This window comes from Euphorbia lathyris, chromosome 7, assembly GCF_963576675.1.
Source record: "Euphorbia lathyris chromosome 7, ddEupLath1.1, whole genome shotgun sequence".
Lineage (NCBI taxonomy): Eukaryota > Viridiplantae > Streptophyta > Magnoliopsida > Malpighiales > Euphorbiaceae > Euphorbia > Euphorbia lathyris.
Genome location: NC_088916.1, coordinates 86,918,416 through 86,990,504, shown reverse-complemented (window position 1 = coordinate 86,990,504; position 72,089 = coordinate 86,918,416). Strand labels below are relative to the sequence as shown.

Here is a 72,089-nt window from a genome sequence, read left to right as displayed (position 1 = left end):
TTAGTTCCCGAAACAAACTTTAAAACCAAGTCTTGAATAGCATTAACTTTTGATAGGATAAACATTCATTTGACAATTCTAAAATTGAATCGTCGGGTCATGAATAAAAACTTGAATAACTCTTTTTGAATAAACACTCATTTTTAGAGTTGTCAAAAAAAAATACTCATTTTTAGACATTTACCCATAGTTGAAACACTTGAACTTGTAGCACACAAACGCACCCATGGAGAGATACTTTGAGCCACGAGCACATTAAATAGCTAGATTATTTTTCTTTGATGTGGGATCCACACTTGTTTTTAACTATAGGGCTTGCATCAAATACTAACCGAAACCACACGCATCGAACTAGGAATTTGATATGATTAAGGCCTTTTTTCATTTCGCCACCACATAAACCAATAGCCTACCCGAAATCATTTTCCCTTGTTCACCATTTTGAGCCTTGCCCTTCTTTTGCCACCACAATATAACCCTATTCCATCACTTTCTATCCAAAAATCCCAGAATCTATGAGTTTCTAATAGATAAATATGAGTCTAAAAAAGAGAGCATCAAAGCAAAAACATATACATTCTTTGGCTCACACACATTACCCCCTAGGAATACAATTCTCACATTCCGAAAAAAAAAAGCTTATTCAAAATTTTTGAGAAAAAAGGGGAAGAAAAGAAAAGAAATAAATAAATAAATGCTCTCAACTACCCAATAGTGACTTAACGTTTTAGAAACTTAATAAGATGCTTAAGCCTCATTTCCATCATAATCACACCAAACTTTAACCCTTCATTACAACCCAATTAAGCCCTTTTGATCAAATCCTAGTAAGGAGGCATAGTGTTAGAGGTTGGATGACCGTGCAAGCCCACGATAGTTATCACTTGTGTTGGAAAATTGAGAGGAAACACCTTACCCGGAACACTTGAGCGTAAAGAGTGAATCCTATGTGAGGTGTTTAACGAGTTCATTGGGTATCAACTATTTGAAAAATGTCTCACTAAGGGCCAAAAGTATAAATTCAAAAATCGTTTAATTACTCAAGGTGTTTATCATCTTTCGGACGGCTCGAAATTATGATCTTCTACATTGTTACTTGAAATGAATCATGTCTCATTGTTGATTTATTTGAGTGCTTGGTCTTCTAGCTTTGTTTTCGGATTTAATTTGCTTGAGGACAAGCAAAAGCTTAAATATTTGTTTTTCATCAATGATTCCATGACTAATAAATTGAATATCCACAATATTTCGAAATATTGTGGATATTTAATTACTTTTAGTTTGCATATATCACATGAGAAATGAAATTTAATAGTCATGGAATCATTGATGAAAAACAAATATAAGATCTTAAAGGGCAAAAATACTAATTAATTGTATTATAATAAATAAAAAATATAAAACTAAATAAAAATATAACATATAAAGTTAATAGGGAAAGAATATAATATGATTAATTTAATTATGATGTTTAGCTTAAATTGTATATATTTTGGAAACGTTAAGTTTAAATTCGTATTATTTTGTAAACGTTAAGTCTATATTGGTGCTATTTTGTACGTGAGGCCTAAATTGATACTATATTATAAACGTTAAGCCTAAATTGATATTATGTTGTAAACGTTAAGCCTATATTGTTACTATTTTGAACGTTGAGCCTAAATTGGTACTTGTTTTACTTTTATAAAATAGGATAAACAGTTGTCACTTCAAATTGAATTTAATCTATTTTGACTATTAATTTTATAAAATAGAAACAAAAACTTAATGATTAGACAATTATTTCCAAAAACAGACTAGCTTAATATATAAGAACATAGAAACTAGTAAATTATTTATCCAAATTAATCAGAAAGTATGCAAAAAGAAAAACCCATAATAATTTCACATAATGCAAAAACTTCAGGTTTATGAAAGAACTTGTAAAAGTTGCTCCTACTTGAAGTGCATAACATTTTTAAACAACTCCAACTCAGTCAATAGAAAAAGTCAGTTAAAAACATTGATTATGAAGATGTTAAGAGTCCAGAAGTTACTAAATTTACCCACTGCTACTCCTAATGGTTAAAAACTAAAAGGAAAAAAAATGGCAGATTTGCTACTCCTAATACGAACCCGTCCTTACTACACACCACAGATCGAAAAGGATGGTTTCAAACCATTGACTTCACAAAACCAATTGCTCCTGGTAACTGAATAAGCTGCCTTTTTCATGAAAAGAAATTCGTAGCCCATTCAAAAACGATAACGGAATAGAAGACTTTTCCGAGTTGCTATCCTGATAAGGATTTGATTCCCCCTTCTAATATCATCTAAGGTTGAACCTATCCTGTCCTCCCTGCATCTGAAGTGAGAGCAAATGTTGTTGAAATCTGCAAAATACAACTCCAATCCAACTCAATTAAGATGTGTTCAGTGCAATACATGAGTTGTGTTTGCAGATGTTTGTGAGAGAAACTTAACAAACTCTTTATTCTTTCTCTCAAAATTGAATCTTGCAGAATTTAACAGCATTTGCTCTCGCTTTAAATCCTCTGTCAACTTCTCCTTTTCCCATGTCTTCTGTTTGAGCTGATTCTCAGTTTCCATGTAGCTATCAGGTGGATTTGCTGACATGGAAGGTTTTGGAAATCTTACATCAACATCAGTCGTGCGGAACAAAAAAATCCAGAAAGAAGAGGTACCAAATGAGAAATACACATACAACACGCGCTCACACACACATGTAACTCTAAACATAGGGTATGCCAAAATATGTTATTTACTAGCCAGATGCATCGCATGAAACATAAAGGGCGGTCCGGTGCACTACGCGTCCCCGCTAAGCTAGGGTCCGGAGAGGGATCCCATCACAAGGGTCTATTAGGGGCAAGCCTTCCCCTGCCAATTTTTTTTTGACAAGAGGCCGCTCCTAAGACTTGAACCCGTGACCTCTCGGTCACACAACAACAACAATGTTTACCGTTGCGCCAATGCTGACCTTTTGAATCGACCATTTTAGACAAAATACGTATTTCTTTTCTTTTGTATGATAGTTGTACAAAAATTGGGCGAAGAAAAATCCATGCACCAAATATCATGAGTTGAATTTGGAAGGTCAGAGGCTAATGCTATGAACCCTATAGGTGGTCGAATTATAGCACATACATAATTCTACAATCTATCACGATTCATAAAGACATTTCTTTCTTAGTGCATTTAAACTACCTACATGCAGAAAGCAAATTCCGAAATACCACAAAAGGAGATGTTGTAAACCAATGAAATTCACCATTAGATCAGATTGGAAGACAATTTCATATCAATAATGAAAGCAAAATACTTACCAATTCCCCAAGGAAAAGAAACCATTAGGCTTAATAATCCCTCCATCCAGTGAAATTGCTCCATCACTTATAAGTGGGAGAGCAAGTAGCATCTCCTCCCTACTTTTGTAAACTTGCAGGCAAGAAAAGAGGCTGTAAAATAGAGTCTCTCTGAGGCCATAGACATCAGATACATACAACAAATTCATGTAATCCACATGGATCATGTTAACAGCGAAACCAATAAATCCAGGTGGGCACTCACCATTAGGCAATTTTGGCCGTAGAAGATCAAGCCTTCTTTGAGGGTCATCATCCACAAATTCACCACAGTAAGGTCTACAAGGGAAAAAAAGTTTGTAATTCAAGAGCTGAATTCCAAACAGCAATAAAGAAAAGAAAGATATACATGCGTTAAATTTCGAGACAAATGACAAGAAATCGATCATCCAGAGTTCGTCAGATAGTAGTACCAAAGCCTCGAATTCCAGAATCACTATTTATATGGCCTTCCTTGTCATAAGTTTCAAGAGCTTTAACACCTTCATAAGTCTTGCAAACAATTCCTAGCATTATCTCTACTCCTAAGTACTCTGAAAGAAGCCTGCAATAAGAAAGAATAAGTAAAAGTAGATTGAAAACAGTGCAGATAACTAACAACAACTGCATTATCATGCAGCTCTTTAAAGCAAAGATCAGTGTGGCAGTAAGTACGGAGGCATTTCACTGATTGAAAATAATAAGAGCTCTTGGAATTGTGGAGTACATAAATTAACTGACTACATTAGAACCAGGAACAGTATGCTGTATTAACAAGGAAACTAATCATAAGACTTATTTCATAGAAGAGGAAGAATCTACATGTTAGATAGATAGTAAATATCAATAGCAGATAAAATGCAACTTCAAACTAACATGCTAAGATTATCATCATCCACCTTGCCCAGAGTAGCAACAATACCAAACACATCCTTAGTAAATGCGAGTTGAGGTGCATGAGTACCATGGCACGTTGTCAGCTGCCACAGAATGCCTGCAGCAGAAGTTTCATGCTGCAGAATCTGCTTTACTGTTTCTGCCTCACTCTGATTGGAGGAATGGCTTTCACTTTCACCACTAGGAGGTCTTGCAGAGTGATAATTACCAAGAATAACTGAAAGGAAACTTGTCAGTAGCAAAAAATGAAAATGGAAAAAGAGATATTATGCATCACAAATGATTATACAGATAAAATCTCCAAACAATCCTAGCATCTAAAAGTAAATCCTTCCATTCGGAAACACTGACTCGAAGTTGAGATAAAAAAACTGCTCACACTACAAGTTCTGAGCTTTGGATTGAGTTACGGTTCCTTGACTAATCAAGAAGTAAATCTGCTTTTCTTTTTCCTCACCTAGCTTACCTATAATGAGAATTAATTTCCTGACCTCGGAATTTGTTTTTCAAATGATGCTTACTTTATTAATGATAAACACTTCCCTGTTATAACTTATAAGAGTACAAAAGGCAGACTTGAACTAGGACTCATGCTCATATTATAATTCAAACTTCCTAAATAAAAATTCTGAAAATAAAATCATACCTCTATTAGAATTAAAACTTCCTAAATAATAATTCTGATAATAAATTCCTACTCCTCAAAGACTAAGACTTCCTAAATAAAATAACGATTTATTATGATATAGACTAGCTACAACAGTTTTAACATTGCCTTCCCCTACAAAAATGAGTGTGATCTCATGCACAAAGATGATAACTGGAGCTACTTCACCATACTTCAGCAAATTTATGCAACTCTACTTTGACCACTATTGTGCCTTTCAACAGTGTGTTGATGCTTACAAAAATGCTCACACATATGCAACCAACCAGCTCAAGGGATCATACGACCCATCAAACTTAGGAAATCCAGTTTCTAGAATTTTGGAAGCAGACCTCCTCCTGTGGTCGTATTCTACTGTCCACCCCCCTGTCTCCTTCCTTGTTGTGCTAGATTGCCTAAATGGTTTCTAGTTGGAGTACCATGGCCTCCACCTTTGGCCTGTCTTTGGAGTATGAAGCTCAAAAAGGCTTCAAACTGTTTTTCCAGATTACTTGATTCACCCATAACTTGCTCTAATACCACTTTTCTAAGCTCCTGAGTTTTGGATCAAATTACGGGTCCTTGAACCTTGAAATCAGGAAGTGAATCTTACTTCCTTTTTCTTTCGAGCTAGTATGATGAGAATTAATTAATGCAGCTCGTTAGAGAGAAACCCAGATCTCTATGATGAGAACTCCTGACCTCTGAATTTGTTTTTCAAATAGTACTTTACCAATGATAAAATGGTTCCTTTCTATAATAGTACAAAAGGCAGACTTAAACTAGGATTCCTATTCTATCAGATTTAACACTTCCTAAATAAAAATTCTAAATAATAGAACTTCCTAAATAATAGTTCTGAAAATAAACTCCTATTTCTACTAATACTAAGACTTCCTAAATAAATGATAATTCTGAAAATAACAATTTCTAAATAAATTTACTCTGATTTGGACTAGCTACAACAGTTTCCTAACAACATCATTTTCGGTTTATATCAGCAAAAACTTTACTGAAATATCTTGTCTAATTAAATTAACTAAAACATTGAAGGAGACAGTGTATACGAATGACAGATCTAAACATTGCCACCACAGTACTTAAAGCATCTGGAGAACCAAGAATTAATGGCAAACAATTAAAAACAGGTGACTCAGTTGAATTTGTTAGGTAGCTACCATGCTTAAATTAAAAACCATTACACTACACAACATATGTCATGTTAGTGTCCTTAATTTTAATTTATTATACCCTGAAACCTAAGTTATATTATATTTGTTTTAGGATTAGTCGATTAGTTGGGTGTTACGGGTATAGTTTTGAGGGTAATTGCACATTTTTATAATAATTATAAGTTTAGGGTAAGTTTTAAAAGAAATTAGATGTTTGGAGGATCAAAAGGAACAATTAACGAGTTAATTCAAGACCTATATATAGCCTTATTTCAGAAATTAAAATCATTTTGATCAAACCAATCCTTCATCATTGTTCTTCCTCCATCCTTCTCCTCCATTCTCTCTCCACCTTCAACCACCACCAAAAATAGGGCAGCTCCACTGTTTTGGGTGTTGCCGGAGATCTAACCGTCCAAATCACCTCAAATTTTAACTGGAGACTCTAGACACATAGAAGCAACTTTTGACTGGAGGGATTTGGATTTGGAGTAGTGTACAAAGAATACGGGCTAGGAAGATTTGGGACAGATTTAGGGTTTTTGGTGGTGTTGTTCTCAAATTTAGGCTAAGGTAAGTAACGATCAACTAGTTTTTGGTTTTCATGTATAAATATATGTATATTGAGCTATAAATTTTCTTGAATTTGTCTCCTAAGGGTTTTCCTAGAAATGATTTGAGTATTGGTCGTTGATTTGAGTTTGTGTACAAGTTTGAAGAAAATGAGTTCACAATGGTAATTTTTGGACTATTTTGATTCATACCTTGATGTTGAATTGGTTTTCTTAAGAGTTTGATTATGATTTAGTTCAATTGATGTTGAAATTGGTTTTCCTAAGGGTTTAAGTGCTATTTGGGTTCAATTGATGTTGATTTGAATTTCAATAAGAGTTTGAATGTTATTTTGGTTCAATTAGTGTTCAATTGGATTTCTTTAAGGGTTTTAATGTTATTTTGGTTCAATTAGTGTTCAATTGGATTTCTTTAAGGGTTTTAATGATATTTTGGTCAATTGGTGTTAAATTGGATTTCTTCAGGGGTTCAATTGCTATTTTGGTTCAGTAAATGTTGGATTTCGATTTATTGATGATTGAAGTAAAGTTTGATCTATTTGATGTGAAAATGTATACAATTGAAGTTTGGTTGGATTTTGGGTAAAGTTTGTATCCATCAGGAGTAGTCCGGACGGGTGGTTTGATATTTGAAGACCATGCTTAGTGAGGAACATGGCCTGTGTACATAGTCAAAAGACCTAGTCGGGTATTGGCAGCGAAGTGTTGGGTAAGACCAATACGGGATTAGGCATGGTTACAGAGACGTCTCGATTATGTTTGCGTGTTGTGGATTGGTTTACGAGGGGATACTCGGTGATGGATACGATGTTGAATTTGATTCGAACTTTTGTTTTTAGTAAACGTTTATATAAGAATCATTACATTTTGATTAAGTTTGATTTGAGATTATTGATTAAACTTCCGTTTTAATTCGATGTTGTTTACAAGTTAATAAGTTTAAGGTTTGGTTTGGTTAAATGTTTTCACAAATGTATACATATAGCTATTTTACGTAAAAACTAGTTTCTATAGTTGATAGTTGCTTACTGAGATTTTTATCTCATATTTTCAAATGTTTTAATGTTTTTAGGCGAAGAAGTACGAGGTACAGAGGGAAGTGTTCGATACTAGGGCGAGGATTGGATACGGCCACGATTGTCCAAGTCGTCTTCTAGGGTATTGTATACCATTTTGTACATGTAGATATAGGTTTGTTTTGTGCTTGTGAATGTTTAGGCACCCGAGTTGCCAATTTTGGAAGTATAAAGAAGTTGTGGTATGCCGGATTTTGGTTTGAATTTCCAATTATGGTGTTAATTTATGAGATTAGGCAAATTAAAAGTTAACATGTTAGAATTGGAGTAATTTTCTATGTTTCGAACTCGTTTTGGTAAAACACACGAGAAAAGAATTCGTAATTGGAAACTATAAATGATTTTCGACCTTTGAGCCTCGGAGGCGTCGAAGCCAGCGTCAAGGGCATTGAAGCGGGAATCGAAGTGAGCCCGATCACGACGTTGGTTATCCTCCAAGATATCCAACCGAGCATAAAGAGCGTTGAAGTCGTGGAGGGGCGGAGGACTGAAATTGAGACCCATGCTTGAATCCGAGTCCCCTTCCGCATTGGAGTGAGCCGCCCCCGAAGTCTCGCCCGGGCCAGAAGTTGGACGCTTTAAGGATTTAAAGGCGTTTTTGTCCAACGGCCAAGGCACAAGGTGCGGGAGGCGCTCAATGGCGTCGGAGCCGAGAGTGGAGAGGGCGAAGATGGTGACGAGGTGGCCGAACCCGAGCTTGGACCGTTTCCGGATGGGCGTGGAGTGGAGGTGAGCAGCCACGTGATAGGCGAGGTCATAGGTGAGCCCATTGGCACAACAGTAGAGGGCCAACAGTTCATACTTGTTGACCTTAGAGGACTCGGACTTCCCCGAGAAGTAAAATGAGATGAAGCAGTGGAGAAGTTGGAGGATAGGGTCGCGGATGAGAGATGGGCGGAGGTTGGAGATATCGTAGTCCTCAGACCCGGTGATGGAGGTCCAAAACTCATGAACGGCAACACCGTCGGGCCAACGGGATGTGCCCCCCTCCGCTTGGAAAGTGAAATGGTGTTGGAGCCGTTGAGTGTCAATGGAGAAGGGGCGGTTGTGGAGGCGGAAGTTGAAGAGGGCGGCTCCGGGGACGTTGTTGGAGGTGAGGGTGGTGTAGAACTCAATGACCAAGGAGGGGTACACGTGGTATTCTTTACTGTAGATGTCGTACCACCCGAGGGCACGGAGACGAGCTTCGAAAGGCATGCCGAGATCGTGTAGATTTAGCACGCTACATTGGATATAGGGAAGCTCCATGACGGTGGCGGCAAAAAGGTCTTCGTACCGGGTAGCCTCCTCCTCGGTGAGAAGGTGAAAAGGAGCCCGGTATAGGCGGGTGAGGGGGGTGTGCTTTCCCGCTCGGGTGGTGGTTGTGATTGGTTTTGGGTGCGACCGGTACGGCCACGAGTGGCTCGTGGGGGATGCATATCGGCGGTGTTCTTTCGCCTAACCATGGTGGAATGTGAGAGTTTTGAGAGAGGGTGGAAGAAAGCTGTGAGAAAGTTGAGATAGTTGTGAGGAAGAAGGAAAAGAGAAGGGTGATTATATATAGGAAATGAGGGAAGTGGGGATCCAAGCAAAACTCGGATCCCCAGGAGGGATACGCGCGGCGTGATGCGGCCACGCCACGCGTATCCCACCTTTTTGAGCGTCAATTACGCAATAGGGGCACGATACGCGGGACGTACATGGGGGTACGCCACGCGTAGTGCACCTCCTGCCCTTTTGGATGGAAGAAAAAGGTAGGAACGCGGGGCGTACATGGTAGTACGTCGTGCGTAAAAACGAATTTGGAACAGTCTTTTTCGGTTTTTAGATGTATTTTGAATTTTTTTGGAGTTTTTGATTTATGATGTTATTAATGAGGTGTTAATGTTTTTATGATTTTTTATGTTGAGTTAATGTTTTTGTGTGTTTTAATTTTGAAATTAAGAGGGTAGTTAATGCAAAATTTATTATGGAGGGAGGTTGAGGATTTGAATTTGAAAAGGTAGAAGTTGATTGGAGAGGAGAGGAGGTGGAGTGGATAAGTGGGAAAGATTTTTGGGGAAGAGGAATGATGGGAAGTTATGAAGAAAAAGCTGCCATGGGGAGTTGTGATTCACAACTCCCCGAGGATACACGCGGCGCACCCCAGGGTACGCCCCGCGTGTCCTTTATATGGCCTTTATTAAAACGAATTAGGGAGGGTACGCGGGGCGTGCCTATAGGTACGCCCTGCGTAGTGTGCCTTTTTTGTTAGAAACAGGAGCAGACACGCAACTACGCGGGGCGCAAGGGGTTGTACGTCCCGCGTATCTTAAAATTTTTGGATTAATGTGGGATTTGTTTTTCCTTTAATTTTATGAAAATAAAAGAAAATAGGATAAAATAAAATAAAGAGCAGTAGAGCAAAAGATGGAAATGAAAATAAAATAACAACAATTCAAGATAATACATATAGACAAGTGGTTCGAGAAATTCAAACCGATGCTACGTTTTGAGTCGAAGTAGCTCAACTTTCTTATACGGAGGCTCATTGCAAGACATCCGGGTCCGAACTTCCCCTATCCATGAGTATTATTGCTTGTCTGGATTCCCGATTTTTACCTCGCGGGTTCTGCTCAGTGTTCGCCGGGAGCGCTCCTAGAGGCCTTTCCTGCTGTTGACGGTTCAGGTGGGCTACTTGGCGGTTAAGATCCCTGCAAAACACTTCGCTATCGAAAAGACGGGTTAATATGTCTTTCAACAAAGACGTGACCGATTGGTCGTGTACATTGTTGGAAGGTGGAGCGTTCCGATTACCGGGCGCGACTTGTGATTGCCCGAGCCCGTTTTCCCGATATTCTTGCTCAAAGCCGGATGCGGGCCTCAACACGTTATTATTATTGCCATATGACAAGTTCAGGTGTTGATACCGAGGCCTCCATCCGCCGTTATTATTATTGTGGTGGTGATAGGAGTTCGGATTAGGATTATACCTTGGATTTCCTCCTACATAACTTACACTCTTTATGTCGCCGGCGAAAGGGCTACCGGCTTGTCAGTTGAGTCCATCGTGGTCTCCACCACAGTGATTGCACATCAGGACCTGTGCACTTTTGTTGAGGCTTAGCTGGGCAATTAATGAGTCAAGTTTCTTATGCATTTCTGCTATGGAGCTTTTCGGAGCCTCTTTCTCCACAGCAAACATTTGTTGTTGCGACGGGCCGGCAAGCCGATCCTCTTGCCATTGCACGCTTTTCCTTGCGAGCTCATGAATGAGCTCGTAGGCCTCACTAGCTGACTTCCGAAATAGATCCCCACCTGCAGTGGAATCAACAGTCGCACGGTTAGTGGGGGTTAACCCGTGGTAAAAAGTGCTTACCAAGTCGTGCTTCGGAATGTCATGGTGGGGGCAGTTTCGGAGCAACTTCCGGAACCTAGCCCAAGCTGCATGAAGGGCCTTGCATTCCAACTGCCTAAAGGACGTGATATCGGTCCGTAACTTGATTGTTTTGGATGGCGAAAAATAGTAGGAGAGGAACTCCTTTTCGATCTCCTCCCATGACGTGATGGATCCCGCCTCCAATGAGTGTATCCATTCCAACGCCTGTCCTGTCAATGAAAAAGGAAACAATTTTAGTCTCACAGCCTCAACGGGAACACCATTTTGCCGAGAGGTATCGGCACACATAAGAAATTTATCCAAATGTTCGTTGGGGTTCTTATGGAGTTCCCCTCCGAATTGACCACATTATTGTATCAGTTGGATCATGTCGGTCTTGATCTCGTATGTGTTGGCCGGGATCGTGGGAGCGACAATGCCATTATGATTTTGGGGGCATGCGGAGCAAGGATCTCCATCATCGAACGCGTATCATTGCCCCCACGGATGTTGTTCACGTGCGGCCTTTGGTTTCCGTTGGGTTGGTTGACCTCGGCGTTGGGGTTTGCCATTCTTTCTCTACGTAACCTATAAAGAGTACGTTCAATTTCGAGATCAATAGGTACGAGAGAATCATTTTTAGATCGGGTGTGCATAAAGTAAAACAAGTATAAAAGAATTATCAACAAGAAAGAATAATGTTAGTAAAAGTATATATAAACAATTTATACAAAAAGAATGCTTAAACTAACAATGAAACGTTTTTGTCTAATATTGTAGGAGATTATAAATCCCCGGCAACGGCGCCAAAAACTTGATAGGTGTGGCGCCTAGTGTAGAGCTTTTCCAATGATGACTAAATGTGTATTGCGGTGAATGTACTATAAATATGGATGTGATCTTTCCAAATGCTCTATCTTTACTAGACGTCACTACTTAGGGGCAAGTGTACCCCGTCGTATCAAGGAATCATCCGGTTAAGACCGGGTATCCAATCCACGGGATTTATAATTACAAGTATTAGACGACTCGATTTCGTATGTTATTTAAGCGGTGATTACTTTGGGGTAAAGTAAGACACAACTACACACTATCCCTAACTATTGGCGACACAGATTTATGTAGCTAAAAACCTATGAAGTAGGATGAATAACGATAAGTTATAACCACGATAAATAACGACTCTAAATGTATACGGATAATAGTTTACTCTTGTAAAGATGACTAAGTGTAGTAGGACCGACCCGTAAAGCTTTTAGACTACGTGATTCCTAGTCAAGGCGTGTCTAATGCGGGGGAATTAGAAACTAGGGCCCGTAAGTTCCGTGGCTTGTCAATTAACACGTAAAGGGAAATAGAGATTATGAATCATAAATTATAAATATGGAAAGTGAATAGATGAAATACAACCAAGCCTAGTACATAGGAAGAGTACAAGCTAATTAGCGGGTAAAAAGGGAGAATCCGCCCTTGGAACTAGCTAACCGGACTCAATGTCGTCTCCTAGGTCGTGGAGGTGGAACTCTCGAGCTTGGTGATGAGTGGTGGAACGGAACTTCAATGGAACGCCGGAACAACCAAACAAGCTCTCGAAGGGGAGAGTTTAACTACAAAATCTAAATCTAAATTACAACAATCAAAAAGAGTATAGATTTTGCTCTCTAGTGTGTAAAATTTTGGTATAAAATGAAGTTCAAGAGCTTCCTATTTATAAACATCAAGCAAGGGCAATGTTGTAACTTCTCAAAGCACAAGTATGGAGCAACATTATTTGGTGCAGAAATCCTATGATACGCCCCGCGTAAGGTGGCATACGCCCCGCGTAAGTGCCCATTCCGTCAGAAATCTCCTGCATGTGGACCAATTCCATGTCTTGTTGTCTCAAGCACGCCCTGCGTAGCTAAAGTACGCCCCGCGTGTTTGAGTTTCTGAAGGTTTATTGCTTGAATTGGAGCTTTTACACCGTGCGTAGCTGAAGCACGCCCCGCGTAAATGAGTCTCTGAGTTTTTATCATTGAGGAATTGCCTGGCACGCCCCGCGTGTATGGTGATACGCCTCGCGTATAAAGAGTTGACTCAAGGAGACAGTGCAGTCTGACTTTCAGGATTAGGCCAATTATTTCCGACATGTGTCATACGCCCCGCGTAGGGTGGCATACGCCCCGCGTATGCTGAGTCAATTCCACATGGGGCCTGTGGATAAGGCAATAATTGCCGACACCATGTTTCACGCCCCGCGTAAAGGCTGATACGCCCCGCGTATTTGAGTGGATTTTTGCTCCTTGCTCGTACCTGAAATACAAATCTTGCGGGCCGAGTTAGCTTGACGTTTTTATTTCCTACACTAATCAAAAACACGGAAAATTAACTGAAAGTACGAAATTTATTTTCATTTCTTTATTTTATCAAAACGCTTTATTTTTGTAATTAAACTTATTTATTTTATCCAAAATCAACCCGTAAATCACGCTAAAAGATAGGGGTAAAATACCCCTATCAATAACAAAGGGTCGGCCGACTGTGGCTAGTAAGAAAAAAACAAATCATATATGTATATGCCAAAAACAAAGTCCTATGGCGAAACTAAAAAAAATAAGGACCAATCCGAACCACTGTAGAATTTGTGGTTAGACTAGTCATGCTTCCAGGAATTGTCCTCGAAAGAATAATAATGTTGCACAAAATGTAAATTATTAACAATTATTATTGGTTCATCAAGTTTTAATGATGTTTCTTATTATTTCAATCGTGTATTAAAAATTCTGAAAAAGCATATTAAAATCCCAAAATGCAAAACCAATCCCAAAACACTGCGTTTTTTCTCACCAGTTTGCACTTCTACTTAAATAAAAAAGACTTCTGATAAACTAGACATTATAGATCGGTAAAACAATACAAAGAAAACGTTGTCTTCTGATTTATGTAAAATAATAATGTAAAACAATCTTTTTTCGATTTCAGAACAACATTCCAACGTGTTGAATGAATCTTCAGGAGGTTGATTTCAATCCTCTTAAATTTCTTATTAAAAATCAATAACACTTTACAATCTATCAATATATATATAAATCACAACTAACTCAATGAAAGCTTTAACACTTGCTGATAATGGATGTTGAAACTTCAACAGAACCAATTCAGAATTAACAAATAGATCCATTATGACGTAAAGAGGAACACAAACATCAATTCAGAATTTAACCGAGTAATATTAATGAAATTGAAACCAATCTGTTAGTCAAAGTCAGCAAGAAAAGTCGATTAACGATGATGAATTTTTCGGTCACCATGATTTTTTTTCCGGCCACCGTGATGATTTTTCCGGCCGCCGTGATGATTTTTCCGATGAATAATCCGATGTGTTTTCTTACTGTTCCTATTGAAGATGAATCCTAATGAAGAAGAAGGAGTAATTACAAAGAGAGACAAAAATGTAATTTACAAGGTAAGTCATTTATTATGATATTAATACATTAAATGATCACACCATTGGATCAAAATCAATGGCTGAGATTTTGCATCCATTTAGGAGTCTGGATGGTTACTGATACCATCAAGAACAACCCCATATATATATATACACCTGTAGGAACTCCGGCATTCTCTCTTCAATTGTACCACACATGGCTAACATCTCCACTTGAATGGGATGTGTAGCACCCATCCGATGAGCACGACTTATCACTTGTTCCTCCACGCTAATAAATTCAACACAACTAGGAGTCAAGACAAATGAAAGAAAGAGACTTTTATTTTGAATGACAGAAATAATGTGTTACCTTCTATCCCAGATAGGTTCCATTAAGAACACATGTGTTACAAAGCTCAAGTCAAGACCTAATGCAGCACTTCCATCCATTAAAAAAGCCATACAAGTGGAATCGTATTGGAATGTGATCAATGATTTCATCTGAAAACACAAAAATAACAAACCGAACAACGCTTAGAAAGCTTCCCTCCGGTTTTAAAAATACATTGTTTAAGGTTTTTCATCAAAACTAATAAAATATTAATTAGATTAATAAAAGAACTTATTTACCCTCAATATTTCTCTCCTAAATCTCTACTTTTTATGAAATTTCTCTTTCTTTATAAATACCATGTCTTAATTTAAATCTCTACTTTTCAGCATATCACCCTGAATTAGGACATTTGGAAACAACAGCTAGGAATAAGAACAGAACAGCTAAAGTTGAACCTACCAATGGGGATGAATGGGTAGAGCAAGATGAACCGGGTGTGTACATTACCCTTTTTTCCTTGCCAGGAGGTGCCAAAGATCTTAAGCGTGTTCGTTTCAGGTATTCCATAATGCATCCTTTCTCTCACTTCCACAAATGTTTATTCTGTATGCTGAAAAAAGCCTTTGATATATTTTCATTTAATGGCAATAGAATGAACATGTTTTCATTGCAAGGATCTTGGTAGTCTGAGACTGAAAACTGGTGTCTGGTTATATCTTGCAAGATGAATAAACAAAACTGGGTCTTGGAGAATTGTATATCATAATTTAAGTTAGACTTTAGTAAGAGTTTAAGTGTGACAGTCTTAGATGTGTAATGTCTTGTAGCTGGGTTGGGTCTCATAACTAGAGGTGGCAATTGTGTACACAACACGAGCTCAACACGAATTTATTAGGTTAGTGTTTTATTAAATAAATAATAGGTCAGTTTTGGATTGACACGAAATTGACATCCAAAATTTTGTATTGGGTTAGGGTTAACATGCTAACTCGGAAATGACACGAATATTTAGAATTATCATTATATCCTTTGATATGCTTACATGTCATCTTAATAGTAGTACAATTACAATTTCCACACGTGAATACGACTCGAACCTTTCATATATTTACATGTCATTGTTAGTGGAGATAGTAAAATTACACATTTCTAATGATTACACCACACCAACCCAACAATATATAAGCGAATTAGGGGTTTGTTAAAATGATTATGGGTCAAACTTTTGATGGTAAGAGCTAACATGTTAATCTAAAATTTATATAAATATTTAGAAGTATTACTATATCCTCAATATTTTTAAATGTCACTTGTTGAAGATTTGATTACAAAATTTGTAAAATCTTTGTGTTTGTTAGAAGAAGATAAGAGATTAAATTTTGAGTTGTTTAAATTTGAATTGCTATATTTTAGTTATTGATTTTGTGTGATTAGTTATCTTTAAGCCTATAAGTAGGCAGATGTGTGCTCAAGATTGCATTTCCAGTTTTCTTATCTCAATTTCTTAGATTATGTTTTCTTTCAAAAACCTACTAAATGTGACCCACGAACACACAAAATCGACACTTACCCGATTGGGTTGACATGATTATGATTTTTTCCATTTTTTCAAAAACCATAACATGATTATGAACTGGTTAAGATCGAAATTTCTTAACTCCAATAATCCAATATATAGCATATGCTCCATCCCTATCCTTTCTAATTCATTCACCAATTACAATAACTTTATTTGGTTCAATTCAATTCAATCTTTTCAACCTTTTTTTTAGTATTGTATACATTTTTTTTTATTATTGTATATATATATATATGTGTGTGTGTCCCTACCATGATTATTTAACAAAATTTAACTAACTATATCTCAATCTTGTTATGGTTTCTTTTTTACTTATAGGTTCATTAGTCTCTTAATAATGCTGAAATTGGTGTCCTAATCACCTTTTGATGCTCTAAGTTCTCATCCATAAGGAAGGAAGAAAAAAGGAAAAAAAAAGTTAAAGTGTGAGTTGTCTATTCTTTTTCTATCCTATCAGATTATTGTTTTTGTGTTTATTTGATCCTAACTTCGGTTTTTTATTTTCCTTTTTAATCTATTTTAAACTCTATTGCTTGATCTAATTGTAATCAGGTTTAATTTCCATTATTAGCAATGTATCATAAAATGAACGAGCCATAATAAAAATGAAATTGTATACCAACTAAAATAAATCTTTTTTAGATATAAAGGACTCTGTCAAACAACCATTAGATTAGTATAAAGTTTAGAATCAATTTACTTACAATCTCTTATTATCCTCATCCTGAGGGATGTTATTTGCCGGCAACATTCTGCAATCGGTGCTAGAATATCCTTTTTGTTATTCCGAGTGCTTAAAAAATCTGCTGATGCACTCACACGTTGAAAGAAATTTTCTTGTTGTTTCTTCGTCATTGTTTCTCCTGCACAAAATTACCAAAATTAGAATCATTGGGTTTTCCTCTTTCTTTCCGTTATCAATCAAAATTTGCTACTATTTTATTTACAATGATGAATTTAGTAACAGAAATCTGAAATCTTCTTTGTATTCTATTGAGGGCTATTGGAGCACAACTTATGCTCATTCACTGTTCGTTCTAAATGACATGAAAAATGAAATCTCTCTATTTAGATGGATATAACTACTCCCTCTTTGATTTAACTAAACTTCCTAAAGTTCAAATACAGGCATCTGCAAGGAGCAAATAATGGAGCTGATATATACAGGGAAACCATTTGAATTTAGTCATATAACAGAAGGGTTTTGGAAATTGGTTTGTATCTCAAAATCCTCAGGAACAAAACCTCAAAAGAGAAAATATTTGCAAGATGTACTTAGCATGGAAATGTATTTATTTTTAATTTTTTCTAGTCAATGAACTCTGAGCCAGTGTTGTTCACTCTGCAAGCCTAAGGGGCATTTGGGTGTGTCGGAGATTAATATAAGATCTATGATTGGGCCTTAACTATCAGCTCGAGTTTTTAGTTCAATCGGTTCCATGACATGGTATCAGAGCTTCTAGGACCAAACGGTCGAGAGTTCGAATCCCGGCAACCTCATTAATTTGTGGAATTAAAACACATGGTGGGATGGGCCTGTGTTGTGCACGCTGCAAGCCCAAGGGGCATTTGCGTGTGGGAGTGTGTCGGAGATTAATATAAGATCTATAATTGGGCCTTAACTATCAGCTTGAGCTTTTAGCTAAAACGGTTCCATGACATGGTATCAGAGCCTCGAGGACCAAACGGTCGAGGGTTCGAGTCCCGGCAACCTCATTAATGTGTGGAATTAAAAACACATGGCGGGATGAGCCAGTGTTGTGCACTCTGCAAGCCCAAGGGGCATTTGGGTGTGTCGGAGATTAATATAAGATCTATGATTGGGCCTTAACTATCAGCTCGAGTTTTTAGTTCAATCGGTTCCATGACAAACTCAACTTGGCATAAAAAGAAAAGATTAAAAAAAAAAAGGAATATGAATTTTGCCAAATTCAATTTACATGGGCTCACCTTCTAAGCTTATTGAATGCTTCATAGCAATATTCAGACTATTATAATTGAATTACATAAGCAATGAAAACTTCAAAAACAATGAAACTGCAGTAGATCTCTCACAGAGTATAAGCACGAACACGGATGGAAGAGGGAAACTACACTAAAACGGGGAATAATTGATTTCTTCCCTGAGAGATCCACCCAAACGAAGATGAAAGTGAAAATTAAATTGTCAATCGGAGAAAGAGCAATAAGAGAAAGAATGCTAGGAGGCTGAGAAAGATGAGATGGGAAGAAGTGAAAATGACACAAATGCCACTATGAAGTCACATGGTTTTGTCTAGTTTTCTTTTTTATTTTGTTTTTTGGGTTAAGGTGCAAAAATACCCCTAACATTTTGGGTCAGGAGCAATTTTACCTCTAACGTTTAAAATGGTGCAATTTTACCCCTAACGTTTGTAGCCAAGAGCAATTTTCCCTCTAATGTTGATAAATTGGGTCAATTTCAGAAATAATTCATCAAACTGTCTTTTCGGTCATCAATCTTATCATCTACACTTCACATGCGCGTCATTTTATCAGTAACAAATCATAACCATATGTTGGGATGTGAAAAAAATAATAAAAAAACATACTGTCTTTTGAACGAATTGGACAAAAAAAATTAAAAAATTCACCGAATTTATAAATATTAATCTCCAATTCTATTATTAAATTACAAAAGACATGAAATCATTTTTTTAGAATGAATTGATACGCAATTGGTGCAAAATAATAAACAAAAAAATATGTGTTTTGTAATAGTGTCTGAAATTGACCCAAATTACCAACGTTAGGGGTAAAATTGCTCCTGACTACAAACGTTAGGGGTAAAATTGCACTATTTTAGACGTTAGAGTTAAAATTACTCCTGACCCAAAATGTTAGGGGTATTTTTGCACCTTAACCCTTGTTTTTTATGGAAGTTTTGTTTAGTTTTTTATTTTTAAAACTTTTGTTTAATTATAAACTAAACCAAAGATTTCTTAAAAAAAATTGTATAAGTAATTTGGACAACTTTTTGGACAAACATTGGATAAGTAATTTGGATAACAAAAAAGGGAAAATTACACAGAAATTGATCTTTTACAAATTATTTACAACTATGACGAGTCATAATTTTGGATTATATTAAACTAGTAAAATCAATTGGTGGCCTGACACATTTTGGACTTTCTCTATAGCTAATCCTTTTGTCAAAGGATCGACCAAATTTTTTTCTAATCATATGTGATCCACTCTCTAACAGTGTTGTGCTTACAATGTGTCTGTCGTTTTTTATCGTTATAATAACAATTCTGAATCTTAGCAATAGTCGCAGTACTATCGCAATGGATCAATACTGTCGGAATCTTGCTAACAGACTTCTCAACCAACTTGCTTCTTCACTAGTTGTGGCTAGTGCAATAAGTTGGCATTTCATAGTTGATTGAGCTAGAATAGTCTGTTTTGGACTTCCATGAGTAGTATAAAAATAAACATTATGGTTTAGGTCATTTTCTGACATATACTATATGGTTTAAAAGTTGGCAAACACAGTCCAAATTGATTAATGATGTTAAAAAAGTCAAAAGTTAAAAGGAAAGTAGTTAATTTAGTCTCTATATTTATATATTTTATAAATTAACCATTTATTATCTAATTATCACAAACAAACCCCAAAATAAAAAATAAAAAAATCAAATACGCATCTTCTCCATAACTCTCTAATCTCTTCTTTTTTTCTTTCTCTCTCTTCTCTCTTCTCTCTGTTAATTTCTCTCTAAAATCAAGTAATTGCAATCATACTATAATCAAGTAAAGATTATTTTGAGATGAATGATAGAGTAATTTAGAAAGTTGATAGATGTGCAAAAGAAAAATATAGCTAAGATTAGTGAAAACTTCTATTCTCCAAATGTAGTACCTCAGGCCAGTGGCGGATCCAGGAATCGACGTCCGAGGGGGCTGATTTTAGTCCGATTATTGGGAGTAATTTTTCGAAGTCCAGTCTGTTGGGGGTGGAATTTTTTGTTTAGAATTTGTTTGGGAGTTTGGAGGTTAATGGAGGGAGAGTTAAAGGAGGTAATGGAAAGGGAAGGGAAGTGATGGAATGGAAAGTTAACAATTAACCTTGTTTGGGAGTTTATAGGATGTAAATGAGGTTAAATGTTTAACCTTGTTTGGGAGTTTAAATATGGAGGGGAAGAAAAGTTAAATTTACTCTGCAGAGACAAGAAATTTTAAAAAAAAGTTTACGTTACTCCCATTAACCCCCAATTTGGAGGTTAGAGTTTGGAGGTTAGAGGAAGTAAACATTTAACCCCATTAACCTCCATTTACTCTCAAAACATAACTCCCAAACAAGGTTAACTCAATACTTAACCTTTCATTACTCCCATTTACTTCCATTAACCTCCTCCCAAACAAGGGCTTAAGCTTTTAGCACACTTAAACTTTATGGTTTTGGTATGTTAGCTAAAAATTGTAACATTTTCAAAAAAAATTCTTATTTTTAGCTATAATTTTTTTTTTTATAATTTTCATAAAATTTAATTTAGAAATTAAGTTAAATTGAATCTGAATATAAGAAATTGATTTGTTTTATAGAAAAGAGATAATAAATTCTTAAAAAAAGAGATATAATAAAAATAACTTCGTATAAAAACAAAAAATGAGTTGGGTGTGATTTGAACCCATGACCTCTCACCTTAAAACAAAGCTTTTAACCAACTCATCTAATTTAAACTTTTGAGATAATACTACATAGGTTAAATATATACTAATATTTGGGGTGGCTACACGGGACAAAAATAACAAAACTCAAGGGCGGAGCCAATGGCCGTGGGGGCTTCGGCCCCCACGGGCTCTGGGCTGGATCCGCCCCTGTCTCAGGCTCACACTATTGATTAAAAGAAGGGAAAATTACAAAACTAGGTCAAATGGAAGACCCATTTACATATTAGACCCATTTACTCAACCTACTACATATCTAGACTGATTTTGTATGACTTTCCCATAATACCCTCAATATTTACGCGCGTCTCGTCCCCTCCCGTCTGACTTCGCAAATTCCATATTATGCGAAGCCTGCGAAGCTAATGTTCATAATAATTGATGAATTTAGTTCGCATATGCAAAGCCTGCGAAGCTAGAGTTTGATTTATTTGATGAATTTAATTCGCATATGCGAAGCCTGTATATGTTTTGTAGCTAATTCGCGAAGTGGTATATAACAAAAAATTGCAAACAACAAAGGATTCTAACATTAAAATCATAACATTATCAAAATTTACAATAAGATTGCCATAATAAACTCTTAACAAATCATCTCATAATACATAGGCTACTATTCACTAAGATTGCCACAATAAACTCCTAACAAATCACTTCATTATACATAGGTTATTATTAACCACAGAGGGATGGACGTGTCCCACGGTGTAGACTCTTATTCACAACTAACGGTTGGAAGTCCAGGCGTTTTCGAATGGATGTCTCTCATGGCACCCTAACACACCGGCTTCCAGGAATGAATATTACGTATTCAATCACCTTCAAAAAAATTTAATCGTGTTAGTCAGGAAAAAGGAAGATTTGGCTTCGCGAAACGACGATTCGCTAAGTATGCGAACATAAATGTGCAAGGAATGTGACGCTCTGACTTCGTGAAACAATGATTTCGCGGAGTCTGCGAGGAGAAATGTGACGCTCTGGCTTCGCAAAACGCTGAATTCGCGGAGTCTGCGAGAGAAATTTATCGAATTACCTCGCAAACTTCGCGTAATCAGCGTTTCGCGAAGTGAAATCGATAAATTTCTCCCCGAAGACCTCGCAATAACCGCATATGCTAAGTGGATTTATGGTGGAAAACGCAGAAAAAACAGCATATACTTACATTTTTTGATGAACCCAATATGATAAACTGGGAAAAACGATGAAAATAACGTAGATTCACCATTTTTTCGAACGAGCAGGAAATGGAAGATGAAGAACCATGACTTCGTTTTCTAGGATTAGGAAGTTGCAGAATCAAGAGATGAAGAGAGGAAGAAGAGAAATTCATTGTGATTTGGAGAAATGAACCAGATTTCGTGGAATTTAAAGGAAGATAGGAAGATCAAAAGTCTTGGAATCATTAATGGAGGAGCTGCCGCCGTTTCGCGCAACCAAGGAGAAGAGGGGAGAGAACGTTCGCGTAAGGGAGGAAGTGGGAAGGTTAGGGGTATTATGGGAAAGTCACACAAAATCAGTCTAGATATGTAGCAGGTTGAGTAAATGGGTTTAATATGTAAATGGGTCTTCCATTTGACCTAGTTTTGTAATTTTCCCTTAAAAGAATTAAAGCAAATAAAGAGTGAAGAAAAAATAGCATGAGAGGGAGAGATAGAGAGAGTACAACTATACATGAACCAAAATTAGAGAAAATATTTATTTTGACTTTTATGATTTAGAAAGAATAAGACTTTCTGAAGGAAAATTCCTACAATCTCATCTTCCAATAAATGGTTCACCTGTTGCAGAATGAGGTCTCACAACAATCCATTCGAAAGAAAGTGATATCTAAATCAGGTTTTTTCTTTTTGTAACCTTGTAAATTACTTTATCATTCTTCTCATAATAATCTTTATTTTTCTTTAAAAATTTGCGCACAATGCGCTTACATTAAAGAAGAAAGAAAAATCCCCACCAGACCCGGATGTGATTCGAACCCATGACCTCCCAAGGCATAGGTAAGCTCTCAACCACTAGGCTAGGAGCTTCACCACTAGGCATAGGTAAGCTCTCATAATAATCTTTATTTAATTATAGTATGATTGCAATTATTTGATTTTAGAGAGAAATTAATAAAGAGCAGAGAGAAGAAGAAGAAAAAGAAAAGATTAAAGAGATATGGAGAAGATGTGTATTTGATAATGTAATCCAAGTTGCATAGTTCTTTTCAGGTATCCCATGACCCTTTCTATAACATTCCAACGCTCAACGCTAGGTCTACTAGTAAATCTGCATAATAATCCCACATAAGTAATGTCGGGTCTAGTACAATCAGTGGTATAGTGGAGACTGCCAATTAAAATAACATACTCTGATTGTCTTACATTGTCTCCAATGTACTTAAAAAATTTTATACAAGGACCATAAGGTGTGCATGTAGGATTACGTTCAAAGTAATTATATTCCTTTAGAATCTTCTCAATATAGTGAGATTGATCTACCGAAATTTCATTTTAAGACCTAGTTATCATGATGTCAAGAATGACATTTGTTTCTCCTAAACGTTAAAGTTTTCACAAAGCATAGACTTCACAGAATTTCAAACATGAACATTACATTCAAAAATAAGCAAGTCATCAATATATAAGCATATAATGGTGCAAACACTATTTTCATATTTGTAGCATGTATTGTAACCTATAAATATGGTTTAATTTATTTTGCACATCATCAAAAAAGCTTAATAAAAAAACTCAGATTGTGTAATATTATCTTTCAAAAGTCATTATTAATCTTTGCACAATATTATTTATGCGATTAATTAATTACTTCTGTTAAATTGTCGCAATACCTCCAACATGATTCTTTTATTGTTCATAATTAGATGCATTTTTTCTTGATGAATGTAACAATAAATATAAAATTTGTTAATATAAAAGTGGGACCAACTAAGTTATTTATATAGGTGTAATTTGATTCGAATATTTGAGCAAGTGAAAAATCCACATGAGCATTTTTATGTACAATTTTTTTTTTCAACTCTTCACCGTATTCATTCACTATAGGACTTTTTACACCTTATTCTCCTCCAGTAATATTTTGATTCATGTCATAAGATATGGCTAAGTTTTACGTTGGCTGCCACAAACCTACCGCAACCCTCCTCATTTATCCCGGCTTGAGACCAGTTGTAAATGCCACCAAGTGACCCTCACAGGTGGAGTTACCTTCTTCATTTATTCAGTTTGAGAATAAAATGAGGGAAAACTGACTAAGGTGGTTTGACCGTGTAAGATGAAGAGCGCTTGATGCGCCTGTTAGGAGGACTAAAGAGTGCCAAAAGGATATAATGGTGAGGGGTAGGGGAAGACCTAAGCAAACTTAGAGGGTGATAGAGAGTGATATGAGTTTATTGGGGATTGAGGAAAATATGGTAGTGGAAGAAGAGAATTTATGTCACGTTAGATTGATTTCACGATTTTATATGATTGTTCATGTTAGTCGACCCCGAATCATTTCGGAACTAAGACTTTATTGTTGTTGTTGCATTCTCCTCTAGTAATATCATCAAGATAAATTGGATATTTCTTTGGCTTCACAGCCTCCTGCCGTCTAACTTTGAACACTATAGACTTTTAGGCAGATTTACCTTCTTCATTTATTCAGTTTCTTTAAAATGTCTCTGGATTAATGAATCTTTGATTCCTACATAATAGGGTGTTGTAGATTATGAGTTGTTATCATATTTAGGTTTGTGGTGATTGAGGGTAGATTGCTCATAATATAGATAGCGATAGTTTTCATCCTTTTATGTCTTCAAGTATGTCATTAGTGTTCCGAAGAAGATTGCAGATTTTCCTTGTGGGCAGTGAAACGATCTATCCATTCGGATCCTAGTTGTTGACCATAAGAAACTACTATCGATTGGTTTGGCTGTAGCCATTGTTTACTGATGCATAAATTTTACTATGCAGGTTCAAAGCATAGTTTTGAGTATCATATCAATGCTTTCGACTACGATCAGCTATGGGGGTAGCCGGTTGGCTACCACCTAGTTAGGGGAAGATTTGCCCCTAAACCATCCAAGATCATTCTGGTTTTCGAAAATGATCTTCTTAACCTCTGATTTTGATGGTTCTTATACTATTGGATTCATCTTGACGATATGTATATTTCATATTTTAAAGTCCAAGGATAAAAATAATTCGATTAAAACTTCGAATGGTCATAACTTCTTCGTTTGACCTCCGAATAGAGCCCAGAAAATTGTGTTAGGCTCAAAATGAAATATAGTTGATTTTAAACTATAACATAGAGAAATTACTTTTGGTTTCAACCATTGATCTCATTCGGAGCGACGCAGGGCCCACTTCCAACAAAATGCATCATTTGTCATCTTAATTCGACACCATCGCATGGTATTCTGCTTCATTAAAGAAAAACACTTGATCTTATTGGTTTTACTGATGGCGATTAGGGTGGAGACCTTGATGATCATAAATCAACATCGGGGTTTATTGTTTTCGTTGTACTGAACTTGGTCTCTTGGCGTTCCCGCAAACAACAAAGAGTTTCACAGTCCTCGACTGAGGCCGAATATGAACTTGATATTATGTTTAGGAAGGTAGCTGATCATGCATACTCTTAAAGCTGAAAATGATGAACTTGCCTGATTCTTTTCTATTTTAACATGAGTTATGCTGATGAGACATATGTTTCATGTCAATTTAGCATGTTATTTGTTATGTGTTTATGTATGAAGCATGTTGGCTTGTTTTATGTTCTGTTTATGAAGTAACTGATTCAGGAATAGACATATGTTTCATATCAATTTAGCATGTTATGTGTTAGGAAGTAGAACTGATTCAATTTAATAGACATAAACGAATAAGTTGACTACTTTGTTATAGCATGTTATGATCCACTTGAATATACATATATATGTCTACTTTGTATTGCCTATCAAGAAAGGATAGCGTGCAAGGGGGGCATTATGATGTGACGTGCGAAGAGCGTACAAAGAGGGGCGTGATGCGCGATTAGAAAGGAGATTTTGATGCTAAAGAAACACTGGAGCTGGATGGATGGAGTGGAGTACTAGAGGGACATTGAGCCAACATTGAAGATCAGATTGATTACCAAGTACATTTGTAATCAGTAATCATTCTGTTCTTCAAGAATGGCTCTATGCCCATCCAGTAGTCCACACCATCCAGCTCAGTGTTTCTTTGGCATCCAAATCTCCTTTCTGCAAGAATGTGCTGATGGTAAACAAGGATATCGGGATGATGAGGAACCATTAGAGTTAAATGGCATCGAATACTGGAGGGGCATGGAGCCAACATTGAAGATCAGATTGATTACCAAGTACATTTGTAATCAGTAATCATTTTGTTCTTCAAGATTGGCTCTATGCCCATCCAGTAGTCCACACCATCTAACTTAATGGTTGCCTAACATCCAAATTTCATTGCTATTCGCACATCACGCCCCCCTATTCACACGTCACATCATAATGCCCCCCTTGCTTGCTATTTGCACATCATATATCCACTGTATGCTCTTCAGTCCATCTCTTGGCAGTTGCTACGTAACCTGCCCTGTTGCTGATGTATCGTTCAGCAATTCGCTCTCGGCCAGGAAATGGCCCCTCAATGAAGGGCTCTACCAGTAGTCCATAAATATTCCACAGCAGCTATAAAATGCATAGATAAATTAAATTAGACCCCAAACATGAGTAGATAAACTAGACCCCAAACATGAATAGATAGATTTACGGGTAAAAAATACACAGATTTACATCTTACCGTGGCAATAATATGGGCAGGGCGATCAAGTAGCTGGGGCATAAAAACATGCCTCAACGGACCAATATTAGGATGGTAAATTTTGGTCCTGAATATGACCTGCGAACAATAGTAATATCATTAGTGTATTTACAAAGATATGAACTGATTTATGTGTGTTAACAAGTTTATGCATGTTCTTACAACTGGAGGTGTGGAGGGGAAATCGGCACGGAAGTCCATTTGGACTATGAATACACCTCCTTCATAAGGGGTGTTTGGAGGGCCATTCATCACGGCAGTCCATTACCGCCGGTCAGGACCATATATATTGACAAGCCACCTAGGTGCCTCATATCGGAGTTGGTCAATCTGAAACTCAACATTACGATAGGGGTTCCTTACAAGTCTATCCATGCTCGAAATAACAAACTGTAAGTATAGTGTTAGGTTGCCATGGGTGACTATTGAGAATTGGTAAACGCTTCCTATTTATAATGTGGGTGGGTAAGTGAAGGGTCTCAAAATGGAGAAAGGGTAAAAGGAGATTAATTAGGTCTATATATCTTTATACGGTATGTAATTAATGAGCATCATCAATTGGTTTTGCAGATATCAAGACTTTGGGGATTCTAGGAGATGATAACTTAGATATGCTTCAGTTCAAGTTGGATTTGGCTTTCCAATCAACACCACCACGCCTCTGACTATATATATACAGATTTGGAGATGTACATTAATTGCTTATTTTTTTGGGTAATTAATTTATTAGTCCCTATATTTTGACAAAACACACTGTTTAGTCCCTGTATTTTTAAAAACACATGATAAGGTCCCTAACCTTTTTCTCAGTGAACTGTTTAGTCCTTCGGTCTGTTTGTTAGATTTTTTACCGTTTATGACTTCAAAAATAACTAAATTACCCTTTACTATTTACCTTCAAACTTTAGAAGAGGAAATCCAATTTAGAAGAAGAAGCTATTTGTATGGAGAACAAGAAAAAGAACAGATCCAATTCTTACGAATTTGAACGATTAAGAAGAAAATCAAGAATAAGAACATTCAAAGTCAATTTCAGATGCATTAGAGTTTAAAGGAAAGGAAAATAAAGGAAAAGAATAACGCAAATCAAAATTGATTAACATAATCTTCATGAGAGTCTAACGGCAGGGACTAAACAGTTCACCGAGAAAAATGTTAGGGACTAAACAGTTCATCGAGAAAAACGTTAGGGACCTTACCGTGTGTTTTTAAAAATATAGGGACTAAACAGTGTGTTTTGTCAAAATATAGGGACTAATAAATTAATTACCCTATTTTTTTTTACCCTACATTCATTCAGTTATTTGTGTAGTTCAAATGTAAACAGATTATGAGCATTAGTCTCCAGTAAAATTAAAATCATTGATATACAGAAATTCTTGTTCATTTGATAATTATTGTTCATTTCCAGAATCATTCGAAGAAGAAGGGAAGGAGTGACATTTACGTTTAAAAATATATCATCTAAACAACAATAAAAAGACATTAAATTAAAAGAATCTGCCATCTAAAATAAATCTCTTGACATGATTGATTAATACCTATGCCAGCTGATACAAGTTACTACGACAGAAATTATTATAAAAACTGTCACCGCGAATACCAATGTACCAATTTTCCATATAGCGACTTGACATTTTTAATTATTAGTATGTCATGTGATGACATTAAAAGTGACCTTAATAAATAAAAAGATGCATCGTAACAATGTTCATATGACAGTACGAAACTAGGCTGATGTCATGTATAGTTTCAAATGACAGAACCTAACCGTCGTCTGAAGGTGCAATAGACGGCAGCGAGCCCTGTGAAAGATTTATATCTCGCGGGACGACGGTTTTTAACCATCGTCTGAAGGAGGTTTTGGCGTAGTGTATACTTCCTTGTAAATTTTCCTTAAATAATTAATGTGAGACGAATTTAATTTTAAAAAATTATCTACAGTCATGCATAGTAAATCCCTATTTTGAATATATTTTAAGTACTAGAGTATATAAATTAGCGTTTAGGATTTATTTTTGAGTGTTTACAAATTATGTTTAGAATCCTAAAATTAAGGTATATACATATATTTTATTTGTGTATATATAGAAAATAATAAAATATTAAAGTTTTTATTTTAATGATGTAATTTAATTGTAATTTTTATAGTTAATCATGATTTCGTGTCATACGAAATCATAAGCCCAAAGCCTAACCCAAAAGACTTTCTTCTATACGAAATCATTAGCCCAAAGCCTAACCCAAAAGACTTTTTTCATTTATCTGTTTGTTTTTGGTTTTGGGTATTCTACAATGAGCAACAAGGCAAAAAACATATATTTTTTTCTTTTTGTTTACTAATTTCCATCTCAAGTTTTTATATTCCAAATACCCTCAGGTGTTTGTTGATATGAAAACCCTAAATCATTTTTTAAACTGAGGATGATAAGAGAATGTATATTGTTTTTGTCAGATTTGGTGTGATTTCACAACAATGTTGAGCACACTAGCCTTTGGAGCCACTATAAAAGGCAAAGCACTAATAAACTCAGCAAAAGTTATGGAGGATCCTACAACTTTAGCATCATAATTCACATTCCATATGAAATTCAAGAGGCTTAGATCCTCAAGATTATTGAGATCACTAGCTCAACTTCGACGTAGGATGTAAAAAGGTCCAACTTTTGTCTAGTTGCAGTAAACATTGAAGACTTAAAATTTTAACTAACAAAGAGAGGTAAAGGATAGAGTAGGAAGTAAATGCCAAAATGGCATTTAAACAATTAAGAGAAGAGAGCCTAAAATGTCTAAGACAATAAACTTTCCAATTTCCATTTAGTTTAAGCACTAACTAAGCTTAATGAACCATTCACAAATTCATCATTACATGAGCTGATATCAATTATGAAATCTTGCAAATTAAGAAAATGCATTAAAACACAATCATAATCAAACTGTCCAAAAATTTCAGGAAATTTCCTATTTTAGTTATAGGTTAGAAACTCAATAATGGCATGTTGAGAACATCTTTGGAAGCTTAACAATTCTCGAGAAACTTTCAACACAAAAGCGGTTCCACAATTTTTCAATAGGACCTTCATCTTTTCCAAAACTCTTGCATTCCTTAGAAGAAATCGAAGGAACTGTAGCAGAGGCTTACATGGGGAAGCTTAACAATTCCCCCGACTAATAATGAACAGAGAGTATTGAAACTGAGGGAAGAAGAAAAAAAATGATTAAATTGGAGGAGAAAGAAGACCGAATCAATGAGTTGCCAGATTCGATCCTTCAACATATCCTCTCGTTTTTGGCTTCAACCACACAAGCTATTCAAACCGGCATTTTATCGAAAAGGTGGCAGAATCAATGGACTCGTGTTCCTGTTCTCAGTTTCGATTCTGGTATGTACTCTGATTACTCCGTTGAAGAATTTGCCAAATTAACAGTTGCTTACTTCAGCATGACTGTTCGAAAATCAAGAAATTACATCTTGCTTATCACTTTGAAAGGGATACTAATTTTTCTTCCAAGATTCGATTTGCAACAAGAAAACATGTAGAGGAGCTAATTTTGACTGGTTGGTCTGATGAGGATTTTACTTACCTGCTGCCGAAATTCCTTTTGGACAACGATTGTTTGGTTAAATTGGAGATGATTGATTGTGGTTTTGTGGATGATTGCCTCATAAATTGGGGATCTCTCAAGTCTTTAAAGATTGAAGGTTATACTTGTAGGAAGTTTGTTGCAAATGCTTTATTGGGCACTCCTTCACTTGAATTGTTGGAAATAAACGCCAGTGGGAGAGGTGGTGACTATTTAATTGCTTCCAAATCATTGAAAATATTGATTATTGGAGTACGGAATGGTTATATTGAAATTTTATGTCCAAATCTTAAGGAATTATCTGTCAATGCGGCTTATAATAATTGTTTGGCTGAAGAAACAATTGCAAATGTTGTATATGGTTGTCTGTTGCTGTGTTCTTTGCAATTAAGGAATTGTAATTTTAATCGCCTTGTTATTGTTTCAAAGTCTTTGAAAAAGCTAGTGTTAAGAAACGTTATTCTAAGTTGTTGTATTGAAATTTCATGTCCAAACCTTGAGGAATTAAACTTGCGTTCTTTGGATATTGACACATTTAAAGTGATGAATTTTCCATCTTTAATTTATGCTACTCTTGAGAGTTCTGCATACATGCAGCAGTGTAGTGAACATGTGGCCAAGCAGATTCTTGAGCAGCTTCAAAATGTTAAGGAACTATCAATGGGGGTTACTTTATCAAGGTAAATCTATAAAAAAAATCGTTTTTCCATATATATAGGAAAATAGACAAATATTTAAGAGCTAATTGTTAGATTTCAATATCACTGGAATTGTGTTTTTTAGTTTTATATCTCAACAAGTTTAAATTTGCAATTGAATATTATTTCTGAAAATTTTCATTTCAATTATGCTTGAAGATTCTATCAGATTTAGATATGAAAGGTCTATCTTATGCATGGTCTAACAACAATATATTGACTCTGGATTCTCTTAATTTTGAGCACCTTTATGGAATTATGTGTGCACTTCGTAGCTCACCTGTTCTTGAGAGATTAGTCATAAAGTTTGACGTTTATGAGGTAAAATTTGTTGGAACCAACCTTCACTTCAAATTTAATCAAATTATTATGGTGTTCGTTGCAAACATAATTATTGATTAAGTTCTATATCTCTAGATTGGAGTGATTGTAGATCGTTCAGATTTGAATGCTTCCGGAGAGAATTACTGGAATTCAAATTGGAGTATTATCAATTCTTTGCTGTGGCATTTGAAAACAGTTGAGATTATTGGCCTCTCGCAAAGAAATACTAAATGTGAGTTAGTACTCAACTTCATTAAGTTTGTGCTTAAGAATGCAAGAGTATTAAAAAAGTTGGTTTTGGTGATAGCTAAAGATGGACGAATAGGTTTTGCTTTTGAAGTTTCTCAAAAGGTATCAAACTTTCCAAGATGTTCTGAACATGCAATTGTTGAGTTATGTTCTGAGTAGCTATCCGGGGATGTCAAATATGTTGAAATTTTCAAAAGTTTTTACTAATATGTTGTTGTGTATGCTTCTAAACTTATATTTTGGGCCTAAATTGAAGTTGATAGACATGGTGTTCTTTTGGAGTAGAACATTAATCAAAATGAAGAATTTAATCTAAGGTATTATTTTATTATGCATTTGATCTTATATTCATATAGTCTGGCTATTATTACCTTCTAGCTATTGCAAGTTCAACTTAGTTATGGGATTTTGTGTGTTTTGGATTGGCTCCTTGCCAGTAATAATCAGCAGTTAATTTGGGTTGTTGGCTATCTTCTGCTAAAAAAAGAAGATAACATCTGCCTTATAAATCTGCAAGTTTCTGAATGATTAGTTAATCAGATTGATGAATGTAAAGCTCTTAAATTTCACATCATTAAGTTTAAATTGTGAATTTCCGATGGTTTGGCCATTTGCTCGAAATTGACCATACCTCAGTTTGCATACATGTAATCAGATAAAATTTGTTAAATAGCTTGATGAGATCCTTTTGAAAAGGTAGAATCATTAGGAAGGGATTTCAAGGTCAAGCTGCTTTGTGGAAGAATTCACAAGTGAGAAAAGTTATGGAGTCGGTACTAGGTTGCCTCCCTTAGCCTTTTTTAGCTCTCTCTGGTCTAGGGAAGCTCTTAGGTAGGAGGAATAATATTATTTGAATTTTGTGATTCTGTGTGTTTGTGATTCTTAGGAGCTTGGCAGTGGACACTTAGAATTTAATTTTAGTTATTATATCTTGTGCTTCTGATCTTTTATATATAAATGTATACATTATTTGAATTTTTTTTGATTACAGAGTGTATGGGAATTGAGAGTCAAAACGGCCTGTGAAGTTAGCAAACACTAAGTTCAGCCCAAAGGCCATTTTACCAACTTGTGTTGATACCTAAACTATGATTTTGGCTAAAGTGTCTCTGCCTACCAAATTTAAGGGGCTATTTTTTGGATTGGCTCCTTATGAGTAATTTGGGTTTTTTTTTTCCTTTTTGTCTCTGTTTATATGAATATGCAATTATCTTTATTTGTTCATCTAATTCAACATTATGTCAACGAGTATCTCTGTTATCCTTATTTCTGGCCTTTCAGTGAAATTTATCTTCAGCCCATCGTGGGCTACATGTGCAATCTTAGCCGGAATAGCCATGGAAATAATTTTCTCTTCTCTTTTCAGTGAGGTGTATAATATACATTCAGCACAACAACTCATCAACCCCCACTGTATATATACAAATCTAGTAACCTTCACCTACCCAATATGTATATATGGAATCTACACCATTATTTAAAATACTTTTCTTTATGAATGAATCTTGCCTACATTTTGTTTTATTATTTTTTATGCATTTTTTTCTTTAATTTATAAAACAAAAAAGACTAAATACATATTAAATCTTTTGAAATGTCCATAAAAAAATTAATGCATTAATGAGCCAGGTCATGGAAAAATTGTAACAATGAATCAGAAACAGAGCTCGGTAATAAATTAAAAAAAAGAAGGGCAAGTAGATAAACGAGAAGACTGTGCAAACACATTTGTCATCTCATTCGCTTGCCGCCGTATCCATTTGACTGAGTAAGAGTCATTTGATATTAGAATATTCAAGGGGCTTATTTGTGTCTTTCAAATATTTAATTAACCACTTTAAACAAATTTGGGGATTAATAAAACTTTTTCAAAATACATGGGTAGTTGAATTTTTTACACAAATACATTAATGTATCAAATAGTATACTAATAACTAAGTATTCCACATTTGCTTTAGAAAATAAATTATATCCCAAATATAAATTTGAAAAATTAAAATTGTTTAAAATGATTATATTTAATTACTAAAATTTTATTTAAAATGGTAATAAACTAACCTAAACACCTTTGAAATATCTAAATAATACCCACTGTTATAAAAACCGGACCGGACCGGCCAGTCGGACTGGTCTAACCGAAAACCGGCCAGGAGTCCGGTCCGAGTTAGTGCGGTTTGTTGGATCTTCAACAAACCGGACTGGCCCGGAGTTGAATCGAAAACCGAAGGTCGGACCGGAAACCGGTGCAACTCTGGTTTTTTAAAGATCTATTAAAAAAATTAAAAAAAAGGTCGAGATCCATGGAGAAAAATAGAAAGACATACCGAAATTCTGGGATGGAATTTCAGAGAAAGTAAATGATGCACGGAATCGCCAAAAGAGATGTGCAAAGAAAACAAAGAAATGGATCTTCTTTTTGTTGTCAATTCTGGGCAAAAGGAAAACGAAAAAATGGAAGTTAAAGGAGAGAGAAAAAAGAAAAGGGGTTTAGAGATGAAGTTAAAGGAGAGAGAAAGAAAGGGGTTTAGAGATGAAGTAGATGAAACAGTGGGTAGGACTATTTCTAGGACAGCTAGCTAACTTTATTCTTTTTTAATAAACTAATTCTTTTTAACTACTCTTTCTCAAATTTTTTTTTGATAGAAATTGGGACGAGACAGAACTTGGGCGGGATGACACCCATGATCCAAGAACTGACAAACCCTCAATATATAAATAAAAGAAAAAATTGAGTGTTTGAACAAGAGAAGAGGAAGAAGAACAAACAAAAGAAAGAGGGAGGAGAAAAGATAGGAAAAGTTAAGAAAAACGCAATTGTGAAATACTACAAATGTCATCATTGATAAACATGTGGCAAAAAGTGTTGAAACACCTTTCCACAAGATTTTGATTTGACAAAATCATCCATGATTAAGAGACAATTAAATTTATGTGCTTTATTTTAATTATACTAATCCGTTTGTTCAATGTTGAGTATAAATATAAATAAAAGATAAATATAAGAAGTAAGACAGGAAGAGGTCAGCATAGAAGCCTAAAGTATCAAGCTGAGTGGAATCAAACTTAGCATCAAAAGACAAAGACATACACGCCCACAACAACTTGTTGGTCCCTAGTAATTAGTTCCAAGGGGGGGTTAGGAACTAATGTAACTTTTTCGCTTTTAATTAGGCTGACTTAATGTTATTTTAAGAGTTTGATAACTCAGCGTGTTGGTCAGCACGGACGTTTGATTAGTCAGACAGTTTTAGTTCTATGCTGACTAAGACTGCTTGACTTGAGAGTTGGGAATTGACACTTGAAAGGTCAGCTTCCAACTTGTCACTCAGATTTACTCAGTTTCAGTTTTAACAATTTATAAGCTGAGTAAATACAACAAGCAACACATGCACATATATATATATTGAGAGAGAGAGTTTAGAAGTTACTCAGCACGACTTATCCTGGTTCGGCCTCTCTGCCTACGTCCAGTCCCCAGTTCCTCCTGGGATTTTCAATCCAATACTAAGCTCTTTCAAGGTAGAGCACAAACCCTTTATAAGGTAGTGAGTATGCAAGAGTACGTCCTCTATTCGTCTACTCAGCTCCTACTAAGTACTACAACCCAACACTTAGATTTTTCTACCACTGAATACTTACAACCAAGTACTCAGCTCAACACTCTCAATATTCCTATTGATCACACACTTGTTCTTTTTCAACTAAAGAACACCTTAGATGATTACAAAATAATCAATCTAGCATTTACACAAAGAATAAAAAAGTTGGTGTAAGATCTTTTTGTATTTGAGTGCTTTCAGAATTTTCTCTCTTGTATTTTTCTTTTGATGCTTGAGCAAAAGATCCAAGAGCTATCATTGTCCTTTTATAGATGAATTTCTGATTCTGGATCATTTTGAATTGGTTTAGCCGTTAAGTCCAAAACGGCTCTTTTAGCAGATAGCTTCTGGTCAGCTTCAGTCTGTTCCGCCATTCCCTTTCTCTGTTTTCTTCAGGCGTCAGGTTTTGTCTTCTTGCATCAGACTTGTCTTTTTGTGCCAGTTGTCTTTTACCAATAATCCATTTGACCCATGTTTCTTGGAATTAGTCTTCTTTGTATTTTCGAGACTTCAATTATTGGTGCAGAAGATTGGCAGACTTTGTCCTTTAGTAAACGGATCTTTCGTGCTGTCCTGACTGTTACTCAGCTTCATTCGTTATCTTCGAATGTTCAACTTCTATGCTGAGTTCCTTCTTAGCCAGCTCCGTTCTTGTTAATTCTGAAGGAGTCTTCTAATTTAGCCAGCTTCGTTCTGGCAACTTTGAAAGAAGCTTCTGATGCTGAGTTCTACTTTACTCAGCTTCTATCCTTTCATGTTGAGTTCGGTTCTACTCAGCTTTTGGCTTATGCTGACTCCTGACCTGTCTTACTTTATATATATATTTTTGCACTCAATATTGAACAAACACATTAGTACAATTAAATCAAAGCATTTAAATTTAATTGCCTCTTAATCATGGATGATTTTGTCAAATCAAGATCTTGTGGAAAGGTGTTTCAACAAACTCCCCCATTTTGATGTTGGAAAAATACATAATTATGGAACTCAGTTATAAGTTGCCCCATGATTGATATAGTTTTGAAATGACTCCCCCGTAAGGGTTGCACATATTGTCTTAACTTAATTCTAAACCTTCCAAGATTTAATTGAATTATCTTTAAGACATTTGTGTGTACTGACTTAGTTTAATGTTGGGTTTTTTAAGATCTGAACTTTTTGAATTTAAGTCAGTTTTCAAAAATATTAGAAGTATGTTGTTACTCAGTTTATTACCTAAGTATTTTAGTGTTAATGTATACTGAGTATGTTTTACTTCTTAATTTGTTTGTTCAATTTTATCGACTATATTGAGAAAATAGTACTTGGCATAGATTAAATAAATCAAACACATATATGAAAGTTTCTATGCTAAGTTCTAAGCATTTACTAGACTATTTCTAGTTTTTCTTCTTCTGAGCTTGGTGGTCAGCTTGAGCTATTCCTTTGCCTTTGTCTTTACTTCCTAAGGCATTACCTGTAAGCTGAGTTCCTCCTTGTCTCTGAGTTCCCTCTTGGCTGTTCTCCCCCGTTTTGCCATCATCGGGTTTATAAATGAATGTGTCAGTGCGAGCATGAGCGGAGAGGTGAGTGGAGTAACGCTGGAGCCGCTTAGTACTTTCTCGCAAGCCATCAATGATAGGAACACTATCATCTTGGACATGGCGAGGAACCCGAAGAGAACTGCTAATCATGCTTAGCAGGCATTCATGAGATTTGCTAAGCCAGGTGAGCGAGCTGGTGAGCTGACCAAAAGATTGGTGGTACATCGTGAGCAAGGCAGAGTCATAAAATATGCGCTGGGCATTGTTGATGCGCATTGCCTTCATTATTGCTTGTGAAAAGCTCAAGAGTTCACTGTTGGAGACTGGATCAACATCCATCTGTGCTTTGTTGATGTTGAGTAGGCTGACTGCTTCACTCAGTTTGTCAATTGTACACTGAGAAGAGGAAGATACTAAGTCACGCGTACTCGTCAGCTCAGCAGTAAGCTTGGTAAAGCATTCTTGAAGGTCAGCAGAAGTGGCAAACTCAGCATTGCCAGGTGCGCTCGATTTGGTCAGTTCTGCAGTTAACTTGGCAAAATATCCTTGAAGTTCAGCAGAAGTGGCGTACCCTGGATTGACTTCTGAGGGTTGTTGGATTTTGCCTTCAATCGAGTTCAGATGGTTTACCATGGAGAGAACTAGTTCAGTCAGCTTTGCTATTTGATCTTGGTTTGGTTGTTGAGTTTGAACAGTTGTTATAATACTTACCAGATCCTTGAGTCCTCTCAGTTCATTGAGAAGCTGAGTGATGCCAAATAGGTGGGAGGACTCAGTATGAGATGATCTAGTAGCATCAGCTTGAGAGGTGTTCAAATCTTGAAGCAAGGACTGAGCAGAGGCAATGATGCGTCTTCCTGACTTAGTAGCATTCAAGTATTGGAATTGGCCAGCATTTGTCTCAGAGGCTGGAATTGAGCTTGATGGTGGAGGATTTTGCTCTTTGCCAGATTGATCACCTTGATTGATGACTGGACTTTGGTGCAGATTACTTTCAGGAGCTGAGTTGTCAACATGCTGAGTTGGAGGTGGAGTTTGGTTAGTCATGTTGACCTGCTCAACTTGAATGGGTGAAGTTGAGGTAGGATTTGATCCATCTTGAGCAGCTTGGATTGGATCTTCAGGGGTTTTGGCTTGTTCCTTATTCTGAGTAACAGATGCTTGGTTTTCTACAGGATTTGCTGGAGGTGACTCAGTCTCAGCATCATTCGAGAAGTATTTGAACTGGATTGTGGAGAGGTCAGTCTCAATATCTTCAAGAGGGAAGTCGTCCATAAGATCAATTTGTTTTTGTGCCTTCTTTTTGAGTCTCCGTCGTGTCGGAGCTTTTGGGGATGAAGGGTCAGCTGGAATACCTTCACTGGACTCAGTAGCAGCTGTCTCCTCTTCTACATATAGATTCTCAAGTGGCTCAGCATGCTCCTCAACAGTAGTGTTTTCTTCATCAACTCTTTGCCCATCATCACCCTGAGGTTGCTCAACATCAGCAGGTTCTTCCTACTCAGTATGGATGTCTTCCTCAACATGAGTTGCTTTGTCAGCATGTGCCATATGAAGCACTGCTCAAAGTTAGAGGCGGATGAAGCTGAGTTGAGTTTGGGGAAGATAAAGTTGGTCAGCATGTAGTGAGCCATCTTCTGTTCTTTCCCCATACAGGTGCTGGGTATCTCACCTTTATGATCCTTGGGTTTACAGAACCCCTTGATCTTCTCAAGCTTTTCTTTTGGCACCTTCTCCTTTGTTGTCCTAAATTCTATTCCTTCGTCTGGTAAATCTAGTAAAGTGGCTAGATAGGCAGGAGTGATGGTGATTTTCTTACCTTTGACCGTGGTCTCCAAATAATCTGAATCATCTTCATCAACATATAGATTCGAATAGAATTACCGTACTAACCTAGGGTAGGTTGTTCCTGAGAGAGAGAAGAGACCTGTCCACTTATTCTTCTCGATCCATTCACAGAACGGTTTCTCAGAGGTGACGAATCCTGGAGAGAACCATCTGCATTTCAGAACCTCCAAATTGTTGACCTTTTTGTGGACCTTGATCATGTTTCTTTCTATTGGTTTTGATGAACCGGCGGGTCAGCTTGAGTGGGTTTACCAGAGGTTTGGCCAGATTTAGGGATTTCGTTTTTGTTGGAAGCCATTGTTATAGATGAAGGTTTTTGAGGTTTAGGGAGTGAGAAAGGTTCGATTACAGGAGATCGCAAGCGTAAAGAGTGAAGAGTGGGGATCCTTCCACTTTTTATATAGATTTACGGCGGCTCCTATTTATTAACTAGCCGTTTTACCTAGGGACGTTCAACCGACAAAGATTATGTCATTTATGACATCTTCGGCGCATGGGATTTGCCATTAATGTGCGTCTTTCCAAGGTGCCAGAAGTTACACATGTAGGTATTTATTTTAAGCGAGTGGGTTTCTTTTTGGTTTTGCTAGAATTCGAAGCATTCGCGATGTTGAGTGCCTTGTTTTTTTGTTAACATGATTTTTCTACCTCTAAATAACTCAACATACGTTGATCACTCAGCATGTACATCTACTCAGCATAATGTGATTACTCAATATTTGTATCTACTCAGTATAATCACACAATGTATATGTCAACTCAGCATAGGGTGATCATTTCAAACTTGGTGAGTAGAAGTTTCTTATTGTTAATTTACTCAGCATGGCATTTGCACAAGCATTCAACTTTCCACTCAACATGGCAATCACTCAACATTCAATTTTTCATATAGATTTATTTAGAGTGGATTTGACAAACCCATGGCTTCCCTTAGTGTATTGAATTGTTCTCGTGCCAAGGGCTTAGTGAAGATATCTGCAAGCTGTTCATTTGTTGGCACATAGGTCAGCTTGATCTCATCTTTTAGTACGTGATCTCTGATGAAGTGATGTCTTATGCTAACATGTTTCATCCTGCTGTGTTGGACTGGATTCTTAGATAAATCAATGGCACTCTTGTTGTCACATTTGATCTCTATCGTGTTTGTTTTAACTCCATAATCCTCAAGCTGTTGCTTTATCCATAGGACTTGTGCAACACAGCTTCCAGCAGCCACGTACTCAGCTTCGGTTGTAGACAGGGCTACGAATGATTTCTTCTTGCTGAACCAAGATACTAGACAGCTTCCGAGGAAATGACATCCTCCCGAAGTACTTTTTCATTCTAGCTTATCTCGTCCATAGTCAGCATCAGTATATCCAATGAGTGTGAAGTCATTTGAAGTTGGATACCATAGACCTTCATCAACTGAGCTTTGCAAGTATCTAAAAATTCTTTTTACAGCAGTTAGATGAGTTTCCCTGGGGTCAGCTTGATATCTAGCACAATAGCATATTGAGTACTGAATATCAGGTCTACTAGCTGTGAGATAGAGTAAGGAACCTATCATACCTCGATAGAGTTTACTATCAACTGACTTACTCTTCTCATCCTTGCATAGGACAGTATCAGTGCCCATGGGGGTTGATATTGGTTTGCAATCTACCATGCTGAATTTCTTTAACATTTTTAGAACTTTGTATGGTTATTTATGGACATTCAAAACTAAGCAAAAAATAAAAAGCTTAAAGTACTGTTTGACCTTTGATCTATTCAAAATTTTACCATTTGACCACTGACTTATTATTTGGTAATATTTAGCCTATGTTCTTTTCCAATTGGTGAAATTTCACCCAATTTATATTAAAACTTAATCGAATTATTATCTCATTGATAAGTAACGATATTTTGACACTTGAACTTGATAAATTTTAGTTTATGATTTGTTTGTTTTTTCTTTTTTTTAAATCTAATTAATTATTTGCACAGAATGTATTAAAAAACTTTAAGAAATATGACGTGTCAAGTTCAAGTGTCAAAATATCGTTACTTGTGAATGAGATAATGATTCTGCTAACTATTTATATAAATTGGGTGAAATTTTACCAACTGGGATAATCATGGACTAAATGTAAACAAATAATAGATTATGGGCCAAATGATAAAATGTTGTATAGATGAAATTTAAGTAATGCTATAAGCCAGCAATAAAGTGTAAAAGAACAAAAAAAAAAAAAAAACGCATATAATAAAACTACTGATCTGGATTGGACTTTGCCCTATTTTCCCAATTTCATTCCAATTTCAAAATCCACCGCCACAGTCTCTTTCAGGTAACTTACTGCTCTCTTCGGCTCTGCTTTTTCAGAATCTAAATGTGTTTTTTGAGATTGTTAGGATTACGTTTGAGATAGATTAAGTTAATATTTGTTTCCTCTAGAATCGTAAATATTTATGGTGTTGCTCTCTATATGAATTGATGTGTGAACTTCATCTTTAAACTTTAATTGTATCTGATCCTCTTTCAACATTTTTTTATTCAAAATATTTTATCCTTTTAATTAGAATAAAAAGTATAGGATCTGAATCAAGAAACATAGAAGTATATGGATAATTAAAGACTCATTTTAGGAACTACACACTGAAACTTTTTTATTTTCTTAAAACTAGACTGAACATAGATTGAGATAAAAATAAATTGCATTTTTTTATTCAATTTTATATTACTTGTCCGGTTTTGCTCACCCATACTTAATACTATGTATTGTTATATCTTGTTTGAGGGTTCGTCTTCTTCGTTCTTGAATTACATTTTGGTTTTTGACAGAATCCATAGTCACTGAAGAATGGAGGTGGAAAACTGTGGAATTTCATCAGTTGACACCAAGGAAATTAGGAACAAAAGGCTGAAATTGCAGGCAATGAAGATAGAATCAGTGCTTTGCCAGATTCACTAATTAAACATATTCTCTCCTTCTTGCCATCAACCAAAGAAGCTATTCGGACCGGTGTATTGTCAAAACCATGGCAGAATCAATGGACGTGTGTCCCCATTCTCATTTTCTATGGCTCAGGTAGGTCTGAAGAAAACTTTTCTAAATTGATTGACACTACATTAATCCTATATGACTGTTCAAAGATCAAAAAATTCCACATCCAAAATCATCATTGCTTAAAGCAGGATCCTCAATTTAGTGGGAGAATCCGTTTTGCAACTAAAAAAGATGTGGAAGAGCTAATTTTGGATTTCAACTTTTCAGAAGCCAACAAGTTGCCCAGATTTCTTTTCAACAATGCTTCACTGATTAAATTGAAGACTATGAATTGTAAATATATGCCTAATGTGAGGGTAAATTGGAGATGTCTCAAGACATTGAATATAGAAAGTACTAGGTTGACTGATCAAACTATAAAAAATGTGCTTTCTGACAGTCTGTTACTTGAATAGTTACAATTGAATAGCTGTGTTGGGTTTGATCATCTTGTAATTGCTTCCAAATCCTTGAAAAAATTGGTTTTGTCGGAACTTGAATTTTCTCATATTGAAATTTCATGTCCAAGCCTTAAGGAATTAACTCTGGTGCAATTGAAGGATGATTACTGTCCTCTATTTGACGAAGTTGGAAATATTCTATGTGGCTGTTCGGTACTTGAATATTTGGAAATAAGTAGTTGTCATCTTTATGAGCTTGTTATTGCTTCCACATCTCTGAAAAGATTGGTTTTAAGTGTACTTTTTAGATTTCTGTCATTGAAACCTGCTGTCCTAAACTTAAGGAATTGGAACTTTTGGGGATAATAAATTTCATGACTTCTAAGTTAATAAATTTGCCTTCTTTAATTTTTGCTGCTCTTGATTGTGAGGCTAGTGGGGATGGGATTGATGAATGTTTGGGTAAGCAAATCCTACCGCAGGTTGAGCATGTGAAGGAGCTAAAGATTGGAAGTCTGTTTATTAAGGTAACTTTTCAGCAAAAAAGAATTATATAATCCTTCCCATTTTTTGTTGGAGTTTCTTTTTTCTTGTGCTATGGAGAGTAGAGCAAACATTTGATTGCTGGATAGTAGAATTTAATATCATTAGAAGTGTTCTATGAAACACTGGTACGGAGTACGGTACGACAAACATCATATTTCAAAAATATAAGACACGGGTAAGGAGTTATATATATATATATATATATATATATATATATATATAATAACTAATAAAACATTGATTCCTATAAAAGAGAATCTTTAATATTTCAAACTATTTAAACTAGTAAGACATTTTAGTGATTTTCATTTACAAATGAAAGCGTGGGTGGAGGCTGATTTGATTAATTATTTATATGACAGATTTTTATATTTAATTTTTTTTTATACTAACCCCTATTTTTGTGAACTTATTTAAAAAAAGCCTTAAATTTTACCTAATTAACTCTGAAACGTATTTTCGAAGTATCGCCGCATATCACCCGGATATCCCGAGTATCCCCATGATTAAAAAAAAATGAGGTACTTGTTTTGCCGTTTCCCCGCCTTATTCCCCCCGTATCTGACGTATCCGATAAGCTTACATCAGCATCTTAGAAGTATCAGTGCTTCATGGGAAGTGGTTTAAGTAGATTTGTTTCCATTCAACCCATAAATGGAAGATATAAATAAACTTGTCAGCTATTTATTCAAATCTAAAATTGAATTAGTACAATGTGATATCTGAATTTCCAATTCCATGTTATATTTGAAGATTCTATCAAGTTTGGAGGAGGGAGGTGTATCTTGTCCATTTTTCAACAATAAATGCTTGACTTTGGGTTATGTTGATTTTGATAAGCACCATGCTGCTGTTGCATATGCACTTCGCAATTCTATTGTGCTTCAGAAATTAGTTATAAATATGTCATCAATCTGTGAGGTAAAGTTTCTTGGAACCTCTTATCAAATTTAACTTTAGTATATGGAACTTCTCATCCATTAGAAGTCTACTTTATGCTTTACAAAATTTTAACCTTTCCTAAATTTTCTTACATATCATTCTATGAAGGAAGCGGAATTATATATTGAATATGCATTCTTATAACTTTGTGGAGCGCAATAAATAAATAATTTTAACTTTTTCCATTAAAAGTGTGTCTTTGTGACCATTTATATTTAGTTTCCATGTCCTCTTAAGTTGCTTAGTCTGACAACTTTGTCTCCAGTCTATTTATACTGCAGATGTTCCAGACATGAATGATTTTTCAGAGAATTACTGGAAATCTAGTGAAACTTTTTTCGATTGTTTCGGGTCGCATCTAAAGATTGTCAAGATTTGTGGATTGGGGAAGGAAGATCAGAAATGGAGGCTTGTGGTGAACTTTGTTGAGTTTCTACTCAAGAATGCTAGATTGTTGGAAAAGATGGTTGTGGAGATATCAGAAAAGCGTAGAACAGAGTTTGCATTTAATGTTTCTGAAAAACTACTAAGCTTTTCAAGATGTTCTCAACATGCTATTGTTGAGTTGGTATGTGCTGAATAGCTAGAGATGTCCAAATATAAAGGAAATGTTTTAAAAAAATGAGGTAGTTTTTATGTGCTTTGTGACTTTGACATTTGGGACATATAGTTGGAAATAGTTGATCATATGTTGCTACATGGTAGTACAATGAAGTTAATTAATGCAGTAATGTCAAAATGGAGTTCTTAATGGTCTTGTGCATTTGGTAATTAGTTTGCTATTTCCATGTTTGCTAATGCAATGCTTATAACAGAGAGTATGAAAACGGATTGTCTTGTTATAATCATATCATTATTAGAGATATATTAGAGAAATAGATTATTTACTCACTTAATGTTTATTCAAAATAGTTAGTTAGCTTTAGTCATTCACTCAAACGTGAATTGTACTTGATATATATACTACTTTACACATCAATACAATTACAGAACAATTACAACTGTCGGAGATTAATATAAGATATATGATTGGACCTTAACTATAAGTTCGAGCTTTTAGTTCAATCGGTTCCATGACATGGTATCAGAGCCTCTAGGACCAAACGGTCGAGGGTTCGAGTCCCGACAACCTCATTAAATTTATAGAGTGCAAAATTCAATTAAGGATGAAGGTGATGATGATTCGGTACCTTTGAAACCAGTCACAAGAAAGGAAGCAATTATAACATCATCCACTCTTTATAATTTTTTATTACAATTTGACAATGATACCCCGGAACTTTTGAATGCACTAAGAATGGTTAAAGATGAAATTCAACTAGATTTAAATTTTAAGAAAAAACAAAATACTATAGATTCATATTTTGCTAAATTATCATAAGTATATATATCTATATATATTTCTCATATGTATTTGAAAAATTATTAATTTATAGAGGTAATAATACAATGTATTTATCAAGGGTCGTTCCAGAAAATTATTATCTTATTAATTTATTAAAATTGATCATTTTTTGAACTGGCCCAAGTCGGGACCAGAAGAAATTATTATTTTAAAGAATTTATTAATTTATCGAGTATTAATTTATAGAGGTTTTACTGTATGTGATATAAATAATGTAAAATGATAATATTGTCATGCCAAAAAGGGTCTTTTAAATTGTGTTGTGGTGCCAGAAAATTGACGGTTTTTTTCCACCACTAGATGCAAAAAACATTATGACATTATGTTTGCATCCAGTTCTATTAGAACTCTTCTCCTATATGGTAAAATATCTTATGAGAATTTGTGCCTTTACTTACAAACGGAATTGACTTGAATTCAAATGGCACTTTAAATTGTTTGGTGTCATATTTTGTGCTTTTATAAATCTAATTTTGTGGATCAAGTTCAGTTTCCTTTTTTTCAAGACTAAAGTTCTATTTGGCCTCATGTTGTACCCATAATTTTGTGATTTACCTGCTATGGTACTATTCACTAACATTTGACTTCTAAGGTATTCTATAAGTGACATTTTAACAAATGTTCTTTTTTTCCCTATTACAAAAAGAACATTTGTTAAAATGTATTTCTCTGAGGAGGAATCATGTTGTTTATATATTTTAAAAGGGAAAATTACAAAATTGGGTAAAATGGGAGACTCGTTTACATATTTAATCCATTTACTCAACCTACTACATATTTAGACTATTTTTATGTGACTTTCCCATAATACCCCTAACCTTTCATCTTCCCCCTATCCTTAGTTACGCGAAACGGTTGACAGCTCCTCCATTAATAATTCCAAGACTTTTGATCTTCCTATATTCCTTTAAATGGCACGAAATCTACACCATTTCTACAAATCACCATGTATTTCTCTTCTTCTTCTCTTCATCTCTTCATCTTCACAATCCTAGAAAACAAAGTCTTGGATCTTCATCTTCCATTAATTTCCTGCTCGTTTTCTGGTTTCTTTCTTCTTGTGATCATCGAAGAAATGGTGATTGTACGTTATTTTGATCATTTTTCCAATTTATCATATTGTTTTCGTCGAAAAATGTAAGTATATTCACTTAGCATATGTCGTTTTCGCGAAGTCTGCGAGGAGAAATCTATCTACTTAACTCCGCAAAACGATGATTATGCGAAGTTTGCGAGGTAATTCGATAAATTTCTCCCGCAGACGTCGCGTAATCATCGTTTTGCAAAGTCAGAGCGTCACATTTCTCCTCGCAGACGTCGTGAAATCATCATTTTGCTAAGTAAAATCACCATGTGCCTTGCACATTTATTTTCGCATACTTAGCGAATCCTCATTTCACAAAGCCCAATCTTCCTTTTTTTCTGCCTAACACGATTAATTTTTTCTGAAGGTGGTTGAATACATAATATTCATTCCTGGAAGTTGGCGTGCTGGGGTGCCATGAGACATCCATCCCAAAAGGCTTGGACTTCCAACCATCGGTGGTGAATAGGAGCTTACACCATGGGACAAGTCCATCCTTAATGGTGAATAAGAGTCCTTACCGTGAGACACATCCATCCATCGGTAGTGAATAAGAGCCTATGTATTATGAAGTGATTTGTTAAGAGTTTATTGTGGCATCTTGTTCTGTACCATGAGACACATCCATCCATTGGTGGTGAATAGGAGCCTATGTATTATGAAGTGATTTGCTAGGAGTTTATTGTGGCAATCTTGTTGTAAATTTTGATAATGTTATGGTTTTAATGTTAGAATCCGTTGTTGTTTGGTATTTTTTGTTATATACCACCTAGCGAATTTTGTTCAAAACACATTCAAACTTCGCATATGCTAATTAAAATCATCAAGTAAAGCAAACATTAGCTTCGCAGGCTTCTGTAAATCCCACGTCTTTAGCTTATGAAGTGTGGTTTTTCTGTTTAGCTCTGTAAGGCTATATATAGCCCTTTTACTCATTGAATAAATCAATCCTTTCACCTATCTCTTGTGTTATTTCAGAAATTAACATTTGGTATCAGAGCTGTATAAAGGGCCAAAGTTGGGTGTGTGAATTGAGAGAGTGTGAGCTAAACACCGGGTCAAATTGGGTGTGTGAAAATGACAAACTCTGACAAGTTTGTGCAAGAATCTATTCCGAAGTTTGATGGTCATTACGATTTTTGGTCGATGACAATGGAAAACTTTCTGAGGAGCAAAGAGATGTGGAACCTGGTGGAGGAAGGAATTCCGGCAGCAGCAATCGGGACGACACCGGCAAGTGAGGCGCAAAAGAAGTTAGTGGAAGAAACCAAGCTCAAGCATCTAAAGGTCAAGAATTTTCTGTTTCAGGCAATTGATAGAGAAGTTCTGGAAACAATTCTTGACAAAAGAACATCAAAAGCCATCTGGGACTCAATGAGGCAGAAATATCAAGGGTCCACGAAGGTGAAACGGGCACAACTTCAGGCGTTGAGAAGAGAGTTTGAGCTGCTGGCTATGAAAGAAGGAGAAAAGGTCGACAGCTTCTTGGGGCGAACTTTGACCATAGTGAACAAGATGAAGTCGAATGGAGAAACTATGGAGCAGAGCACGGTAGTCAGTAAGATATTGAGATCATTGACTACTAAATTTAACTATGTTCTTTGCTCGATAGAGGAATCAAATGATCTCAGTACCTTGAGTATTGATGAATTACATGGAAGCCTACTTGTTCATGAACAAAGAATGCAAGGTCACCAAGAGGAAGAACAAGTGTCGAAAGTGGCCCAAGATGATCGATTTGGCAGAGGAAGAGGTCGAGGCATGTTTAGAGGGGGACGTGGCAGAAGTAGAGGAAGGCAGCCCCTAAATAAAGCTACAATTGAATGTTTCAATATGAGTGTCCAGATTGGGACAAAAAAGCTAATTATGCCGAATTAGAGGAAGGAGAAGAGTTATTGCTGATGCTTATGAAGAGTCTCATCAAGCAAAAAAAGAGGAGATTTGGTTCCTCGATTCAGGCTGCAGCAACCATATGAGAGGCAATAAAGAGTGGTTCTCAGATTTGCAGGAAAACTTCAATCGAACTGTGAAGCTTGGCAATGATATGAGAATGGCAGTGGTAGCAAAGGGGAGTATAAAGGTGCAAGTGAATGGTATAACTCAGGTAATATCTGATGTCTATTACATTCCTGAGCTTAAAAACAACTTATTAAGCATAGGACAACTCCAAGAAAAGGGATTAGCCATTCTAATTCATGATGGAGCTTGTAAAGTGTATCATCCTAGAAGAGGATTAATTATGCAAACCAACATGAGTGGAAATAGAATGTTTTTTCTGCTTGCATCTATGCCACAAAGAAACTCAATGTGTTTACAAGTTGAAGATACGTCAGAGAAAGAAACTCATTTGTGGCATTGTCGATTCGGACATCTGAACCACAAAGGATTGAGAACGTTGGCATTCAAGAAGATGGTGGTTGGCCTCCCATGCTTGAAATATCCTAAGGAGATATGTACTACATGCTTAACTAGAAAGCAACACAGAGAATCCATTCCAAGGAGAAGTCTATAGAGGGCATCAAAACAACTTCAACTTGTACACTCAGACATATGTGGCCCCATCAAACCAGCCTCGCATAGTGACAAGAGGTATATCCTAAGTTTTATCGATGATTTTACCCGTAAAACTTGGATCTACTTCTTACATGAAAAATCAGAAGCTTTTGTTACATTTGGAGAAGCAAACAGGTGCTTTCATAACTTGCTTAAGGACAGATATAGGTGGTGAATTCACCTCCAATGAATTTGGAGAATTTTGCAAATCACAGGGCATCAGCAGACAATTGACAGCAGCTTACACACCCCAGCAAAATGGAGTTGCAGAGAGGAGAAACAGAACAATTATGAACGCTGTCCGATCCATGTTAAATTAAAGAAGAGTCCCAAAATTGTTCTGGTCAGAAGCTGCAAAATGGTGTGTACATATTCAAAATAGATGCCCAACAGCAACTGTTGAAAACAAGACCCCAGAAGAGGCATGGAGCGGTGAGAAACCAATGGTGGAATATTTTCGAATTTTTGGATGTGTAGCACATGTCCATATTCCAGATCAAATAAGGAGCAAGTTAGATGACAAGAGCAAAAAATGTGTCTTCCTCGGAGTAAGCGATGAATCAAAAGCATGGAGATTATATGATCCAAACTTAGAAAAGATCATTGTCAGTAAAGATGTTGTCTTTGAAGAAGAAAAAGATTGGGATTGGGGCAGATCTAATGAAGAATCGAGAAAGGATGTACTTGAATGGGGAGATGAAGATGAAGGCAATAATGTAGCTGATCAAAATGATGAAACTGATGGCACAATTTCAAAACAACAGTTTGAGCAGCAGCTCCAACAGCTCCAGCAGTCCCAATAATTCAAGTAGCAGCAACAATTCCTGTAGAAGTAGCAAATCAAGTAGTCTGACAACCTCACCTCCAAATGAATACAACTTTGATGATAGTGATATGGATGAAGGGAGGGGTGTGCGAGAAAGAAGGATACCAGGTTGGATGGCAGATTATGAGACTGGGGAAGGTTTTTCAGATGAAGAAAACTTAAATGCTTTGATGATGGTGACGGAGAATGATCTGACTTCGTTTGAAGAAGCAGTAAAAAATAAAAAATGGAGGGAAGCAATGTCGTCTGAAATTGAAGCTATTGAGAAGAACCAACCATGGGAGCTTACTGTGGCTCCTAAAGGAATCAAACCTATAGGAGTCAAGTGGGTTTTCAAAACAAAGCTTAACGAAGATGGCGATATGGACAAATTCAAAGCGAGGCTCGTAGCAAAAGGGTATGCGCAACGCCATGGAATAGACTACACCGAGGTATTTGCTCCGATGGCAAGACTTGACACTATTCGCATGATTCTTGCAGTAGCTGCTCAATTCAGTTGGCAAATCTTTCAACTTGACGTAAAGAGCACATTTCTTCACGGAGAGCTTAAAGAGGAAGTGTTAGTCCAGCAGCCCGAGGGATTCATAAAGAAAGGAGAAGAGGAGAAAGTCTATAGGCTGAAAAAGGCTTTATACGGCCTTAAACAGGCACCCCGAGCCTAGTACAGCAGAATTGAAGCCTATTTCGTACGCGAAAAATTTGAAAGATGTCCCAACGAACATACTTTGTTCACTAAATCAAAAGGAGGTAAAATCTTAATAGTGAGTCTTTATGTTGACGACTTAATATTTACTGGGAATGATAAGAACATGTGTGATGAATTTAAAAATTCAATGATGTTGGAGTTTGATATGTGTGATTTGGGAAGAATGAAGTATTTTCTTGGAGTAGAAGTGAAACAAAGTGCAGGTGGGATATTCATTTGTCAGAGGAAATATGCAAGAGAAATTTTAACAAGGTTTGGTATGGAGGACAGTAATGCTGTTAGAAATCCGATGGTGCCGGGAATGAAGCTATGCAAAGATGAAGGTGGTGTTAGAGTTGATGAAACTAAATTCAAGTAGGTGGTTGGAAGTCTCATATATTTAACTGTTACTAGGCCTGACCTGATGTATGGTGTTAGTTTAATAAGCAGGTTCATGGATAGTCCTACCATGTCACATTGGCTTGCAGCAAAGAGGATTCTAAGATATGTGAAAGGAACCATTAATCTGGGAATTTTCTATAGGAGGGGAGAAAGTAGCTTGAAGCATTTGAAGCTTATGGCTTTCACTGATAGTGATTATGATGGCGATTTAGATGATCGAAGAAGCACCTCTGGCTTTGCTTTTATGTTGGGGTCTGGGGCAATTTCTTGGGCCTCAAAGAAACAACCAGTAGTTGCTCTCTCAACAATGGAAGCAGAATACATAGCAGCAGCCCTATGTGCATGTCAATGTATTTGGATCAGAAGAGTATTGGAAAAGATTGGAATTAAAGAGAAAGCAGGGACTGTGATCATGTGTGATAATAGTTCTACCATACAACTGTCCAAAAATCCAGTGTTCCATGGGAGAAGTAAACATATTGATGTGAAATTTCATTTTCTCTCAGATTTGGTGAATGATGGACTTGTTAATTTGAGTTATTGCGCATCTGAGAATCAACTTGCAGATATCATGACAAAGCCTTTGAAGTTGGAGCAGTTTGAGAAACTTCGTACCATGGTGGGATTAATGGAGATTACAAAGATAAGCTAAGTTCAGATGAATTAGTTTAAGGGAGGGATTGTTAGATATTTTATCTGTTTGAACTAGTCTTTTAGTTGTTAAGAGAGTTCCACCTCTTTAGGAAGTCCTATTCTTTAGGAATAAGATATCTGTTTATTTTCTGTTTTGTAAATCCCACGTCTTTAGCTTATGAAGTGTGGTTTTTCTGTTTAGCTCTGTAAAGCTATATATAGCCCTTTTACTCATTGAATAAATCAATCCTTTCAGCTATCTCTTGTGTTATTTCAGAAATTAACAGTTCACAGCCTTTAAGGGCTATATTTCGTACTTCTAGCAGGTCAGTTTTTATCTGTGTGGAGACGTTATATCATAATCCTTAGATTTGCATATGGAATATTTACATCAAGATTATTGATTTAGAAAACCTAGTGACGGGATATGATTGGTGAAATGTCACTAAGCATGGAATTTGATATGATTGGTCTGTTCTTTTTCTAGAGCTAATTAGAATTTTGGATTTAGAGATGGCCTAACAGAGCAAAAAAAATTAGAATTTTGGATTTAGAGAGGCCTAACACGCCAATTTTTTTTTTTAATTGTGGATTTAGAGCCAATTTTAGGGGTGCTAATTCAAGAATCAATGGGCCAGAAAAAAGCTATACAAGACCAGGTCAAAGTAAGATATCTGAAATTTTGGCTTTCTTGTGCTAAAATTTTGCAACTTTTCTAGCTTTTCTAGATTAGTTCTTGTGATTAATTTATGTTATACTCAAAATTGCTTGATAACTTGCTAATTTAATTATATTATTGTAGCTTATGGGTTCTGATTTGGATTGAGTAAGAAAGGAGCAGCAGGCAGTTTGGACCAGGATGAGCTTTCAGGTATATTGCCAATGATTTTAAGTTGAGATTCGTTCTGTTTTTGATGATCTTTTAAGTGATTTTTTTAGTATAGACAAGGACAAAGAGTTGGGAGTGGTTCAATCTGATAACTAGGCGCTGAAGTTTTGCCCTCTCTCTATTATAGGTATGTAATTTATAACAATGATGAACAATCTTAGCAATATTTGCTTGCTACTAGTTTTGTTTTCTTATAGTTCATTTTTAGGATCTAGTTGTTTTTGGTGCTATTTGCTTGCCTAAGAATTACAATATAATGAAAAGAAAATTTTAGTCATATAATTCATGTAGAAAAAGAAAATGTAAAGTTTGAACAACTTTGAGAATATAGATTTCAAAATGATTGAATGTCGGCATTTGGCAGATCATGTGTTAGAGCGAATAACTATGATGTTTATCATATCTAACTGATTTTACAAGTCTAATGCATTCATATACAGTAAAACCTCTATAAATTAATAATGTTGGGACCATAGAATTTTATTAATTTAGAGAGTTATTAATTTATAGAGTGACTTTAAATTTTTTTTAAAATAAATTTTAAATTACTAATTTAAATAAAGTTTTATCTAAAATCAATGAACAAATAAAATTAAATGTACATTATATAAGTTAATAGAACTTGGAAGTTCATTGTATTTATGTTAAAAATGTTCAATGTATCATAGTTAAAGAATTACTATATAAATTCACATGGAGTGTTGTTTCAAATCATCAACCAAAAATGGCTTCTCGTCTAAAAGGTACCAATAAATCAACCATGACCGATTAAATCAGAAAAGCATTGTGTGAATACAAGAGAGATCACCTTGCAAGCACTCAAAAGGGTTTACAAGATTGAGTAAATGAAACATATCATTTGAAAGTTAGTCAAGATACAATATCTAACACCCTTAAGAGATAATCTGAATATCTTTCTGCTGATTTTGGAAAGGAAACAGATATGAAACGACACAAATCAGCCAAGTATCAAGACATGGAGAAGGTTGTTTATGAGTGGTTTCTCCAATAGATTTAACTACATTTAAATTTCAAGAAAAAAACAAAATACTATATATTTTTATTTTGCTAAATTATCCTAAGTATGTATATCTATATATATTTCGCATATGTATTTGAGAAATTATTAATTTATAGAGGTAATAATATAAGGTATTTATAAAGAGTTGTTCTAGAAAATTATTATCTTATTAATTTATTAAAATTGATCATTTTTTAAACTGGCCGAAGTCGGGACCAGAAGAAATTATTATTTTAAAGAGTTTATTAATTTATCGAGTATTAATTTAGAGAGGTTTTACTGTACCTCTAGACAATGGATTTAGCCTTGTTTTCATTTTCTTTTTATTAATATTTGTTATAGTCTCTTATACTTCATTTGTTTGAATGTTAAATTAATTAGCACTGTATTATAATTATAATTTAAGTCTAGTATTTAAATTGGCTTAATTTGTTAAATTCATCTCTGAATTATATTGCTATTGACAGTATAGCTCTTAAAAGATATGTCTAATGTTAATAGCCTTATATTTCACGGATCATGAATGTATAATTATGAAATTCATTATTTTTTTCTTACATGGGCAAATTTTCTTTCTTAACGAATTTTATTTGAATTATGCAGATGGAACCTTGAGCATAGGTAATTTATCGGTGTCTTTGTTTCTAAATATTAGGAGTTGCAAAACCTACTGTTATTATGTATACTTATTTATACAACTTTGCCAAAGGTAGAGAATATTTTGGGTAGAAACTTGTTTATATATATATATATATATATATATATATATATATATATATATATATATATATATATATATATATATATAGCTATATCTATCCAGTGCATTTTATAAAGTTGTGAAATCAATTTTGTCATTATTAATACAATTTAATGATTTATTTTATTTTATTATTGTTACTTTTGTCAAGATATATTTTATTAGGTATTTTTTTTGATAGAAATTGGGACGAGACAGACCTTGAGCGGGGAGAGCACCCATGGCCCAAGAACTGTCAAACCCGCCATATATAAATAAAAGAAAATGTGAGTGTTTGAACAAGAGAAGAGGAAGGAGAACAAACAAGAAGAAGGGGGAAGAAGAAAAGTTAAGGAAAGATCAACAAAAACGCAAATGAAAATATTACAGATGTCATCATTGATAAACCTCTGACAAAAGGCAGGAGCAGAAGGCCACCAATTGATGGCAGAGGAAGAGACTCCAAACTTTGCCAAAGAATCAGCAACACGATTCCCTTCCCTAAAGATGTGAGTAAAAATAATGGTCATCCTAGAGCAAATGCTAAGACAATGCAACCACTCTTGACGAATACTCCAAGGAACATCCATGGAACGAAATCGAAGCAAATTATCTACATACATGGAGTCTGACTCAACCCAAAGATGATGCCAATTTTTCTCCCAAGCAAGTTCAATTGCGAAAATAGCGGCTCTCAATTCAGCCATATAAGCAAAAGAAGGAGGGGTAGAAAAAGAAAAACAACCTTTGGGGAAGCCGCGATAGTTACGAAAGATACCGCCCGCTCCCGCCTCGCCAGGAGTACCAAAAGCAGAGCCGGTCACATTGACTTTAACCCAACCCGGAGGAGGTTTAAGCCAATGGACCGGAATAATGTTGGGAGCCGGAGGCGGCCTTGGAGAAGTCAGAAGATGGGATAAGATATCAGCATCTCTCCTCGACGAGCAAAAACCTTTAGAAGAAGCAAAGGACTCTCGAATCATTCGAAATAGGATGATCTTCGAGTGTTGAATAGAAGGAGAAACCTCATTAAAGGTCGCTTCATTCCGACAATGCCAGATTAACCAAATGCAAGAGATAACGGCAACACGCCAGATCATCGACACCTGAGAGCCAAAATGAATGCTACGAAGAGAGCTGAAGAAGTGGATGAATCGGGAATGACGAGGTAAAGCGCAGTCAAAATGAATCTCAAGGGCCCTCCATAGAGAATCTGCAAAAGAACAGCTAATGAATAAATGGTTAATGGACTCAGCATCCCTACCACAAAGAATTAAAGCGGGAACGCTTATCCTGATGATCAAGACCCAATTTGTCCGCCACCGATGGAATGATCCACCGATCAGTCCAGAAATTGAGCGTTGAAGACTGGCCAATCCACCAAAAGATCTGGTCCCAAATGGAAGAGTAAACACACTTACAGGAAGACCAAATCGAGGAAGGAGCAATCGTAGCTTTAGGCAAACCAGAGACAGCCATAAATCTAGACTTCATCAGAGAAATAGCAAGACTGTTGCCTTGAATTAAATCCCAACACATTTTCCCCAAGAGAGCCTGATTAAAGATCCTAAAATCCTTAATGCCCAATCCACCACCCTCCAAACTTCTACAACAAGTTTCCCAGGGAACCGTGATTAACTTCCTCTGATCAATACAACCCGTCCAAAGAAAATTCCTAACACTTCTATTGAGCTTTTTCAACAAACCCACTGGCCACTTATAGATCAAAAATGAATGAACCAGAGAGCCAGTAATAGCAGACTTAATTCGAGTTAAACGTCTTGCAAAGGAGAGAGAGCTACCTTTCCATTTGCTAAATTGAGATAGAAATTTGTCTGCAAGACAGCTGAGGTGACGGGCCCTAGGAGCACCTTTAAATAGAGAGACTCCTAAGTAACTGAAGGGGAGAGACTCCAAACGGATACCAAGACAGTTAGCAAGCCGAACCCTCCTCGGAGGACTCACCTGAGAACCAAAAAAGATAGCAGATTTATCCCAACTAACCTGCTGACCGGATATCTGTTCATAGAGCAGGAAAAAAATCCTTAAGAGCATGCACATTGCTTAAAGATGCCACTCCAAAAATGAGCATATCATCAGCAAAAAGAAGATGAGAGGGAAAGGAATTTCCACCAGAATAATACATAGGAGAATAAGTACCCTCCCTAAGCATTTTAGTAAGCCAACGAGAGAAAAAATCCTCAGCAATGTCAAACAGAAGAGGAGAAAGGGGGTCCCCTTGTCTAACCCCTCTAGAACAAGAAAAGTAACCATTTGGAGAACCATTAATCATCACAGAAATACGAGCAGATGCAAGAATGTTTAGGATCCAATCTCCGAAAGTAAGAGAAAAACCAAAGGGATCCAACACAGCCAAGAGGAAGTTCCAATCTAATGTATCAAAAGCCTTACGAATATCAATTTTCAAGGCCATGTGACCACCAAAACATTTCCTGTCAAGCATGTTAACCCCCCCAGAAGCCAGGGCAATGCATTGATGAATGCTTCTACCTTTAAAGAACCCATACTGGTTCGGAGAGACAATCCTCGCAGCAATAACTGCAAGGCGATCTGCAAGAATTTTTGAGATGATTTTGAAACCAAAGTTACTCATCATAATTGGACGAAAATTCTCAATTCTATCAGCTTCAGCCACTTTAGGAATAAGGGCCATAATACTAGAGTTTAAACCAGGCAGGATGCAACCATGATCAAAGAAAGCCTGAACCATATTGCAAACGTCCTTCCCAATAATATCCCAAAAGAAGCGATAAAAGGTTCCTCCAAAAACATCAGGGCTAGGGGCACTGTCAGGATCCATGGAAAAGACCGTGTCTTTAATGACTTCAATAGAAGGTTTAGAAATTAATTCCTCATTTTCTAAAGAAGTTACTAAGTTGGGAATTACCTCATTAATTGGAGAAAGATCGATATGGTCCCTAGAACCACGGAAGAGATTAGAGAAATAATCAATTACATGATCAGATAATCTAGCCGTGTCGGAAGTGAGACCCCCATCGTCGATCCTTAAATGATGAATGCCGGCCCAAATCTTTCTAACTTTAGCAGACCTTTGGAAAAAACTAGTGTTCCTATCCCCTGCTTTAAGCCACTTAACACGACTTTGCTCTCTGTACATCATCTCCTGCCGAAGAAGTTGTAAATCAAGATTGGAAGCAGCACTACTCAACTCCGGAGAATCACCTTGTTTAGAAATTTGCTTTTGAATATCGGCAAGATGAACTTCTACCAGGTGGATATTAGATTCAATTCTGCCAAACACGTTTTTATTCCAATCCCTGAGAATAGGCCTAAGAGTGCGAAGTTTATGACATAATAGTTGTGCAGGAGGGAGAGAGATGTGGGATGCGGACCAGTGATTAGCAATTACCCCCTTTAAGGAATCATTAGTGGATCACATGGCATGGAATCTGAACCTAGCAATCCTTGGTTCCCCAGTTCTGCATTGAAGAAGCATCGGGCAATGATCATAACTATACCTTGCTAAAGCCGTGCAGTAGATAGAGTCCCAAGAATCTAAAAAGCCCTCTGACACTAAAGCTCTATCCAGGCGACATTCAACATGAGCCGCCCCATCTCGACCATTGGACCAAGTAAACTTCTGACCTAAAGTATCAATATTAATAAGATCACAATCAGCAATAAAATTCCTGAATTCCCTGCAGGATCCAACAACAGGAGGGGGACCAAGCTTCTCATGAGAGCCCGTAACAGCATTGAAGTCCCCAAGCACCAACCAATTATTATTTGGAAACGCACAACTATAAAGAGATGACCACAACTCCCTTCTTTCTGAAGCGAGGTTACTACCGTAGACAAAAGAGAGAAGAAAAGATTTATCACCCAGCTGGTGTTGAACACTAACATGTTGAGCATACGAAGAATGAAGAGAAAGAGAAGAAGCATCCTTAGTAAGAAGCCAAAGAGTCGGTGAATCCTTATCATTCCAGGCAAAAAGAGAAAGACCTAGAGATCTCCAAAATCTATCAGCAGTGTCATTAAAACAAACAAGAGGTTCTGCAAGACACAAAAAATCAGGGCGATGTTGTAGGCACAAAAGCTTCAGGGCTCGTTGAGTGCGATCATTACCGTTGCCCCTACGATTCCAATATAACACAATCATTGAAATCGCACAGGCGGCTTGCTATGCCGTTTACCACTGACCTCAAGGGGGATGCTATTGTCTTTTTGCTTCTTCCTTTTCTGGACTTTAGTCCAAGTCTTTTTCTCTGTAACATTAACCACCTGCAAACAATCCCCGTTTCCTGAATGCTCAATGATTTGCAAATTAGGAATATCAGAAACCTGAATATTGGGGTGAGAGGATTGTCAACCCAAGACTCCCAGCTCATTATCAGGTTGATAAGATGGAAAGTCAAGAGTAGGAGAGACGGGGGCCGTGCCAGAATCAGAGTCAAGAACCGACTCATTAATCCTGACCGAACTATGAAGTACCATCTGCAAGTCACAGTTATTAAGCTTGTCAGATTCCCCATTGGTAGGAGCCCCTTTAGAGGATTCACCAGTATCCATGTGAACTCCTGGCTTCTGTTTCCAAATCCTAGTAACAGGCCTACCTCGGGGCTCAGGAGATCCCATCTTCTGCTTTCCATTTCTTTGCTTTATCTCAACATACTCTTCACGCCGAATGTTCCTCCTACAAGCTCCAGCAGAATGACCAATGGAATGGAAAATAGAGCATAAATCCGGAAGTCTTTCATATTCAAGAGAAATCCAATGCATTGAGGTGTCAGTATTCACCCTAAGCTTGTATTGAATTTCCTTAGAAAGCTCAACATCAATCAAGATACGAGCATAGTGACCCATTTCACCATCCACAGTATTCTTATCAAAACCAAGGGGCACCCCAATCGCTCTTGCAATGCTTGCCATGATCCGCTTATCCCAGAACCAATGCTTGCCATGTTTAATTAAATTAATTAAAAACGAATTATTGGTATGTCAATATATATATATCATTTCCACACAACTATGCGTTTTATTTGTAGGGTTATTTTGGTCATAAAATGTATATTTTATTTGAAAGTTAAAAATTAACCTGGTTTGAGAGTTTATAGAATGTAAATTTGGTTAAAGTTTAACTTTATTTGAGAGTTTAAATATATAGAGGAAGAAAGTTTATTTTACTCTATAGAGATACAAAATTTTAATGATCTTTAGGTTACTTCCATTAACCCTTAATTTGGAAGCCCTTGTTTGGGAGAGGGTTAATGGAAGTAAATGAGAGTAACAAACGTTTAAATATCAAGTTAACCTTGTTTGAAAGTTATTTTTTTAGAGTAAATGAAGTTTAATGGAAGTTAAAAGTTTACTCCATCAAAACATTTAACTTCCACTAACCTTCCTTTACTCTAAAAAAAACTACAAAACAAGATTAATGTGATATTTAACCTTCCATTACCCTCATTTACCTCCATTAAGTCCTTCCCAAACAATAGCTAAGGATCGTTTTCACTTGCTGCGAAACGAGTGATCATTTATGCCAAACCGGCTCAACTTGAGGAAGGGAGATAAACTACAATTGTATTAAACGACAACTGTATTTATTATCGTCAACTATATTTAATATAGTAAATTGTATTTAATATTAGAAGTTTTATTTATTGAGAAGGTAGACTAGTGTTCCATATTAATCCTACTTTTTGTGTGTATATATATTGTGTGTATTCTAATTTTCTATCTAAGGAGACCAACATTCTATAGAAATTCTTCTATAACTTGATTGATATCAATTTGAGTGTATACATAAACACTAAGATAACTGAGTAAAGTAAATGGCAAAAACAAGAAAAAAGCGTGTTGTTGGGAAGATGAAAAAGTTGGAAACAAGTTTCGATTGTCCTGTTTGCGGTCATCCTAACTCAGTTCAGTGTGTCATCAGAAGCTTTTTGTTGTGTCTGCAAAGAAAGCTACACTACTCGCTGCACCAATTTAACTGAACCTATCGACATTTATAGCGAATGGATTGATGAGTGCCAGGGAGCAGATCAAGAGACTATTATTTGATTTCTCAATTTTCATCTTCTTCTTAATTAGCTTTTTCTCTTCATTTTTTTAATCTGTAATAATGCTATTCATGAGGAGACGAGGTTTTCCTACTCTATTTATTTATCCTTACAAGTGTTATGAAGCTATTACTGATATAATTAAGAACAAAAATATTAATTGGAATGTTTTAAGGGTATTTTTTTGCATTGAAATTTTTTTCTTTTCCACCAAATGGTTATGCTTTCGCATAATGGAGCTCAATCAACAAATAATGGAATAATGCAATATTAAATAAAGATGATGGATTGATATCTTAATATTTTTTGTTTTATAATCTAAATAATATCTTTTATCAATCACCTCCCTAACTTTCATATATGAACAAATTGGTTATACCCGAGCCAAAGATTTTACCATTTTTAAGGGAATTGGAGTTACATGTCTCCTCTATTTCTATTTAAAAATTTTGTGTCTACATGCCCCTTTGCAAAATTGTGACCTTGAATAAAAACTTATTAGGTGCGAAACTCAAGTCAATAGAGCAATAAAATTGTTGGAAAGAGATAAAAATAGGCAATAAAATTGTTAGAAAGAGATAAAAATTGTGACATGCCCCTTCACAATGAAACTTATTAGAACCATGATTAGAATCAGAACTGGAATCAAAATTTGGACAAAACTCTTCTGCAACTATTGTGCTCTTTGTGCAACTTCAACTTCACGCCTCTGGTCAATAAAGCAATAAGATTGTTAGAAAGAGATAAAAATAGGCAATATTCAAATTCATTTCACACCTAATTCTTCATTTTCTCATAATTTTTTTTATCATAATCAAAATTACCTTGACCTCATGTTAAGCATCTTCACATTATGTCCTGATAAAGCATGTTTGAGTGGAACAAAGCTTGGAATATAAGCAATTGCCTCAACTTTAAATTGGTAGAACTTCAAAAATCTCAATTGATTTTGTTTTGGTTCAATGTGAACTAAAGTATCTTCACGAGAGTTAAATATTAGCAATTCCCCATCATTCAAGTACTTAATAGATTGTAATGAGCCATAATGTTGAATTGGGTCAGAATATATGCGATTAAGGGAAAAAACTTTAGACCACGCCATTTTGGTACCATTATCTTTCATTGTCCAAACATGAATAGCACCAGAGTCAAGAACTTCACATACACAGAGTTCTCCCCCTAATACTCCGACATTAATTGTCATATTGATATCGTTGATTCAATGTGGGTAATGAAACTGACCCAAAATGTTCCTTCTCAACGTTAAAAGTAAATAAAGATAATGGCCCCAAATAAGAACGCCAATAAGGAAAACCATTCAAATAAACAGGAGATGACATTGGCATTGACTGGTGAAAAAGCCAATGTTTTCCATGTATTTGTGCCCAGAATATGTACTTCAGCCATATTGCCACGAGGAGTGCCTCTCTTGGACATTCTTATAATCTTATATTGGTTAGTGCTAGGACTAAAACCAAAACCATAACATGAAACAACCGAGCTAAAGTCAATCTTCTTATCATCTCGAAGGTTAATATAAACTCACCTGTAACAGGATTGCAAACAAAAGGAAGTTCTTTATAAGATACACTAGACAAGCAAAGCAAGCCGTTGCATGTAACTATATCAAATAAGTCTGGGACTTCAAATCTGGCTTCAATTCTAACCTCGACATTATTTGGCCGCATAAGATGAACCGTTTTCGACCCGTATATTAGAATTAGAGGATAAATCTCACCTTGATTTGCAAATTCAGGGTCAGAAACTATATCATTCCAAGTTTTGCAAACAGATTTTAATAAAAAAATTCTCACAATAGACAGCCGAAGTAGGATATTTACCAGGATATCCCTTGGGAGATCACAAAATGAAGAACTGGAATATGAGTCTCTTCCTCCCTTATTTTTCTATCTCTCTTTACACTAGAGTTAGTAGCCAAAGAAATCGTTCCTCTTTTCATGACTATTGTGAAGCTAATCAGTACACTGAATTTGAAATGCTAAAGAAAACCCTAACTCTTTGGCCCATTTCGGAAATGAACCCTCACAAAGCAAAGACTTAATTATATCAAGCAGTAAATCAAAATTGTGGGAAACAACAGTACAAAAAGAAGAAATTTTACCAGAAAATGGATGGATCGGAAGTTGCCAGTATCTCCCAACTCTGCACTCAATGGTATAGTGATTGATTTTTTTTTTTTTAAATAAGGAAGGAGATTGGGTATTCATTTGCATTTAAGTCTTTTCTATTGTTAAAATTACATTTTTCTACTCCTAATTTTTTATTATTTTATTTTATCCATTTTAACTAAATATACATATAATATTTTCTAAAATTAAGTAAATATTGTGAATCTCATATGGGTTTGAGATAATTTTGGTTACAATATGGTTGGGTTTAGGATAGATTCCTAATGGTATGCGATATTTTTTTAAGAATTATAGACAAATTTTATTTTTAATTAAATATACTATAACCGAAAATAAAATTATCTAAGTGTTGATAACAAAATTATCAACAAAAAAGTGATGGTTCAGTTAGCTTGGCTCATTAACAGCATGTGAGCTCGAGCACCACCAGCCGGTATTCCTTCCACTGTTGGGAGAGGGAGGTTATCGCTGCTCTGTGAAGCCAGAAGGGGAGTAGCAGAAGGGTATACAAGGAGCTCTCCCGCACAGGCCCCAAATTTAAGAGGGCACGAATTTTTTTATTATAGAAATCTAAATATATTATTGTTATTAATTATTATGTAAAAAATTAAGTGGATGTTAACTTATCCAGAAAATTAAGGCTTTAAGACCGTCCTGGAACCAAGCTATCTCAACCTTCGTCGAAAAAACATAGTTGAAACAAGCCCGGACTTCTGAGCAAAGCAATGTTCCATCACATTGTTGCCCCCACTTGGGTCACAAGCTTGAGCTAACAAACTCGACGATGTAAGTTGTCATGCTTGAAATTAATAAGCTATATAAAGTTGTTGTTGTTGTTTGACAATGTGGGATTTGATTTTGTTGAAAATTTGAGCTTATCACCTTCAACACAAATGCATACAAACTATAATTAATTATGAAACTCTTACATATAAATTACGTTACAACATGATGTGTCAAATATGACATATAGAGATTTAAATGATAATTTATATCCAATACTTCAGGCCAATTGGATCAATATAGGGGCCGAGCTAAAACAGAATTTCTAAGAGGATAGAATGAGACAGAGACTTAAAACATTGAAGTTAGAAGCTTAAGGAAGAAATTTATATGAGATTGCAATTTGAAATTTCTGTAGTTTTAAGTACTGATGTAGATTTATTTGAATTCTTTACTATCTTGGTTCTTTCAAAACGTTTGCAGTGAAGCGTTAGATATGATCAGTTGTTTGTGAGTTATTGTAGTTGAATATAAACCCCTTATTTGAATTCTTATGTTTTCATACTCCATTACTAGAAAAATCATTACAAGTTGTTTATGCAACAACTCTAGTAAATTGAGAATTCTAGGATGGTGTCCGTCTAACTACACAAGCCAATCCGAATTGTGCAAATCCAAAGTTCCTACCGGAGTCCCTTCTTGGTGTACAAATCTACCGGAGTTCTCGTAGGAGAGGAAATGCAGAAAATCTATCCAAGTCAGTTGGGACCTGAGCCTGTTCCATTAACTGTTCTTTATCAAATAACAATTCTATATCGAAATTCCAAGCAACTTGAAACTTTTCGAAATACAAAAGGATGAAAATTAAATCAAACTAAATTAATCATAAAAATATGTTTCATGATTAAGTATCTAATATTGTCCAATAAGCCTTAATTAAATAAAGTATATATATAATTGAAAATCATAATGAAGTCATGCTCCTCATTTCCCTCATATATAAGAATCGAATCAAAATCAAAACTAGAACTGAAATCATAAGAACCAAAAGCATAATCACGATTAAACCTTTCTTCAACAATATCATTTTCGTTCGCGGCTCAACTAATGAACAGTTGCGAGTGACACTACAAAGATAACATTCAGAAGAACTAAAATCATGATGAGGATGAAACATTTGTTCAGCTATATCAATAATAAAAGTCACGATAAAACCGTTGTTCAATAATATCAACATCGGTCTCGCTATGCAGCTTCAACTTCGCACACCTAGTCAAGAAAGTAATTGAATGGTCAAAAAAAGATAAAAATATGCAACATCCAAATTCATATAGCATATAATTCTTTATTTTTCACAAAAAAAAAAATGTTCTTGTCATAATCAGCAAAGTCAAAATTACCTCGACTTGACTTTATGCACCTTCGCATTCTGTCCTGATAGAATATGTTTGAGTGAAACAAAGCTTGGAATATAAGCAATTCCTTCAACTTTGGACATGCTATGGACATTCAAATATTTAAATCGATGTTTTATTGGATCCATGTATACTAAAGCTTCTGTAGAAGAGAAAAACATCAGCAGTGCCCCATCATCCAAGTACTTAATTGGTTGAAAACTTTAGACCACCCCTTATCGGTACTGTTATCTTTCATTGTCCAAACATGAATAGCACCATACTCAAGAACTGTAGTTATGCAGAGTTCTTCTCCTAATACCCCAACACTGTCGTGTGCATAAGGATCGTTAATTGCTGGTGATGGCACCGACCCAAAACGTTCCTCCCCAACATCAAAACTAAATATAGATAATGATTGTAAATTAGAAGACCAATAAATAAACCCGTTCAAATAAGTTGTGAATGACTTGGGAATTGACTGGTTGAAAATGTCTATCTCTTTCCATGTTTTTGTACCAAGAATATGGACTTCAGCCTTATTGGAAACATGGGTGTCATGTTGAAACATTCTAATCACCGTATATTGGTTAGTGGTGGGACTAAAACCGAACCCATAACATATACTAGACGAGCTCAATTCAATCTTAGCTGTTGGAAGGTTAATAAACTCACCCATAATTGGATTGCAAACAATTGGGCATAGCCATTTATCATATTTATTCAACAAGCAAAGTAACCCATTGCATGAATTAGTGGCTCCATATCGACTATATTTCTCTGGGATTTCAAATTTGGTGCCAATTTTAACCTCAACATTACAAACACATCCACGCTTAAAAAAGTAATGATCACACATCCCAAGCTTGAGCTCAAAATCATCCTTATCTGGCTGCACAAGATACACCATTTTCGACCCTTGTCTACACAATGAGGTTCGAATCAGAGGATACACCTCACTTTGATCAAAATGGACCTTTGCAAATTCGGGGTCTGAAACTATATCATACCATGTTTTGCACACAGATTTGAATATAAAAATCGTCTTAATGGACAATCTAAGTATGATAGTTACCACAATATCCTTGGGAAGATAAGAAAATGAAGGTTGAGTGACTCGGTTAAGGCTAACTTCCCCTATCATTGTTCTATCTCTCTTTGCATTAGAGTTTGTGGTCAGAGAAATCCTTCCACTTTTCATGATTGTTTGTGAAGATATGCTCAGACAAATTAAATACAACTATCAGCATAATGAATTTAAAACCTTAATTGTTATACATGTTTCGGAAATAAATGATTCAAGTTCAACAAATTAAATCTTAGTATAAACCGAGATTCATCGTATCCAGCAGTAAATGAATAGCTAATTGAAAATTTGAAGAAAAAACAGCGCAAAGAGACAAGAAGTTTTACCTGAAATTGATGGCGGAGAGACTCAATTGGAACCTAAAAATTCATAAAGCTTGAGTTCAGCGCTGCTGATTCTAATCGAATTGTTTATATTCCATCTCCGTTCGTAGGGCGGATATGGTAAAAGCATATAAACAGAATAGCTAAGCAACGAAGGGGTTGTTTGGGTAATTTGTCTTTTTTGTGATGTCTTCTTTTTTTTCCTTTTTCTTTTTAATCAAATGTGATATGGTTTCTACTAGTATATTTTTGGTTCAATAAAGGCAAAAAAAACATGATTAGGTTCCACATCTTTCATTTTTTGGTTTATTAAGCTATTAAATTTTTATTTAGATACATTAAGCTCCCGATTTTTTATTTTGGGTCTCATTAAACCCTTCATAACTAAAAAGCGTAATTTTTAATATAAAATTCAGTTAACAGACTATTATTCATTGCAGCTACATTCAGAATTTGTATGTTTTTACTGTTTGAAAACAGTTTTGGATGTGCAATGTGGCTATAATTCAAACTGTAAAAAATAATTTTTTAACTAATTTTAAATACATATGAAGTTAATAATGTTTTTTAGCAGAATTATATATTCACAGCTTACTAATTTGATCATCAAGGGCTTAATGAGACCAAAAATAAAAGATCAGTGACATAATGTATCTAAATAAAAGATCAACAGCTTAATAAACTAAAAAATGAAAGATCAGGGACCTAATCATACTTTTTGTCTTTAATAAATCTCTAGCCCTTTTTTAATTTTAGTTTTATAGAAAGTCCTAATTATTTACATATAATATAAGGCCGGATCAGACTCTGATCATGTTTTATGAAAAATTTGAATCCCAAGGAATTTTCTAGCAATGCTTAGACTTTTAGCTTTCTTTTTTTAAATAAAATTATAAGCTATTAAGATTGCATATAGAGCCTGTCCTTTGAATTTGGCTTGAAAAATTCATTTGCCGTTTGGAATATTAAAAACTGGGATAAAAATTATGGATTTAGCCTTCACTTATGAAGTGGTACAAATTTAACTTTAACGTTTTCAAACAAGAACAATATTGGCTCTACGTAATAACAATTTAGAAAGAACAAGTTTGTCTAGTATTTAATTTTAGCTTCAGACCTTGCTAATATCAATTATTATTATTTATTTTTTAAAATATCAATTATTTCTAAGATATATATTTACTATATTATTAACGAAATTACAAAAATGAAGTAAAATGCTAAAAATTAAATCCGCTAAATATAAGTTTATTACAAATTTTTTTCAAACGGTCTAATATTTTCTATGTTATTAATATATAGTGGAAATAAAATGTTCCTCAACTCATTTTTTTTTTAATGCAAAGATGATACTTTATTAAGAAAGATTGGAAGGTTACACAGAGAGGGATCCCATCACAAGGGTCTACTGGGGGCAAGCCTTCCCCTGCCAATTTTTTTGGTAAGAGGCGCTCCTAAGACTTGAACCCGTGACCTCTCGGTCACACAACAACAACAACATTTACCATTGCACTAAGGCTCATCCTTTGAATCGACCATTCTAGACAAAATACATATTTCTTTTCTTTTGTATGATAGTTGTACAAAAATTGGGGGAAGAAAAATCCATGCACCAAATATCATGAGCTGAATTTGGAAGGTCAGAGGCTAATGCTATGAACCCTATATGTGGCCTATTATAATCGAATTGTAGCACAGACATAATTCTACAATCTATGAGGATTCAGAAAGACATTTCTTTCTTAGTGCATTTAAACTACCTACATGTAGAAAGCAAATTCTGAAATACCACAAAAGGAGATGTTGTAAAACAATGAAATTCACTATTAGATCCGATTGGAAGACAATTTCATATCATTAATGAAAGCAAAAACACTTACCGGTTCCTCAAGGAAACGAAACCATTAGGCGTAATCATCCCTCCATCCAGTGAAATTACTCCATCACTTATAAGTGGAAGAGCAAGTAGCATCTCCTCCCTACTTTTGTAAACTTGCAGGCGAGAAAAGAGGCTGTAAATATAAGTCTCTCTGAGGCCATAGACATCGGATACATACAACAAATTCATGTAATCCATATAAATCATGTTAACAGTGAAACCAATAAATCCAGGTGGGCACTCGCCATTAGGCAGTTTTGGCTGTAGAAGAAAGCCTCCTTTGAGGGTCATCATCCACAAATTCACCACAGTAAGGTCTATAAGGGAAAAAAAGTTTGTAATTCAAGAGCTGAATTCCAAACAGCAATAAAGAAAAGAAAGAGATACATCACTACAAGAAAACGTGTTTTTTTGTGGTGAAATACTTCCCCACAGAATATCAAAAATTCGCCACTAAAACCTTTTTGTGGCGAAAAAAATTCGCCACATGGTCGCCACTGTTAGAGCGACATAAAAGATAAGTCTGGCGAAAAATTAATTCATCACAATAGATACACATTTGTGGAGAAATGATAATTCGCCACAATAGACTAGACATATTTTGTGGGGAAAATTTCCCCACTAGTCTTTATACTTTTTGTGAGGGATAGAGTTTTCACCACAAATAAGAACATTTTTTTTAGGAAAATTTTCTCACAAATTCTCATTTTTTTGTGAGAAAATATTTATATCCCAATAAATAATATGTAGTAACTTTTGAGAAAAAATAAAATCCCTTCAAAAATTAAATATCCCCACTATTATATATTTCTTTTGATTATTTGCTTTATTTAAATATTTATTACTAAATATATATATTAAGAATATGAATAAATTTAAATAAATTGTCAAAATAAAAATAACATAGAAGAATAAAACTAATAATTATATATAATTAACAATAAAAATTTAAAATTACATTAGTTATAAAAATTGAATTCATGCGTACAAAATGGACCAAAAAATAATGTCAACCAAGTGAAAAATGTACTAGTTACAAAAATTGAATACACCTTTATAAAATGTCATATCTAAAGATAAGTCATTACAATTCTTTCTATGTCCGCAAAAATGAACAAAAGTCAGAAACTCATGTTAATACCCAACAAAAAATGTTGTTCAAGTTGCTGATGAATAAGAAGAGGAGTATCTTTTTGTGGCTTCATGTTTTGCTGCTGGAAATTCAAGTAATAATTGGATATTCAGATAGGAGATTGCTTAGCTTACTTAACATAGGGGCAGTCATCACACTTCCATGTTTTGTTGAGCAAAGCATCATTGTAAATGCTGAGTTGGTCCTTGGTCCAGAGATGAAACATGAGTTGTATTGTATACATTTTTTTTATTATTGTATATATAAAGGTCGAAATTTATTAACTCCAATAATCCAATATATAGCATATGCTCCATCTCTATCCTTTCTAATTCATTCACCCATTGCAATAACTTTATTTGGTTAAATTCAATTCAATCTTTTCAACTTTTTTTTTAGTATTGTATACATTTTTTTTATTATTGTATATATATATATGTGTCCCCACCATGATTATTTAACAAAATTTAACTAACTATATCTCAATCTTGTTATTTATGGTATCTTTTTTACTTATAGGTTCATTAGTCTCTTAATAATGCTGATATTGGTGTCCTAATCACCTTTTGATGCTCTAAGTTCTCATCCTTAAGGAAGGAAGAAAAAAAGAAAAAAAAAAAGTTAACGTGTGATTTGTCTATTCTTTTTCTATCCTATTAGACTATTGTTCTTGTGTTTATTTGGTCCTAAGTTCGGTTTTTTATTTTCCTTTTTAATTTATTTTAAACTCTACTGCTTGATCTAATTGTAATCAGACATAATTTCCATTATTAGCAATGTATCATAAAATGAACGAGCCATAATAAAAATGAAATTGTATACCAACTAAAATAAATCTTTTTTTGATATAAAGGACTCTGTCAAACGACCATTAGATTAGTATAAAATTTAGAATCAATTTACTTACAATCTCTTATTATCCTCATCGTGGGATGCTTTTCGCCGGCAACATTCTGCAATCGGTGCTAGAATATCCATTTTGTTATTCCCAGTGCTTAAAAAATCTGCTGATGCACTCACATGTTGAAAGAAATTTTCTTGTTGTTTCTTCGCCATTGTTTCTCCTGCACAAAATTACCAAAATTAGAATCATTGGGTTTTCCTCTTTCTTTCCGTTCTCAATCAAAATTTGCTACTATTTTATGTACAATGATGAATTTAGCAATAGGAATCTGAAAGCTTCTTTGTATTCTATTGAGGGCTATTGGAGCACAACTTATGGTCATTCAACGTTCTAAATGACATGAAAGATGAAGTCTCTCTATTTAGATGGATATAACTACTCCCTCGTTGATTTAACTAAACTTCCTAAAGTTCAAATACAGCAAATAATGGAGCTGATATATATAGGGAAACCATTTGAATTTAGTCATATAACAGAAGGGTTTTGGAAATTGGTTTGTATCTCAAAATCCTCAGGAACAAAACCTCAAAAGAAAAAATATTTGCAAGATGTACTTAGCATGGAAATGTATTTATTTTTAATTTTTTCTAATCAATGAACTCAACTTGGCATAAAAAGAAAAGAGAAAAAAAAAGGAATATCAATTTTGCCAAATTCAATTTACATGGGCTCACCTTCTAAGCTTATTGAATGCTTCAGAGCAATATTCAAACTATTATAATTGAATTAAATAAGCAATGAAAACTTCAAAAACAATGAAACTGCAGTAGATCTCTCATAGAGTATAAGCACGAACACGGATGGAAGAGGGAAACTACACTAAAACTGGGAATAATTGATTTCTTCCATGAGAGATCCACCCAAACGAAGATGAAAGTGAAAATTAAACTGTCAATCGGAGAAAGAGCATAAGAGAAAGAATGCTAGGAGGCTGAGAAAGATGAGATGGGAAGAAGTGAGATTATAAGCCGAAACCCTAGAGATGAAAATGACACAAATGCCACTATGAAGTCACATGGTTTTGTCTAGTTTTCTTTTTTATTTTGTTTTTTGGGTTAAGGTGCAAAAATACCCCCTAACGTTTTGGGTGAGGAGCAATTTTACCCCTAACGTTTAAAATGGTGCAATTTTACCCCTAACGTTTGTAGCCAAGAGCAATTTTACCCCTAACGTTGATAAATTGGGTCAATTTAAGAAATAATTCATCAAACTGTCTTCTCGGTCATGAATCTTATCATCTACACTTCACATGTGCGTCATTTTATCAGTAACAAATCATAAACATATGTTGGGATGTGAAAAAAATAATAAAAAAACATACTGTCTTTTGAACGAATTGGACAAAAAAATTTAAAAAATTCACTGAATTTATAAATATTAATCTCCAATTCTAATATTAAATTACAAAAGACATGAAATCATTTTTTTTAGATTGAATTGATACGCAATTGGTGCAAAATAATAAACAAAAATATCAAATTACCAACGTTAGGGGTAAAATTGCTCCTGGCTACAAACGTTAGGGGTAAAATTGCACCATTTTAGACGTTAGAGGTAAAATTGCACCATTTTAGACGTTAGAGGTAAAATTGCTTCTGGCCCAAAATGTTAGGGGTATTTTTGCACCTTAACCCTTGTTTTTTTATGGAGGTTTTGTTTAGTTTTTTATTTTTAAAACTTTTGTTTAATTATAAACTAAACCAAAGATTTCTTAAAAAAATTGTATAAGTAATTTGGACAACTTTTTGGACAAACATTGGGTAAGTAATTTGGATAACAAAAATGGGAAAATTACACAGAAATTCATCTTTTACAAATTATTTACAACTATGTCAAGTCATAATTTTGGATTATATTAAACTAGTAAAATCAGTACTTTGAATATATTTTAAGGATTGGAATTTATAAATTAGAAGTCTAAAATATATTTTCTAGGGTTTATTATTATGAATTGGAGTCTATATTTCTTAAATTATGATGTAAAATCATAATATATAGAGACTAATGACATATTAAGAATTAAATTTGATGATATGACTTAGTTATAATTTTGTACTTAATTATGATATTAATGTATTTGACCAAACAAAAATTATAAGTTAGTAGCCAAATGAAACTACACAAAACTTTTAAATTAATTCTAATTACAAAATAAGTTATTTAATAAAATAATTAAAAAAACAAAACAAAATTTTTAAGTAAATATTCATAACTAATATTTTTGAACATAGATTTTATTATAGAAAAATATAATTACATTCTTAATTTAAAATAGATAAATAAAATTAAGTAAAAGATATATTTAGTAAAATTTAAATCCATTTACATGATTTTTTTTATTCTGTGGCGATATTAGGTCACGTTGTCGGGTCGTGTGTAATTTTATCACCTCTAATTTTTAATGTTGTCATGGTTTATATATTGAAGATATTACAAATGATTAAATTTTTAATACTTTTTTCAATTAATATACTTTTACTTAATTAATATTTTGGATTTGTACAAAATAATTATGTACGAGGCGTGCGTAATTTGTAGGAGATTTTCCTACAGATAAATTGTCCTACACCTTCAGTTAGCACTGTGCATAGTTCAGTCTAGTTCGGGGATTCAAGAATCTTCGGG

At 35.2% G+C, this 72,089-nt stretch overlaps 2 protein-coding genes and 1 pseudogene across 5 annotated transcripts; 1 reads left to right on the top strand and 2 right to left on the bottom strand.

Annotated features, from left to right (window-relative positions):
* Positions 1-2,324: 2,324 nt before the first annotated feature.
* LOC136200524 (protein DEFECTIVE IN MERISTEM SILENCING 3-like) lies at positions 2,325-5,412 on the bottom strand (annotated as a pseudogene).
* Positions 5,413-42,134: 36,722 nt separating this feature from the next.
* LOC136201153 (putative F-box/LRR-repeat protein At3g18150) lies at positions 42,135-44,267 on the top strand. The gene is made up of 3 exons (XM_065991744.1): positions 42,135-42,627; positions 43,400-43,567; positions 43,854-44,267. The coding sequence occupies exons 1-3, from the start codon at positions 42,475-42,477 to the stop codon at positions 44,169-44,171; spliced, it is 639 nt and encodes a 212-aa protein (XP_065847816.1). The 5' UTR covers positions 42,135-42,474; the 3' UTR covers positions 44,172-44,267.
* Positions 44,268-63,743: 19,476 nt separating this feature from the next.
* Positions 63,744-70,371, bottom strand: LOC136200815 (protein DEFECTIVE IN MERISTEM SILENCING 3-like). Of its 4 annotated transcripts, XM_065991292.1 has the most exons (6): positions 70,139-70,371; positions 69,468-69,624; positions 67,430-67,561; positions 65,553-65,585; positions 64,146-64,540; positions 63,744-64,014 (listed from the first exon to the last, which is right to left on the bottom strand). In XM_065991292.1, exons 2-5 carry the CDS (start codon positions 69,614-69,616, stop codon positions 64,321-64,323), a joined length of 534 nt encoding a protein of 177 aa, XP_065847364.1. In that variant the 5' UTR covers positions 69,617-69,624; positions 70,139-70,371; the 3' UTR covers positions 63,744-64,014; positions 64,146-64,320. The 4 variants fall into 4 exon arrangements, 3 of the variants coding, with proteins under 3 accessions (XP_065847364.1, XP_065847363.1, XP_065847362.1); XR_010673532.1 differs by lacking the exon at positions 65,553-65,585; XM_065991291.1 differs by lacking the exons at positions 69,468-69,624; positions 70,139-70,371 and having other exon boundaries at positions 67,430-67,979.
* Between the last annotated feature and the right edge of the window lie 1,718 nt (positions 70,372-72,089).

Bases quoted from the DNA above. Each gene is read 5' to 3' on its own strand.
- LOC136201153 (XM_065991744.1), top strand. From the start codon at position 42,475: ATGACTTCTAAGTTAATAAATTTGCCTTCTTTAATTTTTGCTGCTCTT. The intron at 42,628-43,399 runs GTAACTTTTCAG...TTATATTTGAAG, and splicing joins TTGGAAGTCTGTTTATTAAG to ATTCTATCAAGTTTGGAGGA. The intron at 43,568-43,853 runs GTAAAGTTTCTT...CTTTGTCTCCAG, and splicing joins ATATGTCATCAATCTGTGAG to TCTATTTATACTGCAGATGT.
- LOC136200815 (XM_065991290.1), bottom strand. From the start codon at position 65,340: ATGAAAAGTGGAAGGATTTCTCTGACCACAAACTCTAATGCAAAGAGA.